This window comes from Stenella coeruleoalba (assembly GCF_951394435.1).
Source record: "Stenella coeruleoalba genome assembly, chromosome: 16".
NCBI lineage: Eukaryota > Metazoa > Chordata > Mammalia > Artiodactyla > Delphinidae > Stenella > Stenella coeruleoalba.
This window is the reverse complement of record NC_137162.1, coordinates 36,881,797-36,947,398: the sequence shown is the minus strand read 5'-3', so window position 1 is coordinate 36,947,398 and position 65,602 is coordinate 36,881,797. Positions and strand designations below refer to the sequence as shown.

General features: G+C 39.4%; 1 protein-coding gene across 6 annotated transcripts; it reads left to right on the top strand.

The window, feature by feature from the left end:
• Positions 1-12,337: 12,337 nt before the first annotated feature.
• FAS (Fas cell surface death receptor) lies at positions 12,338-44,445 on the top strand. Of its 6 annotated transcripts, none has more exons than XR_013824171.1 (10): positions 12,338-12,618; positions 24,941-25,103; positions 31,448-31,585; positions 32,643-32,751; positions 34,477-34,535; positions 34,680-34,766; positions 35,968-36,029; positions 37,094-37,118; positions 37,852-38,510; positions 43,457-44,445. XR_013824171.1 is itself a non-coding variant. In XM_079899284.1 (9 exons), exons 1-9 carry the CDS (start codon positions 12,589-12,591, stop codon positions 38,181-38,183), a joined length of 1,005 nt encoding a protein of 334 aa, XP_079755410.1. In that variant the 5' UTR covers positions 12,338-12,588; the 3' UTR covers positions 38,184-40,909. The 6 variants fall into 6 exon arrangements, 4 of the variants coding, with proteins under 4 accessions (XP_079755410.1, XP_079755412.1, XP_079755411.1 ...); XR_013824172.1 differs by having other exon boundaries at positions 37,852-39,153; positions 43,457-43,479; XM_079899284.1 differs by lacking the exon at positions 43,457-44,445 and having other exon boundaries at positions 37,852-40,909.
• The last annotated feature ends 21,157 nt before the right edge of the window (positions 44,446-65,602 follow it).

The window sequence follows — 65,602 nt, the reverse complement described above, 5'->3', positions numbered from 1 at the left end:
AAAGTTAGCAGAAGGAAAGAAATCATAAAGATCAGATCAGAAATAAGTGAAAAAGAAATGAAGGAAACAATAGCAAAGATCAATAAAACTAAAAGCTGGTTCTTTGAGAAGATAAACAAAATTGATAAACCAATAGCCAGACTCATCAAGAAAAAAAGGGAGAAGACTCAAATCAACAGAATTAGAAATGAAAAAGGAGAAGTAACAACTGATGTTGCAGAAATACAAAGGATCATGAGAGATTTCTACAAACAACTATATGCCAATAAAATGGACAATCTGGAAGAAATGGACAAATTCTTAGAAAAGCACAACCTTCCGAGACTGAACCAGGAAGAAATAGAAAATATAAACAGACGAATCACAAGCACTGAAATTGAAACTGTGACAAAAAATCTTCCAACAAACAAAAGCCCAGGACCAGATGGCTCACAGGCGAATTCTATCAAACATTTAGAGGAGCGCTAACACCTATGCTTCTCAAACTCTTCCAAAATGTAGCAGAGGGAGGAACACTCCCAAACTCATTCTACAAGGCCACCATCACCCTGATACCAAAACCAGACAAAGATGTCACAAAGAAAGAAAACTACAGGCCAATATCACTGATGAACATAGATGCAAAAATCCTCAACAAAATACTAGCAAACAGAATCCAACAGCACATTAAAAGGATCATACACCATGATCAAGTGGAGTCTATCCCAGGAATGCAAGGATTCTTCAATATACGCAAATCAATCAATGTGATACACCATATTAACAAATTGAAGGATAAAAACCATATTATAATCTCAATAGATGCAGAAAAAGCTTTTGACAAAATTCAACACCCATTTATGATAAAAACTCTCCAGAAGGTGGGCATAGAGGGAACATCCCTCAACATACTAAAGGCCATATATGACAAACCCACAGCCAACACTGTCCTCAATGGTGAAAAACTGAAACCATTTCCACTAAGATCAGGAACAAGACAAGGTTGCCCACTCTCACCACTACTATTCAACATAGTTTTGGAAGTTTTAGCCACAGCAATCAGAGAAGAAAAAGAAATAAAAGGAATTGAAATTGGAAAAGAAGACAGTAAGGCTGTCACTGTTTGCAGATGACATGATATTATACACAGAGAATCCTAAAGACATTACCAGAAAACTAAAATAGCTAATCAATGAATTTGGTAAAGTAGCAGGATACATAATTAATGCACAGAAATCTTTTGCATTCCTTTACACTAATGATGAAAAATCTGAAAGAGAAATTTTTAAGAAACACTCCCCCTTACCACTGCAGCAAAAGGAATAAAATACCTAGGAATAAACCTACCTAAGGAGACAAAAGACCTGTATGCAGAAAACTATGACACTGATGAAGGAAATTAAAGAAGATACAAACAGATGGAGTGATATACCATGTTCTTGGATTGGAAGAATCAACATTGTGAAAATGACTATACTATCCAAAGCTATCTACAGATTCAATGCAATCCCTATCAAACTACCAATGGCATTTTTCACAAAAATAGAACAAAAAATTTCACAATTTGTATGGAAACACAAAAGACCCCGAATAGCCAAAGCAATCTTGAGAAAGAAAAACGGAGCTGAAGGAATCAGGCTCCCTGACTTCAGACTATACTACAGAGCTACAGTAATCAAGACAGTATGGTACTGGCACAAAAACAGAAATATAGATCAATGGGACAGGATAGAAAGCCCAGAGATAAACCTATGCACATATGGTCACTTTATCTTTGATAAAGGAGGCAAGAATATACCATGGAGAAAAGAAAGCCTCTTCAATAATTAGTGCTGGGAAAGCTACATGCAAAAGAATGAAATGAGAACACTCCATAACACCGTATACAAAAATAAACTCAAAATGGATTAAAGACCTAAATGTAAGGCCAGACACTATAAAACTCTTAGAAGAAAACATAGGCAGAATACTCTATGACATAAATCACAGCATGATCCTTTTGACCCACCTCCTTGAAAAATGGAAATAAAACCAAAAATAAACAAATGGGACCTAATGAATCTTAAAAACTTTTGCACAGCAAAGGAAACCATAAAGAAGACAAAAAGACAAGCCTCAGAATGGGAGAAAATATTTGCAAACGAAGCAATTGACAAAGGATTAATCTCCAAAATATACAAACAGCTCATGCAGCTCAATATCAAAAAAACAACCCAATCCAAAAATGGGCAGAAGACCTAAGTAGACATTTCTCCAAAGAAGATACACAAACTGCCAACAAACACATGAACAGATGCTCATCATCACTAATCATTAGAGAAATGCAAATCAAAATTAGAATGAGGTATCACCTCACACCAGTCAGAATGACCATCATCAAAAAATCTACAAACAATAAATGCAGGAGAGGGTGTGGAGAAAAGGGAACCCTCTTGCACTGTTGGTGGGAATGTAAATTGGTACAGCCACTATGGAGAACAGTATGGAGGTTCCTTAAAAAACTAAAAATAGAACTACCATATGACCCAGAAATCCCACTACTGGGCATATACCCTGAGAAAACCATAATTCAAAAAGAGTCATGTACTACAATGTTCATTGCAGCACTGTTTACAATAGTCAGGACATGGAAGCAACCCAAGTGTCCATCGACAGATGAATGGATAAAGATGTGGCACATATACACAATGGAATATAACTCAGCCATAAAAAGAAATGAAATTGAATTACCTGTAGTGAGGTGGATGGACCTAGAGTCTGTCGTACAGAGTGAAGTAAGTCAGAAAGAGAAAAACAAATATTGTATGCTAACACATAAATATGGCATCTAAAAAAACTGGTTCTGATGAACCTAGGGGCAGGACAGGAATAAAGACGCAGACGTAGAGAATGGACTTGAGGACACGGGGAGGGGGAAGGGTAAGCTGGGACAAAGTGAGAGAGTGGCATGGACATATATACCCTACCAAACGTAAAGTAGATAGCTAGTGGGAAGCAGCTGCATGGCACAGGGAGATCAGCTCGGTGCTTTGCAACCACCTGGAGGGGTGGGATAGGGAGGGTGGGATGGAGGGAGACGCAAGAGGGAGTGGATATGGGGCTATACATATGCATATAGCTGATTCATTTTGTTATACAGCAGAAACTAACGCAACACTGTAAAGCAATTATACTCCAATAAAGATGTTAAAAATAAATAAATAAAACGATGAAAAAGAAAAGAAAGTGCTGAGAAAGTTCTACATTTGGAAAGGTCCCAATGGGGTGAAGCAAGTCAGGGAAGGCTACGAGTTTTCAATTTTTTCTTATGTGAGAAGTGGGATTTGGATTGTCAAAGTGGAGGAAGAGGGTCCTTCCAGAGGGGCAGTTTGATGACAGGGTGGGGAGAGGGTGTGGGGAGGCCAACTGCCAGGAAGTCAGCAAAAGCAAAGGGCAAAAGACAATACACCATCAAAGAGGAAGTGGGGTCAGTTGACAGAGGGGTAAGACAGGTGGTCCAACCCAGCTCTAACATACACTGGCGTGCGATACTCAGGCAAGTTACTTAAATTCACCACACCTAAGGTTCTTAACCTGTAAAATGAGGATAATCTTAAATAGTAAGATATTAGGATCAAATGAGATTGTGCATAAAATGCTTTCTAGTGCAGTTAAACTCTTCATAAATGTTAGTAATGTGTCAATCATTGGGCTGAGAGAGGAAATGCTTCTTTTGAAGAAATTGGCCAATGCTTTATCCTTCATCATTGTGGTTTATGAACTTTCGCTCTACTGACAAACATGAAAAGAAGATAGGAAATTCTATTTTGCATGAGGGCTAGACTAGTATCTAAGGAAAAGAAAGCAAAATGAAGAGATGCAATCCCACACTGTGGGGAAGCCCCAAGCGAAAGCAAGGGAGGGATATTTTCCAATTCCATCCAATGTCTACTTTGTTAATAAGGCCACAAAGAGGTAGATGGGCAGAGATGAGAGACATGAGGTCATAGGAAGAGGGAACTGTGAGAGAGGTAGGAAAGGTGAGGTGGGGAAAAGGGTAGGAAAAACTTAGGCAAGGTATTTTAGACCCTTTCAGAAAGAGTCCCAGAACCAGATAATATATGTTCTAGTCTGTGCTCTGGTGTATGCAAAGGTTTCCAATTGGCCCTACATTAACAACAACAAAAAAAAGCAAGAGGCAAACTCTCATTCACTAAAAAGGTGGTAGATATCAAGATATTGTGCAAAGAGCACAGGCTTTAGAGTCAGACAGACTTGGGTCCCTTACTTGACTTGAGAATTTGATCAAGGTACCTGCTTATGTGAATAAGAAAAGAATGAATATATGTATATGTATAACTGAATCACTTTGCTGTACACCTGAAACTAACACAACATTGTAAATCAACTATACTCCAATACAATAAAAGTAAATAAATCAAAAATTTTTAAAAAGTTAGTCTTTCCTTGTAGATGTGGGTAGAATTAAATGAGATAATATATGGAAAAGGGTCTGATGCATAGCAAATGCTCAGTTAGCTAGTATGTGCTGGCTCAGGAAGAGGGCAGCACACTGTTAAATGTAAGAAGCAATTGTTTGGTTCATATTCCAGCTCTACAATTTACTCACTATGTGACAAGTGCAAGATCCTTAACCACTTGGGGCCTCACTTTATTGCACCTATATGATGGGTATAAGAAAGACCTCTCTCGGGATTTTTATTAGCATTAAATGACATGATATTTATAAAACCCTTAGAATAGTACCTGGCTCATATTAAATGCTCTAAATGTGTTAGATATTATCATTAAAAGGTAATCAAAAGCTGCACGTGTACTAAGTTTAACATAAAAAAATTTTTACATGGGAGATCCAATGTGGGTTTTTTGTTTTTTGGTTTTTTTTGAGAAGGGGAAAGTAAGACATAAAAGGCAGAGTATGTGGCACCGAACTGTGAGATACATGTCCCCATGACAGAAATAAAGAAGGCAGAGATTCACTGAGGGGGGAATTTATGGACATTTATGGTCATATTATTCTGATTGGCTGAGGGGGATCAGCAGGCTTCTTGCCAGTTTTCTTTCTGTTCACGGAAATAAAAGCTCAGTGTGTTTGAAAATGAACTAAGTTTTTTTTTTCCCTTCTTTCTCTTGATAGAAACTATTTATTTACGTAGTCAGGGCAGACTTGTTTCTGCTAAGTGAAAATTTGGCCTAGGGAGTATAAGAATAAGCTAAATGGAAACCGGATAAAAATACGTTTATTATGACATTATTTGGTTTGTTGACTTCCCTACATTCCCTACCTAACACCATAAAAGAAATCCTCAAATAATAATACACCTGGTCAAAATGTTAAAAGTGGAGTCAGCTTGTTTGTATCTGTATGAGATCAGACAACTGGACTGATGGCTGGTTTCCCTGAGCTGATTACCTTGCCAACGCAAGGGTCCTCTCCAGCTGTACCATCTACATCTTGTAGGAGCTTGTGAGAAATGCAGAATCTCATGCTCCTCTTCAGACCTACTGCATCAGAATCTGAATTTTAATAAAATCACCAGGAGATTTATCTCCATATGAAGGTTTGGAAAGCATTGAGTTCGAGTGTGGAGTTATGGCCACACAATCTTAATCATCACAGTCTTCATTTCAATCCAATTGACATGGACAAGAGCTATGATTCTTAGAAGGGGCGAATGGATATAAAGACAGCAAAATTTCTTACTTGGTAGAATCGCTCAGTACAATAAAGAGTACCCTTAACTCATGAAGTCTTAGGAAATAAAGCCTGAAATTGAAGAAAATAAAATGATAAAAGTATGACATTAATCAATGGGAAACCATGTGTTCAACGGAACCACAAAACAATCAGGTTCTGTACTTGCTTAGAGAGTTTATGTCTTGATCATAAGGCCATTGATGTAACTTGTTTGAAGAGGAAGTAGATTCAGCATGGACTTCAGAACTTCACCTCGGCTACCACATAACCGTGTGACTTTGGGTAAGTTGCTATAACAAGTTTCTTGTCTATGAAATGGGATGGTAACAGGACCTACTTCATGGGGTAGTTATGAGGCTTAGATGAGTTAATAGGAAGGCGAAGAACGCACAAATGTCTGTGTTAAGATTAGCTATTATTAAGCGTTAGACATTACTATTAACATCTGTTTATGTATAGCTGATTCACTTTGTTATACAGCAGAAACTAACACACCATTGTAAAGCAATTATACTCCAATAAAGATGTTAAAAAAATCTAATTAATATTATTGGATATTATTATGAATAATACCTTAGTTTTGTTGGATTTCACATTCCTTTCTCCTTAAACAATTCTCCCCAACATATTTTCATGGTTTAAATAAAAATAAGTTTGAAGAAAAATTTTAAAGCCCCTTGGATGACTTGGAAATTCCAAGATTTCAAAGCCAGGTGAGTGGGCGATGCCTGCTTTGTATCTTTGCTCAGTCTCAGCCTCTCCAAACCCAGCAGACTCATACCCACTACAACACTTGGGAGAGTCTTCTAGAGAACCATCCTTCCTAGGAGGTGGTGTGTATATGGGAGGAGAGGATGCTTAGAAATTTAAAACAATTTCATATCATATAGCCATGACACCCTCCCTTTTTGGGCGTTTCTCATTATGGGTTTGAACAACTTTGTAATAATCACTGAGGCACGTCACAAAGCAAGTTATTAAGATCTTTGTTCTTTGTCAATACCCATTTGGTGGACTTGAACCAGCAAATGAACCACAGACATAGCACAAACTGGGCATGCAACTTGCATTTAGTTCTTCATGAAACCTTTGGGCCTGTCTAAATGGTCAAGTCACATATGAAGAGAGAGACCTGATCAGAGCCAACAATAGATGATCATGAGAACGAGGAGCCTGAGCCAATGATTTCTTTTTATTTCTTTTCCAAAAAGTTTAAAATATACTGTTTCCTTTGTGGAGAAGCCAAGATGAGGGGCTGCAGGCAATGTTTATGCTCTCTGACCTGGTGAAGAAGGAAAAGCAGTACAGATAAATAAAAGGGCACCAATGTTGGTAACTTTGGGCCAAGGCCACATAGGTTGTTACCTACGAAAGGTGTTGGTGATCACGTAGTCTTGAGAGGACATTTGCACATTGCAAAGATTAAAATAATATTACAAAATACAAGACCAACTCCCAGACAAATCATTATCACTGCAAGCACTTAGGTTTGCCAGGTGAGAAAACTGAGGCCGAACGAGGTTAAATATTATGCAAAGCTTCTCACAGCTAGTGAAGTAACTGAACTAGGATTTAAATCCACGGGTCTATCCTCCTGACTCTTCTGTATTAGTTGACTAAGGCCATCCTCTGCAGAAAACCATCTACTTCTTCCTTCTCTCCAGGTGCTCTGTGCTCTAAATTAGCCTCCTGTTCCCCTATCATCTCTCCTCTAATACCTCACTCTGCATTTTCTCTCTAGCTTTACAGGACTTGCTGTAACACTCCCCTCTTCCGCATCCATCATCTCCCTTGATCTGTCACTCAGCCTGTTCTAATAGGGAAAGGTTTGTGCCCTGGTGGAGGGTTGCCCCCAGTCACACTCCTCCAGCACTAGATGGGGCTTAACAGGCAATGACTGTCCCTAACCCCATGCTGCTCTGACATCTCTTGCTGTTGACATTACCTAGAGATGGGCCTGAGGTCCAGGTTTGCTGGTCTTTTCTCTGGCTGTCATTCTGGAGGCAGAGAGGAAGGCTAAAGCAGAGACTTTCATGTCTTAGGCCAACCTTTCCAGAAGTGTAGTGGTATCCTTACCACAGGTGGTTTGGGAAACATTTTTAGTGGTACGCAGGCAAATATTTTGTTTCAATGGTTGTGTATTTATTTTTATGGATACCTTCTATCTTTGGTAAGGAATGCTGATTTTCCATTTATAGTTACAAAGTAATGCTTTGCTTTTAAAAATAAATTACTTAAGAAACAAAGCAAAAATATATATTAGTTAAATGAAAGTACAAGTGGACCACAGATATGGCAAAATGTAGACTGAGGCTTAAGAAATACAGCCTTAAAATAAGCCTTAAATCTCATCTGCCCCAGATTAGCACTTCTTGAAAAGCGGTCCCTACCTTTTCGTGTGTCGGTTCTGAACACCTTGGGTGGGCCCGGGCCCACTTTTCGCATGTGGATTCATAGAAAATCTGTGCTTTCGGGGCACTCAGGGGAGGAGTGCCCAATGGATTACAAAATCAGGCCCTACGTAGCTGTTTTCTCCAACTACGTGCTTCTCAGGGTGCTCTCGGCGTCCTAGCCACTGCAGTCTAAATGCTCTCTAATCCATTGTCTTTTTCAAGTTCTTGCTAAAGAGGTAGGTTAATATACCAGTTTTCACGGTGGAAGACTTTGGGAGATTGAGTAACTTGCTCCACGTCCCAGGGCCAAGCTTTCCAGCTTCTATCAGCCAGGCTCCAAGCACTTTTCCTTGGAGAAAAAGGAAAAGTACCTTCCTGTACCTCTGGGCCCATGAACACACTCATATAGGAAATAATACAGGAAAGTGGTTGTAAGCTACTAAACTTGTCTTTCTTTCTACCTGAACTGTGACCCCAGTTAGCAACCTGTCCTGTGACGGCACCTCATTTAGGAAGAGCAGTGCCAAAGCAGTAAGTAGTATTTATTGAGTGTGCTAGGTCCTTTGGATACGTCATTTCTTTAACCCTGAGAGAAATAAGATCTTCTTTGGGAGATGAAAATGTCTCAGTGATCAGGTTCACAGATTACATACCCAAATCAAAACATTCCCTCTTCTTTCTTCCATTTCCCAAGAACTCAAATATATTTCTATCCATGGATGGAAACAGTATTCAATTTTCTTCATCACTTGGCTGATGTGGTATCTGGTGCCCTCTAGCTATAGAAAAATTCTTTGGTAGAAGTGATGCGCTAGACCTTCGGCCATCTCTACAGGCTTATTTAGGCCTTTATCCTTACTTGAGCCTGAAACTGCAACAGTCCATTTGTAACAACTAATTTTGATAACAGAGAGTTTCTTACACTGATTATAAGCTCTGATGACATAGTAGTTAAGATTCTTTTAGCTGTAAGAAGCAAACACTGAGAATGTACTGAGCCAGGTAACTGTGGGTAGTCTAGGTTTCAATTTCAGGACTCAATCAATCCAGGACTCAGGCGACACTCCTAGGCTCAGCCTCTCAGGGTTGTTTTCTCTCACCGTGGGTTGACTCTGTCTCCAGCTCTGGCAGGAACCACCTCACCAGTTCCACACTTCAAATATTCCCACTTCAAATGCAGTGGAGGAAAAAAAAAAAAGAGTTTGTGTCCCACTGTTTCCAGGAAAGCTCACGACAGAATGTGATATGCTGGTTGCCTTAACCAACTGGGATTCCCTGTCTTCCTCTCCCCTCACTACATACACACACAGGCCCTGGGATTGGTGTCAATGCCACTGTGATGGTTAATCCTATGTTGACACATAGGATGATGTGTCACTCTGACTAGGCCACAGTACCCAAACAGTTGGTACTATCTGAGGTGTTTCTAGGTGTATTTCTTGAATGGGATTAATATTTAAATCAATAGACTTTGAGTAAAGCAGGTGCCCTCCATAGTGTGGGTAGGCCTCATCCAGTCAATGGAAGGCCTTAAGAAAAGGAGTGACCTCTCTTGAGAGAAAGGGAATTCTGCCAGCAGATGGTCTTTGGACGAGAACTGCAATTCTTCCCTGGGTTTCCAGCCTGCTTAACCTGCCGTGCACATTTTGGACTTGCCAGCCTACATAATCAAATAAAACAATGCCTTACATCTTTCTCTCTATATATATACATAGGTCTATCTATCTATCTATAGGTAGATAGATAGATAAATAGATAGATCTAGCTATATAGATCTTGATATCTGTCTATATATATCCTATTGTGTTTGTTTTTCTAGAGAATCCTGTCAAGTACAACCACCCACATCAAATAGCTAAGAAGAGGGAAGAGGAACAAAGGCAACTTAGAGATGCTATTACCAGGGAGAAGGGGAAAAGATGTAGGATAAACAGTCATGAATGTGCACTGCTAGTGGGGATTATTAAAATCAATTTGTTGCCATTTAGTGAGAGCAGTTTTTTTGATAACAATTTTTAAAACATTCGTGGAGAAGAAATAAAAGTAGTCTTGATGGTAAAAAGGTATTGGGGGTTTTCTTCCTCCCAGCTTTTTAAAATAGGCAGATGTGTGTTTAAATGTTATTCAGAAGGAAATGTTCAATGGCAAGGATATCTTTAGAGTAGAACAGGCTTTAACTCATATGGTGTGGTTTCAGGAAAATCAGGACGGTTGTCCAGAGTATCTCCCACATCTGGTAGAGTGCCAGAAATTCTGTTATTAAAATTGTATTTCTTTGCCCTTGAAGGCTTGGAGGCCCGTAGGAATGCATTGTTAAATAAAAATAACCGTTAGAGATGTCTGAACTGTTTCTCGCAGAACACCAGCGTTCCTAAGGTGGTCATTCAGAAGGTGTTCTTCAAAGGACTCTATAAAGAAGACAGAGGCTGGGGAACAGTATATATCATAGCCCCCTCTTAGACAGTCACAGTGCGTATTAGCATTATTGAAGGCTCTGAGAAGTCTTGGATTAAGAGACCTGTTTAAATTAATCCAGAATTTTCTAAAATCATTTGATCATGAAACACATTCCTCCCCACAAAGCATCTATAATTATTTCATTGAACTTGAGGGTAATTGGGTGGAGGGGGGCAGAGCGGGTTAGAAAGAGCAGGGCCTCAGTAACAAGAATATCGAAGTTTAATTCCTGGATCTGCTATTTATTAACTAACCAAATGGCCAATGTTGCTTAAACTTTTTTGGCTACAATTCTTTATTTATAAAGTAAGTTTAATAATCACCTACCTCACTGGGTTAAAATGGTAAATATTAAGTAAGGAAGAACCACTTGTAAAAGTTGCTGGCTCATGATTCACTCATGAGATGCTGATTTTGTCAACTGTTCTCTCTGTCTCTCTCTTTCTCTCTATCCTCCCTCCCTTCCTCCCTCCTTTCTTCCCTTCCTTCCTTTTATGATTCTTTTTTAATTTCAATAAACTTTTAAATTTCAGAACAGTTTTAGGTTTACAGAAAAGTTGCAAAGATAATACACAGTCTCTCCACATCCCACACACACCCCCAACTTCCTGGCTCCAGCCCCCCACCATTCACTTCTTTTTGTGTCTGTTTTGGGCTGGGAACTGTAGGAACCTGACTGGCCATCCAGGGTCTTCTTCACAGCACTATCAATCTGCAGGGAGATGAGCAGGTAAATCCATACCTACAAGACTGGGCCATGAGGGCAGTGCAAAACACCAGGTGAGTGAAAGCATTTAGGAGGGTGACCTCACCCAGACTTGGGAGCCTAGAAAGGCTACCAGAAGAAAATGTCCACAGAGAGGGAGTCTGATGGATGAGGAATGAGCCAGGCAAAGGGAGGGAAAGGAGAGTGTTCCTAATGGGATACAGCCATCTGGGAAGGAAGAAGAGTACCTGAGTGAGGGTGTAAAGCTTAGTGAAGGATGCCGAGGAAATACCGCTTCACTGGTGCCCAGCCTAGGAACTACTTTCAGAGTCATGCTCCTTGATGATGTCATTATACAAACTTTCTTCTGTAAAATTCTTGCAGAACTGGCTAAACAGACAGATCAACTTTTCCAAAACAATAGTGACTTCGAGCTGTTAACCAAAGCACTAAAGTACTACTTTTTTTTTTTTTTAAGAAAATTCGCCAGGAAATAATGAGTAACAAAGAAGGGGAAGTAATTGTGAACTTCTAACACAGCTGGAGCTGTGTGATTTGTCTTGGGAGTTAGCTTTGTACTCCTCTTGAGAAATAAAAGGCAAGGGGTCCGTCCTCTTCGGAATCCCCATAGCACAATATCTGAAACTTTTCGTTCGGTAACTCTCACTACATACACTAGTCCGGGGACTCCTGTGAGCCTCTCAGGTCACCACCACAACACGTGGAGCTGAGGGAAGACTGGGTCTTTTCTGAGAATCCCAGCAGTTAGCCGAGGCTTCTGCACGGAGGCAGGATGTCTGCGCTCTGCACCCCAGCCCTCCCCAGCCTTCCCAGTTTAAACTGCGGAAGAGTTTAGAAAGGACATCAAGCCCGCTCTCAAGATCCTCACCTGAGCTAAGCATGCCAGCCGACTGCGGAAACGCCCGCCACGGGTAATGCCCGCTTGTGTAACAAATCCCCACTCCCGGCTCTACAACCCCGTCACCCCCCCACCCCGCCCCGTGCGCGCGCAGGCTGAATCGACGGCGCCCTCCCCCACCCAGGCGTTCCGCAGCAAAGCTTCCTCCTCCAACCTCGGCTCCCCCCCGCCCCCGGGCCCGGGGACCTTTCTTTAAGTCTTTTCGGGTCTCTCAGAAGAGACACGCAGGTGCTCGGAGACGCTGCTGGAGAAAGAGAAAAGCGCTACCGGAGTAACTGTGCGTGAGCGCCCCGGGGCGGGTCCCGGCGGGAACACTCTCTCAGGCTGGCTGGAGCGCGGGGAGGGGCCCGGCGGGGCTGTCACTTCTCACGGGGTGTGTGACCCGCTCGGGTGCCAGTTGGAGAGGCTCCTTCACTTTGGCGATTGCTCCACAGCCATGTCCGAGATCTGGGTTCTCTGGCCACTGGTGAGTGTTTTCCTGCCCGGGCGGGAGCCTCTCCCAGCTCGGCCACTGGGCGGGCGCTGGACTAGCTCCGGGGGCGTCAGGGGGACGCGCGCGTGGGCGGCGGGCTTGTCCGGCCTCTGACAGGCTGGCTCACCAGGGCTGCCAGGACTTTCCCTGAGGGCGGGATCTCAGGAAACCGGGGAACTCGTTTTTCTTGGGGCTGGATATAGAGCGGTAAGCCCGCGGGGCAGGCGGAACAGCTCCGGGTGCTCCCCGGGGACGCTGTTCGCGGCCCAGAGAGGGGTGGGCGCGGGGGGCAGGCCGGGGCGTGCGAGATTTGAGTGTCGCTGGAGGGACCGGAGACTGGAGGGGATCTTCTGGACAAGTCCTTACAAGTCAACGCCGAAGCACCGCTGCTGTGCTGGTGGATGTGCGCGCCGCGGGGCGGTGAGAACCTGCACTCCCTGCACTGGTAATACAGGTTTTCCGGCAGTTCCCAACTTTAGGGAATAAATCAGCCCCGAGGCGGTGGTTAAACCTGAGGCTTTGGACTGCACCGTTTCTTTCTTGAAAAAGTTATCTTGGGGCTGAATGCGCCTTAAGAGACTTGTTTACCTTCTTATCGCTACACAGAAAAAGAAACTGTTTTGTTTCCCTTCCGGTAATCCCTCTCCTTAAGACCGTGAGTCACATCTCAGGTTTGGTCTTTTTTTTTTTTTTTTTTTAAATTTTCTTCTCTCCATTTTCTTTCTTGTTATCTTTCATTGCTTGCTGAACTCCGGGGCGGTAGGGAACCTGGGCCTCACTGCTCAGGCGGTGGTACCTGCTGCCACCGCGCACGCGCTGGGGAGCCTGTACTTGGCCTAGAAGCCTAAGCAGCGGCCACCTCTTTTGGAGAGTCCCTGCCTCAGCAATGCCAGCGTGGTGATGGCTGATCGAAGACACTGGGCCTCCAGAGGTTCATGTGAGTTCCGAATTCTCTGAAAGCCAACGGATTCTTACTTTGTTGGTCCCCATCAAAGTGCCAGGCACTGTGATCAGAATGTCTACGAATGTGATCTCAGTTCATTCGCAGCTGCGCAGGAAGGAAGATGTCCTCATCTCCATTTTACAGATGGCGAAATGGGGTTCAGAAAGCTTAAGTAATTAGACCGAGTCCAAACAGTAAGCGGCAGGGCTGGGATTTAATTTAGATCCAGTTCCAAAGCCCGGGCGGTTCGTTGATTGCACCTGATGTCCAGATGACAAGAGTTGAAAGGAAGAAAGCACTGATGTCTGGAACAATCTTATGATTGGAAAAAAAAAAATTTCCCTGATCCTTTCAGAAATAATGTACAATATTTGGGCTCCTTTAGGAATTTTCTTCGAGAAAATTTAGGATTCAAAATTGAGAAACCATTTATACAACCTCAGATCACACTCTTCTCTTCCTTATCATTAACCACTGCCTTATTGCAGTGTTAGTTGCTTTGACAGTCTCTTAGCTCTTGGAACAACAATACTAATAAGTGTAGCAAAATTATCAAGGCCCAGAGCTATGCTTAACTTTTATACTATAGCATCTTTACCAGAGGTGCATGTTTAAAGCACCAAGGAAACTGCTTTTCTGAAAGAATGCACACACATTCATACACACACATATATGCATGTATATATACATACACATTTATTTATATATACATGTTATAATATCTATAATATCTATTAAACATAATTTGCTTATTACTGTTATATATGATATGTGGCCTAAGAAATTAACATTTATCAAATAAAATTTATCAATACAGAGGTGTAAAAAGAAAAAATCTGACATAACCCTATCACCTAGATAATCATTGTTTGCATTTTGTAGTATATCCTCTATTTCTCTTTTCTAATATGACTCTTAAATTTAGCTACACAGAATGCTGCCCTGCCCCCATCACTGGCACACTATCACGCCTCTATTCTTAAAGAAGTTTCCACACCGTTATGTCACCTTGTGTGTCTCTAGAAAATGCTTGCTTTTATGACTTCGCACTTAGTAGGGCTTTATTTACTAGTGTGCAAATAAATTAAATGGGGGCTCGAGTGCTAATTACATGGAACGCAGAAGCAAGTTTGGTTTAATCATGTCAGTGGGCTGGAAGTGGATGGGAGGGAGCGGCCATATTTTCTCTTTTCCTCTTTCTTCCTCTAGTCCTCTTGTGTCTAGCGCAATCTATGGTCAGCAAATATCCCATCCTTTACCTCTTTGCTTCTCCTCCCTTCTTTCTTCCCTCTTGGAGTTAGTTTTCTCTCCCCTAGTTTCTGGGTGTCATTTCCATGGGACCTACAATAAGTAAGTTTGAAAGCCCCAAACAATTCACAAGTGTCTAAAGGAGACAGAAAAAGAGGCAAACTTACTTTAGAAATTTGTGTGAGAAATAGCTGTGAGGACTGCTGCTGCTTCTGTTAATAGCACATAGTCCTGATAGGCTTTGTCTTGTACTGTTTAGGTCTATGGTTAGGCAGTTACTAGATTAGCCATTTTCCTCTCCTTTATTTCTTAGAGCACTTCTCAAAATTATGGTCGAGGACAAGGAGAGGGCCGCTGAAAAAGAAGTCGGTGTATTTATAAGTAATCATACAGAAGAGTTTCAGGGACAAAATAAAGGACAGTTGTTTAGTTTATAATTTAATAATTTTTCTTAAACCAGGCTAAGAGACATGAAATAGGTTGCAATGTGTTTCTGTTTATTGTTGTTTTTAACAGGTTTTCCTTAAATCATAAAAAACTTGAAAATTCTTACGAATAAAATAAATTATGAAATGTAATTTAAAACATTAACAACCAGGATGGAAAAACAGAAATTTATAAAAGATGGCAAGATTGGAAAGGAAAAATGAAATTGATATATGGAAATCTTTGGGTCCTTCATGACTAGCTACAATTGGGTGAATGAAAAATCTTCTATTGTCTGTTTCCATAATACAATTACCACCCTTGGTGGCAAAATTAGAGTTTAATTTAGAAAAAGCAATTTTTATTCTTGCGTTGAGTTTAGAGAAGGCAAAAGGTGAAAGACAAAGGGGACTCAGGATTTGGATGTTGTCTCTAAGTAAGTTTCTTTGGGACACTAAACAAGTAATTTACTTCTAAATAGTTCTTAGTGGTGGAAATGTCAGTAGTTCAAAGGAATCTCTCTGAAGGCTACCACAACTGCCAAGGACAGAGTAATCATTTTCTAAGAGATGATCAAAAAGCTGAATAAGGAAATCCCCCACTTGAAAACCCCTAGTGAGTTAAGTGCCTTTTGGTGAATTATCTTAGGTTCCAAAAGTCCCTTAAATGAGCACATGTTTTGTAATAGGTACTAAAGACTTATTGACTTATGATGAAAAATAATAAGTAATCATGTAAAGATAATACTGTATATAGCTTATTACCAAAAAATTATTTATAGGACCATTGTAAGTACCTTAATGGATAGTATTGTATTCTTTTTGCTGTGTGTGTGTATCTATTCACAAAAGTGGGAAAACAGCATTTAACTAGCTAATAAGTCCTTTCATTTTCTGGAAGACCCTTGCTTTAAAATGAAAGAAATAAAATGAATAAATAAACAAACAAAATGAAATAAAACAATGTATCTTTAGCCTCTTATGTAGTTGGACTCCTAACACCAATTAACTATCTTCCATTCAGTCTTAAACAGGAACAAATAATTCAAAAGTACTTGCCTACTTTCATACTATTTTCTTTGAAGTGAGACTATGAGTTGTAAGGCCCAAATTAGAAAGTTGATCATTGTAAGATTGTTAACTTCACCTTCCTCAGAAGGAAATGGGCTAGTTCTCCTCTTTGATCACAGCTCCCTTTCTGATTTGGAATGAGCTTTTGTGCGACCAAGCCATCCCCATCTTTGGGCAGTTAGAAACAGCAGCCATTGCTCTCTTGGACACCTGGCCCGAGATCCACTAAGTGCGGGATGATAGTGACTTTCGTATGAAATTGTACATTTTGAGTAAGGCCAATCTTGTAAGTTAGCAAATCTGACTACAGATTCAATCGTCAGATGTACTCAGCCCAGCGAGGCAAGCAAGCCTACCGTAGGTAGGTTTTGTTAAGCTGTGAACTGGGATAAACTTGGAAAATTAGAATAAACTTTGCTTCGGAGTCATTAACGTCAGTCTGTCCTACAGTCAAGTGATGCAGCATTCTGGATTTAGTCTCCTCTGTGTTCTGGGAGGCCATAAAAATATAAGATGTGAGAAACATCAACACTTTTGATTTCTGAGGTCAGAGATCTTAGAAAAAAGAGGGGAGACAGAGAGAGAAAATGAACTCAGAACCTGTGGTGTAAGGCTCTTGCCCCTTGCTGAGGATTGAGCTATGGTTTTTAGCCATCCTCACAAAAGGATCCTTGTTCCTGATGGACTGTTTTTTCACATGGATGTCTGTGTGGATTTAGGCCTGATTTCAAAAATTGGGCTTACACTGCCCCAGGCTATGTTTTGTCTACCCTGCACAGTACTGACACAAACAGTATGTATGTGTGCAGGTATATATTTTTAATATTAGCTGCCACCACTTAAATGTTGGAAGATTTTGGTTTCTCTTGAAAACTGGAAGATCTGGACCCACATGCCACCTGACCCCCACTCCCCTGGATCAAATGGCTGCCCCTTTGGTCCACGTGCACCTCTCCATTTGACCAGGCCCTCCTACACTTTGTTGTCTGTTCCACCTGGATGCTTTACTCCTGTGATAGCCCTGGGACCCCTCTGGGCATTTAAGGACTCTAGGGTTCTAGTTTAGGACTTGGTAGCCCTCCCATCACCCATTTCCTCCACCAAAGATGACTTCTTTTCTTTTCGGGCTTATTTTTAGAAGGGTCATTATTTCTCCATGAAAAGTCAAATTCTGATTTGCAAGTGCAGAGCACAGATGCTGTTACTCTGTAACACTCTTATCTTCTCACATGTAAATGTAGTCGCCTGCTAACCTCAAATTGTGCTTCCTCCAGTTGGTCTTCAGCTGGGAGGAGCATCAAAATAACCACCAGGGTTATTAAATATTAGGTAACAGAACATAATCATAAGGAGACCCCATTCTCAGAGATCCAGATTCTTTAGGTCTGTGTTGGGACCTAAGCATTTTTTAAATTTTTAATCCATCACTACATGATTCTAATGTCTTTCAGGGTTTTGAAAATGATTTTTCTAACTCTAGCACTAAACTCAAAATCTAATCCCAGATGAAATTCTCTGGGTTTCCTCATTTTGTTTTATTTATGGCTTGATTCAGTCAGGGGTCTAACCAGTCCCGTACTCCCACTGCCTCAGCTATCTCTCTCCTGGTCTTCCCAAGAAACTAGCCTTAAGAAAGAATGAAAACATTACTGGAATAAGATTACCTTGTGTAATTTTATTTACTCATTTTGAAAAAAGTAAGAACGAATGGGATCTTCACTTATCTCTTTAATATAGAAAATTTTCTTTTATTTGTTTTCATTTCAGTTTTTCAATAATGCACCTACTACAAAATGTCATTACTATTTCCTTACCCTTTACACAAATATATTCGAGATGCATTATACAATCGGAAATGGTGAACTATTAATGGTCTTTTTAGAATTCCTTTTTCCTAAAGTATTGATAAGTAATTAAAAGTCTAAAGAGCGAATGACCAGAACTAGCCTCTTGTTCCAGTTGTGTCCTGGACAGTAGGGGACAGTGAGATTTCAACCCCCTAGTGGGGCCTGTAAGACTGGGAAGAAGTTCAGGTTCCTAGGGGCCCCTGATGATTCCGGTTCTGAAGACTGTTTGCCATCTCTTGTCTGTTTAGTTCAGTGATAGTTCAAGATGGGAAATCCTAGTGCTCAGCTATGAGGAGTTCCCAAGTGTGTATGCACCACTGACCTCCCTCAAATCCAGAATCTGAGGGAATCAAGAGATGGTGGTTTGGGCCTGTATTCATTTCCCATGGCTGCCGTAACACAGCACCACAGACTGGGTGGCTTAAACAACAGAAATTTCTTTTCTCTCAGTTCTGGAGGTTAGAAGAAGCCTAGACTCTGAGGCAATGATCTCTTCCTCGCCTCTCTCCTTGGCTTGTCAATGGCCCTGTGTCTTCACGTCATCTTCCCCTTGTCTGTGCCTGCGTCCAAGTTTCTTCTTATAGGGACACCAGTCATATCGGATTAAGGTGCACCCAAGGACCTCATTTTAACTAATTTCCTCTTTAAAGACCCTATCTCCAAACATGGTGACATTCTGGGCTACTTGGGGTTAGGACTTCACCATAGGAGTATGGATGTGAGGGAGATACAATTCAGCCCATAGGAGTCTGAATCTCTTGAGCTAGCTGTGTGACATGGACCAGTCACCCCACCACCCGTTTGGGGCATAGCTTCTCCTATAAGGTGAAGGGCTTGGGTTGGGTCATCTCTAAAACTCTTCACCATGATTACTGGAGAGCTTCTAGTCAGCTTGAATATCTATAATCAGCCTGAAGTGTGTGCTCAGTATTGAAAAATCTCGCTGACTGTTCCAGAGATGTCTACTTATTCTTGCTGCCATTTTTCACCACCAGACACCTTTTTTTTTTTTTTTGCCTCTGCTTTTTAAAATTCTTTTCCTGTTTGCTTTGAACTTCACTAAGAACAGAAAAAAAGGTGATTTTTTAAACTTCCTTTTCAAACCCTAGCTCATCTCTTAGGGCCAATTGCCGCACTGCTTCTTTGAAGTAATGCTAATGGGATTCTCAGTTTCTTCCAGTAGTTTGTTTAATTCAGTCACTGCAATGTTACTCTATTTGTAATTGCCATGTTAAATCTTGGGTGTTTATGATTCCTGGGAAAGTGTGGAGAGCTTGTCAAAGTGAAGTGATATACCTCAAGGGTGGCCATCAGTTTCTGGGTCTGGCCATTCCTGCTCCATTCCTGCTTTGTTTCTTCTACGTAGTAACCAGGTTGACTATGAAAAGTGATTCATCACTGCTGCAGATAATTAATAAAAATCCAGCTGTTCTTTCAGTTTCTCATCATCTGATACAAGGGACAAAGTCTCACGTCACCCTGTTTCTGAGAGTTTCAAATGGAGCAAATGCAAAGATTGGAGGATAGGAAGACTTCTGATTCCTATTTGTGCATTGCAGATCCCCACCCCTGCAAGGGACTCACAGTGGGTGTGATGGCACTCAGGCTGGAGGAAGGGAAACCTAAACTCCCCTTCCTTTCAAGCTGCAGACCAGGGCTGGGAAGTTTCACATTCCCTGCCAGCCAGAACCGCAACCTGGACAGTCCTGCTACAGTTTTCCCAGACTAGAGGGCAGGGGACTGACTTCTGGGTTCCAGGAAGTTCCTGCCAGACTGCCTCCACCTTCAACATGCATTTGCTTTGAAGGTTCATTGTATAATTAACACACAGGCGTCTTGCGAACAATTGTCTGAAAACAAATTGAGTTGTTTGTGTGCCTATGTGGAGAAAGCAACTAGGAAAGTAATTTGTAAACCTGAAACAGCCCAGAGGTGTTTGGGCCAGAGTTGTCGAGTCCTCCCTTGGCCAGTCCTAACTGTGGGTTATTGGACGAGTCATTTCATATACTCTGTGCTCAGCTTCCTCGGCTATAAAATAAGGCCGTAATAATTCCTCATGTGTAGATTTATTGCGATGACCACGAGGTGATGTGTGTGAATGAACTTTGTAAAAAGCTAGGCAAATGTCTAGGGTTTGGTTTCCTGACTTAACATTTTCACAAACAATTCAGAAGGAGAGAGAGAAGCAAGTTTTCTGATTTGCAGAAAATATTAAAATCCTGTAGATAATGAAAGATGCAAGGAGATCCATTTTTAAAATCTATATTGAAGCTGAGCAGATGCTCATATGGTCCCTTTCTGCTTTGACGTTCCAGGATGCTACGAGACTGCAGCGTCTATGGTTATGATTGGCTGTATGATCCCACTGTGGCTTCAGTGGTCAACATGTTAATTACCAGTGTGATTCAGGAGACATTTACCTTTAACTCTCTTAATAGCTAGCTGCTAATAATGCTTTTGCTGAGGTCCTCAGGTATGTCCCCATTTGGGCTAAGCCAAGTTCCTCTAGGTGTGACCTGCCTGGAAAGCCCTTCCCAGCTAGTCATCCACTTGCAACAAGTCACTGCCCAAATGTCTTCTTATTCTGTGGCCTTCCCAGACCACTCTTCCTAAAACATCACTACCTCACCCTTCAAACTCTCCATGCCCCCAAGCTTGCTTTATTCCTTTAAATAGCACTTATTCCTCCTTGACATATTTCTTTGTTTCTTTATCATTTCCCTCCACACGATGCTTAATATTATGTGTCGACATGACTGGACCATGGCACCCAGATATTTGCTCAAACATTATTCTGGATGTTTCTGCGACAGTTTTGCTTGTTTTTTTGTTTTGGTTGATTTGTACATTTAAATTGGTAAGCTTTGAGTAAGTTAGATACCCTCTGTAAGTGAGTGGGCCTCATTCAGTCAGTTGAATGCCTTAATAGAATGAAGACTGAGATTCCCTAAGGAAGAAGGAGTTCTGCCAGACTGCCTTTGGACTTGAGCTGCAGCTCTTCCCTGACTCCTCAGCATGCTGGCCTACCCCATCAGCAGAATTTGGACTTGGCAAGCCTTTACAGTTGTGTGAGCCAATTCCTTAAAATAAATCAATCTCTCTCTCTTCACACACACACACACACACACACACACACACACACACGTGTGTGCGCACACACACAAGCACTATTGGTCCTGTTTCTCTCAAGAACCCTGACTAATACAGTACACTTCATTTACATATAAACTCTATGAGAGCTAAGTCTTTATCTGTTTACTGCTCTGTTCTTGGATGTCTGTCTAGCACATAGTAGGTACTCAACAAAGTATTTACTCATTTAAGTAATTGATTAATGTGTTAGCTAATATTATTCCCAGCGGAATATAAAATTGAGGTCTCTCTGACTTTTGAATCTTTGTCATGATGGAAATTTTAAATTAATTGTATTCCTTTTTTTCCCGTTTGGTTATCATTTGCCTTAGTTTATCCACTTTTCACATCTTTGATTTAACTGATTTTCTGGCCTTTTCAGCTTTTTTGAAAAAAAATTTTTTTGAGCATTCTGATCACTTAGTTCTTTGTGGGTTTCCTGCCTTGTCACAGTCAAAAACACCCCAGTTTCTGCCTGGAAAGTTTGGGTTAAATCTTTGCATACTACAAACTTGAGCTAATGCAAAAACTTAAAAAAACACAAGCTGTGTGGAACACTGCTTACATAATATCTTGTAAGAGTTAGAACATGCTCTTTAGACCCATTTTTCTTTTTTTATCCTCGACATAATTCTTTGATGCTGAACTAAGTAGGAAATGTTTCCAGAAATTCAGCTCTGTGAAGCAGGTGTGATCAAATATGAGATGAGTTTGGCACTGGTATCTGCTCCATGGCCAGTGATGTTTATGTCTTTCACTGTTCTACTCCAAGATTCACATTTCTCAAATTCTGAATGTATTTTTGAACAGTGGGTTTTGATTTCCAGTCAAAAACTTCAAAACTAAAGCAAAATTAGAAAGTACATTTCTCTTAGACATCTCCAGAACGTTTAGTATATGCACAGTTTTTTTTAGAAATAACACTAAGGTAACAATTCATAAATGTTACATTACATAAATGTTAAGCATTCTCTGAGTGCTTGATCATTTAAACCAGGAATTGTGGACCTGCTTGTAATATTGTCACATGACTGCTGGATGAAATTAGCTTACCAAGGAAAGGATGGGACCTATAGCTGTAGGGGACACACACACACACATCCACACACTATTGGGTATCAACTTTGAGCACCTTTGACTTGTCAATTTTGGCTACCCAATTTTGACTCAGATCTCTTTGAGTTTAAATCTGTGTCATTTTCTTCAGTTTCTGGTGAGAAACCAGAATTGAAAGAGAAGGAGAGCAAGTAACATCTCACTGTTAAGTCCCTCTTCCCAGCAACAGAGGTGGCTGATAACAGAAAGGAGTTGTGTCTACTCAGTTTGGTTGCCTAGATTCTGTTTTCCATTATCTCTTGCAAAAAGGACTTACTGATTTCTTCTAGCTACAGAGATTTTTACATTTGTTTGAGAATTTTCATGTGCTGGCAATGTCTGGAATGTTACATGGTTAGTATATTTAATTTCTGACTGTCAAATAGAACAAAGTTTGTTATAGAATAAGGGTCCTAAAAGGTGAATGACTTTCATTTGAACGCCCTTCCCATCTTAGCAGTTAACCCTTTGGTGTGATTTCAATCACGTTATTATTTCCTAAAGTGCCCAATTCAGTTACTGTTCATTAGCTATTGATGCTCTGATCTGGAAGAGGGACTAATATTAACAGGATGACAGGATGACCTTCTGTAGAAAAGGTAAGAAGCGGGGAACTGTCATCTTGAAAAGAGAAATTGATACTAATAAATACTTTTTGTTCAAAGCTGCTTTAGAAGCAGATCATAGATTCAAATGTGTTTTAAAAAGTAAGAGTCATGCAAATATAACATTAAAAATCCCCCAATGATTAATACATTACAAATAATATGCCCATGTGCAAATCTGCTTTTGGAAACTTAACATTCATTTTCGATTATAATCAATGTTACTTGTCTCTGTGTTCACAGAACCTGGCACATAGAAGGTGCTAGTGAAATGTCTGTTGGGTTAAAAAGGCAGTGGTTTGATAGTGAAGCCAGTACATTTAGGCATAATTCCTCTGATCTGTTTACCATTTCCAATTATTCTTTACATAGAATTGTTCATATAGAGAAAGTAAGCTGTATTTTATGGTGAGTTGGGTGTAGGGGAAAAAACACTGTAATAAGAGTGAGGAGACTCAGACAAGTCCTAGCTCTCTACCTTTTGCTCATGAGTGACCCTGGATAAGTCAGGTATTTTCTTGATATTTTGGTGTGATATTCCCTCCTGGAGTCTGGATGTTAGAAATGTATTTTTCAATACATCAATACATCCATCCCAGGAGGAAAAGATGGCAACCGCATCTCCTTCATCCCTCCTTCCTTGGAGGTCCCATGGTATCTTGTGACTTAGAAGGGATGCAGGCTTTGGTGACAAAGGGGGAAGGGCTAAAAGGGAAGATGTGGGGACTCCTGTGGCAGTGATTTATACGTGAAGAATATTTAGTTCCCTTGACCCAGAAGATGCCATAAAGTAGAAGGAAAAAAGTATACCATGAAAACTATGAAAAATGACCTTGAGGGAAAAATCCTCAGAACCAGTAGTTTAAAATTTTTTGATGCTTAGCAATGAATTTACATATTCCACATAAGATGAAAAATTATGTGTATTTGTGTTTAGAGAGACAAACAATAAATGTTTAGAAAACCTGAGAAAGGAATCAAACAGACATTACCTCCAAATGTTTCCATACATTTTAGAGGCTCATTTTTCTAAGGAGCTCAAGCCTAACTAAGATGAATTTGACACAGTGTCACTTGGACCTATGGGTTTTGTCTCCAGAAAAAAGGAACAAATAATAAAGATTGGTTCTCTATTAAGAGAAGTTCATTTTTCCTGAATAAAAGTGAAGAAAATCCTGTTGGATTTATTGTATGGTTAGATAACCAGGAAGGAGTTCATCAAAACTGTAGATTCTATTGCTATATATAAAAAAGGAAGAAACAGAACATGCTGTAAGCTAAGTACCAGGATTGGGAGAAATTATCACTTTTTATCCTCACAATAACCCTTCAAGACAGAAAATACTGTTGTCACTTACAGATCAGGAAACTGAGGATCAGTGAGGCCCTTTAACTTGCCCAAAGTCAGTGTTGGCAGCAGAGCTGGGATTCAAACCACAGTCGTTTTGAAATTTCATGTTTTTTCCTACTCTGCTATGTTGTCCCTCACTGGAACTTAATAATAATACTGCTTACCAGCCACCTATTTATTATGTGTGAGGAATTGTGCTAAGAACTTGAAGTGCATTATTTTATTTAATCATCACAGCAAACCTATGAAGAAGAGATTATGTCCACCTTATAGATAACAAAACAGAGACGTGGAGAATTTAAGTGACTTTCCCCTCAATCATAGGGCTGCTAAGTGGGAGCCGTGACTTTTGAGCCCAGAGCTGTGGCTCCTACCATCCGTGATGCCGTTTCTCGGGTATTTTGGAGAACCCAAGATCTGGACTGTCATGCAATTGATGTGCTCCTTTTTTGGAGATGAGTCAGTGGAAGGATGGAACCCACGTTGATTTTGCCTGTGCATGGCAAATAAAATACAGCCATTTGGGGCGACTTACACCTGTTTACCAAGTTGCTTAGTTCAGAAGTCAGTAAAATTCTCTTCATGTTTTTCATTTACAGATATTTACCTCCATTGCTGGACCATTGTCTAAAGGTGATAATTCCCATGTGGCTGACAGCAACTCTGAGATGCTGAAATTGAGTAAGAATATTACTAAAAGGGAGAGCTGCGGTGAAGGCCTGTATCGTGAGCACGAATTTTGTTGTCAGCCGTGTCCTCCTGGTATGTTATACAAAAAAAATCTAGCGATCAGAATGAAAATCAGGGTGAGGAGTAGCATATAATAATAATGAAGAGAGTGTTTTTATAGTGTTTAGTTCTCCTGCATTATGGCCTGACTGGGAAGGAAAAAAAATATGACATTATTTTCCGAAGACCAGCTTATGTCATCTTTATCACACTGGTTTGATGTGAGAATAAGTAAATATAATTTATAAATGACATGTACCTCAGAAATGAGAGGATTTATTTATTTAGCTCCATTTTTCAATAGCAAAAGCAGACTAATTTGTGGATATTAAAACTTAGCACATCAGACTGGTGAGAATCTATCATAATAATTGTGGAGCTCTGAAAGCAAGGGACTTCTATCCTTAAGAGATGTCTCAACACTTCCCTTCGATCAGAAAGTCTCTGAGAAAGCTGTTTGTCCTAGCACTGAAGCCTGCAAAATACATTTGCATTTTACAACCAAATAACTAGATAAGCTAGCAAAGCAATGGAGAAAAACCAACCATTTTTTAAAATCAGTGTTTTTGAAATGAAAACCAATTTCAGATTGGAAATCCTTCAAACAGTAGCAAATTTGAAGCTAAGCAAAATGCAATTGGGCAGACTTTTTTTTCAACATGGAGTAGAGTTGACTACTATTTTATACAGATATGGATCTCCCAGTTGCATTGTGAAGGAAAACAGGAAGATAAAGGAAAACAACACATGGGCATATGCGATAGATTAATAGAACCATAAAGGACGGTGGTAAGTTTCATGTTTGGCTCTCCAGGCCTCCAGCACTCTAGCTGCTAAACAGGCATGGGCCCTGTTTATAAAAAGATTCTAACAGTCCATCTTGGCCTTCTCTCCAGGTTTTAATAACCCTTATGGAAAATCTCTGATAATCTAACCCATTTACATTTAAGCATATTCACATTTACTCTTTTCCAAATGAGAATGAAGAATGGCTTTCTGGCTTTTTTGTAACTTGCTAAACACCATCTATTTTTCCTGTGAATTGAGACCTTTACTCCTATTTTTAAAACCTAAAATGCAAATTAAAATGAAGATAATAAGCTTTGAATATCAAACTGTTAAGGACTTTGTTTGCTTTTTGTTTGTTTGTTTTGCTTTGTTTTATTTTCGTTTTAGAAGTGATCTCAGTCCTGGTGAGTTTGCTTGTGAGATAACTCTCATATGTCATTCTTGGAATGTAAATTGTTAAAAAAACCTTTTAAGAAGGAAATTTGGATATGTGGATCAAAACTTTGAAAATACACTGATACAGTAATAGGTTTATAGAAAAATGTCTTAAGAAAATAGTCAAAAATAAAAGAAAATATTGTATGCATGACATTTCACTATGATACCCAATGATGTAAGATTAAGTAAATTTTGGAGTATTCAAAGACTGGAATATTATGTATCAATCAAAGTCATGTTTTCTGATATATTTCTGATATAAGCCTCAATGTATATAAATTCCCTTAAGAGATTTCTAACTGATCCGCTGGCTGGATTAACTGATTCTCTCTGCTCCATCTCTAAAAGATCCTGGATGGTGTCCAATATATACTAAACACTCTTTCTACTTCTATTCCTTTTTTTTTTAATTTTAAGCTTATCAATATTCAGATTGCTTCCAAATTTGTTTATGCTCATTGGTGTTGTGATATTAATATGTAATTTAATTAAATATTACATAAACCAATATATGAATACACAGAAAAAACAGATTTTATTTCTATGAAAATTATTTTGAATGCTTTGGAGAATTTCAGTAAAGTCGGGTTACTAAAAAAAATGTTAATGTATTAGATGGAGGCAAAATACATGGAAAAATCACAAAAATGTTAACGCCTTTCATACAGATTATTGGTGTCTTTAAGTTTTCTTTCCATCAAAGAGAAAGGAAGAAAGAAAAGAAAGAAGGAGGAGAAAAGAAAGAAAGAAAGGGAGAAAGGAAATCAGGGACTTCCCTGGTAGTCGAGTGGTTAAGAATCTGCCTTCCAATGCAGAGGACTCGGGTTTGATCCCTGGTCGGGAAATTAAAATCCCACATGCCACGGGGCAACTAAGCCCCCATGCCGCAACTACGGAGCCCACGCATCTCAACTAGAGAGCCCATGTGCTGCAAACTACAGAGCCTGTGCACTGCAACAAAGATCCCATGTGCTGCAACTAAGACCCAACGCAGCCAAAGATAAATAGATAAATAAAATAAAGATGAAGTCAGATTTTGCCCCCAAAAAAGAAAAAGGAAATCATAGGCGATGCATTTTGGATGTGACTTAAGTGAGAAAGACTGTAGAATTCTAATAACTTGTTTCTACATCACAAGAGTGGCAAATAATTATATAGTTATATTTTATAAATTGAAATATTGACAGTATTTTTTTCAATGATCCCTTATGTGAACTGACATTTTTAATCAAAAAAGTCCTCATCACATCACCATATCCAATAAGAAGGATTCTATGGTACACTGCATACATTTTTTATATATATATATATATACACATACACACATATATATGCACACACACACATATACTCACATGTATATATGTGTGTGTTTATATGCATAGGAATGCACCAAAATGAAAACAGTATCTCAGAGTGGTTGATGTATAGGTGCTTTTTACACTTTCCTAAATTTTCCAAATTTTCTACAATGAGCATATGTACTATTATACTCAGAAACAAATATATTTTAAAATATTATTTTCAAGAAAACAACTACTTTTTAAATATTTTGATAAATTTAGGTTGTATACATTGGAAAAAAGAAAGAACTTGTGATATTGTATCCCTGTCATGCTGTAGGCCTTGTGCCAGGCACATTCTGCAAGGTAATTCATTAAAGAGGCCAATTCATTTAGAAAGCAGTATAATTCCACTGACAAGCAGTTAAAGTTGTACTTTGGCTTGGTTTTCTTAAACATACTGCTGCAATGGTATAGAACCCTTATGCACTGTATTTAAATTTGGTTCTGAGTTTCCACAATGTATTTTTTTTTCTATTGACCTATCATTGCCTTTGTTTACTAAAATATTGTATATGTTTAAATTTCATAATTTGTTTATGTAGTATTTTGTTTTATCAAAAAGAATGCTATGAAATCATTAAGAAAGTCATGTTCCTAGGAGAGGCAGCTTACATTATTTTTGCTGTTCATGCACATACAGCAGATGAAACTTTAGACTTAAACTGCACACCAGCTCTGGGAAACATCCTGACATCCTGGAAGGTATTACCGGACACTTCTGCTAACATCCCATTGGCTGGGACTTAGTCACATGGCCATGCAAAGGAGGCTGGGAGATGTAGTCTTGACTCAGGGCAGCCATGTCCCCTGGTAAATATCCTATTCCTATGGGAGAAGGGAAAATGGATATTGGGTGACAATCAGGGATCTCTGCCACATTGACTAATCCTTTTCAAAGTCCTAAATTAGGGAAAACGTAAAGACATTGTAATGTGCTGAACTGTGTACTAATCACCATTTGCAGTTAGGTTTTTGGCATCCAGAGTGGGCATACCAAGTAAATAATTCCTCCATAGAGTGATCCCAGGAAGGCAAATGGGGAAGCTTTGACTTCAGAGAGAGAGTTATGGGACAGTGTTAAAAAGGAAAAGGCAAAGCAAGTGAAGAAGCATGTCCCAGGGCACACATTCTCCAGTGCAGCAGACAAGCCATGGGGACTGTGAGATGAAGGCAGAGAAACAGGACAGAGCCCCTGACTTCAGGGAGCTTCCAGTCTTGGAATGTAAACTCCTACACTTTACCAGATGTGGTAACACTTCAAAAGTTTTGTCTTAGTTTGTAACATGGTAGCTGAAATCTTTACCAAGCAGATATTGAATAATGTTTAATAGCTCAAGTTCTGGCATCAGTCCCTGCTTTCAAATCCTCCATCTGACGCTTAGAGGATGACCAACATATTTTGGTTTGCCTGAGACGTCCCCAATTTTAGCACTAAAAGTCCCACATCCTGGGCAAACAGGGATGGTTGGTCCTCCTAGCTATTAACAAGCTTCATGTCCTTTGGCAAGTTACTTGACATCTTTGAGTCTGGTTCTTTAACTGTAAAATGGACATAATAATAGTTCTGACCTTTTATGATTATTGTGAACATTAAATGGAAATGTGTTAATAGTGTTTAGCAGAGTCCTTGGCTTAATAAGTGTTAATATTGTCATTTATTATTACCATTATAAGAATTGTTATGGATCTGACGGGTGCACATACATTTTACTTGCATTCTTCTGGATGGAAACTACATGCTGTACTGGAATAAGTGAAATTGAGTATTTGTGTTGGTTTTATAACATATTGCTCATGAATGGCAAGGAGCTACCGTTACTGAGGAATTTTCTTTTCAAATTTAATCCAGATCTCCAGTGTTCCTTCTTTCACCTTCTCTGTATACTAATCTTTTTTGTTGTTATTCTACTAATCTTTTTTTGTTGTTGTCATGGGATCTAAAATGAGAATATTTTCTGAACAGTCATGTAAAGTAATTGTCTGAAATGTTACAATAAATTTTCTTTTAAAAGACAAAAAAAAAGAATGCTATGAGGTTGTTAAGAAAGTCATGTACCTGGGGAAAGAGCATAAATTATTTTTGCTGTACATGCGAGGGGGGCAGATTAGATTTTGCCTATTCTTTTAAATTAGTTATAACATAATAATTACAGTCACTAGTCAGGCTTTTCTCTTAGATTTCCCTTTATATTTTCTATCTCTTTCATCTTCATTCTCTATTCACTTGCCCTAAACTAGCTTTCCCCACAGCACTTATCACCACTTGCCGTCTTGTATTTATTTGTTCATTGCCTGCTTCTGCCTTGACAATGTGAAGCCTTTGGAGACCAGGCTTTGTCTTATTTCCTGCAGTATCTCCAGCTCCCAGAAAGTGCCTGGCACACAATAGGTGTTTAATAAACGCTTCTTAAATAAATGAATTTTCCAGAAGGCATTGTTGTATAATGCTTACTAATAGAAATCCAATGACTCATTTTATTTTTAAAGTAAATAAAAGTAAATGCGAATATGATTTAAACTTTTGCGTATTAAGATAGCAAACCTGGTAATAAATTTTGTTGTAAATACGTTCATGCCTGCACATCATAACATATTCTGTCCCTTAACGGCAAAGGAATAGAAAGAAAGGGGAGTGAAAAGGGAACTGTGAGCAATTACTAGGCAGGTCCTGTGCAGTAATGTTAGCCATGCAAGAGAAGTATGATTATCTCCATCATAGGCATGAGGAAGTTAGGCTTAGAGAGATTAAGCACTTATTTTTGTTTGTTTTCTTTTGTTTTATTTGGCTGTGTTGGGTCTTAGTTGAGGCACGTGGGATCTTTTGTTGCAGTGCACTGACTTCTCTCTAGTTGTGGCACATGGGCTCAGTAGTTGCAGCACAAGGGCTCTGTGGTTGCGGCATGCAGGCTCTCTAGTTGTAGTGCTCAGGCTCAGTAGTTGTGGCACGCAGGCTTAGTTGCCCTACTGCATGTGGGATCTTAGTTCCCTGACCAGGGATCGAACCTGCATCCCCTGCATTGGAAGGTGGATTCTCAACCACTGGATCACCAGGGAAGTCCCAGATTAAGCACTTTGTTAAAGATATTGTTGCTATTAAATATTTGACCAAAGTCTTTAGAACTTCAAATGTTCTCTTCCTTAAACAATACTGTCCTTGTCAGGATTTGTGGACTTTGGAAAGTAAAATAAGTCAGAGAAACAAGAATTAACTAGGTAACCTCAGTGGCCAGTGGCAGTCATCTCTACCATGAATATATACCTAGCAACCTTCTTTTCTCCTCCCCCCAAAGTTGGTAAAGGCGTCTCTTCTAGTGCTTTTTTGATGATTCTAACCTCTGTTTTTTTTTTTTTTTTTTTGTGGTACGCGGGCCTCTCACTGTTGTGGCCTCTCCCATTGCGGAGCACAGGCTCCGGACACACAGGCTCAGCGGCCATGGCTCACAGGCCCAGCCGCTCCAGGGCATGTGGGATCTTCCCGGACCGGGGCACGAACCCGTGTCCCCTGCATCGGCAGGCGGACTCTCAACCACTGCGCCACCAGGGAAGCCCCTAACCTCTGTTTTATATGCTCCTATTTTTAATCATCCTACTTCTGTAGGCATATTCCTTAGTGACTCTTTTAGCTTTTGTCTTGGGAGAAATTCTGTCTCTTGCCACGATTTTTACAACTTTCTCCCCTACTATATTTATATTTCATTAGCTTAGCCCCTCCACTCCTGTTTTATTATCATCCCTTCAGACTTCCCTTGCTGTTGCCTGACTACCTTGCATTTAAACACTTGCTCCATTTTTTTTCTTGGGCAGGCAAACGGAAAAGTGATGATTGCAAAATTGATGGAGGTGAACCAGAATGTGTACTCTGTGCAGAGGGGGTGGAGTACACAGACAAGAACCATCATTCTTTTAACTGCAGAAGATGTAGAGTTTGTGATGGAGAACATGGTAAGTGTCTTAATAAACAATCAAAAGGGACCAATCATGGTACTGCATGTATCACCATGTATAATACAGTCTGAAATTGGGACCTATTCTGGCACTATGTCAGCATACAGGAGGGACAGGATGGGCCTGGCTGGGGTGAAGCAGGACCAGGTACTGAGTGACATTTATGAGTCAAGTCTAGGCAATTCTCCCAGATGTAGGAGAATGACTAAACGTAAACATGGTGAACAGGGTCCATGAGCTCCAATCAAAACTGCGGGGACTTTTTTTTTCCTGCTTTGATTTATGCTTGTATAATGGCTTTTGTTCTTAGCCAGAAAGAGCTCAGACTCCTTCAGATACAAGGACAGAGGAACCCAAGAGGTGGGTGGTTTGCTCCCCCTTCTTTGGGGATCTGGTTTGTCCTGATAATTCCAATTGGGGACCTGAATTTTCATGGATATCCCAATCTATCTTGAGGGTTCAGATTAAAATAAAACGGAAGTATTCCCAGTTTTGTTAGACATCAAGAACTCTCTGGATGTAAAGCTTTTCTTCTCCCTATTTAGGCTCTAAAGCAGTGTTTCTCAACCCTAGCTGTACATTAGAATCAAACAGGAAGCTCCGAAAAATGCCAACACCTAGGTCCCGTCTCAGAGCAATAAAATCAGAATCTCTCAGTGAGGGTTTTGGCATTGGTCTGATTGAGTAGGCCTGGGTCAGGGCCTGACACTCTGCATTTCTAACAAGCTCCCAGGTGATGCTGATGTTGCTGGTCTCTAAGCCATACTTGGAGTAGCCAGGCTCTAGATGAGAAAAAGGGAGTCATTTAAGTACAGGTGGGGTTATCTAGGTTGCTGGATTGTCTGTCTACTTAAAACTCTGCTAAACGATTTCAACTCTTTCAACCTGGGGTTGCGTATTTGGCATTTAAATGCTAGTTGTGTTACTAAAGGTGTGATGGTGTGACTGCTAACAAGTGCTGGAACTCAAAAATCTATGCAGCTCCTGCCCATCCTTTTCATTGTCCATTTATAACTAGCTGCTCTAATTAATAGTCTGCGAATTGTTTTTCTAGGCCTAGAAGTGGAAAAAAACTGTACCCGGACCCAGAATACCAAGTGCAGATGTAAACCAAACTTTTTTTGTAACGTATCTCTGTGCGAACACTGTAACCCTTGTACCACGTAAGTTTTAGTCTTTCTCTGGTTAAAACACTAGGTATATCTTGAGAGAGAATGATTTCCTAAAGGGAAGCCTCCAAGCAACTAGATAACCATTTCTTCACCCAAACATCCTGTATCTAAACATTTATTGAACACCTCCTATGTGCTTGGTACTGTGCTGGCTGCTCAGGCCAACGATATGAGCAGACACGGGCCAGGCTTTGAAGGTCTAAGGCTAGAGGCAGAGAGTGTCAAGAAAAGCAGTGGTTATTGTGTTCACACCACGTGGCAAGAAGAGACTTGTACTCAGGGTGTTGAATTATATAGGAAAAGCTTTCAACTCTGCCTGGGGAGATGGGTAAAGATATGACACATGGCTTGAGTCTTGAAGGAAAGAAAGAGCCTTACCAGGTGTACACAGATGGAAGGGACATTCCAGGCAGGGGAACAGCCACTGCAAAGAGATAAAAGGAAGCTCTGGAGAACAGACGACCTGGCTGGAGTATAGGAAAGACTGAGAAGGAGCCAGGATCAGATCATGAAAGACCTGTCTTTCATGCTAAAAGAGCTTGGTTTTGACCCAAAGATAGAACACCTGATTATAGATTTCACTTTTCTTCTGATTAATTGGGTGATTTTGAGCAAATCACTTAACCTCTCTGAGCTTCAGTTTCCTCATTCATAGATGCAGATAATATTCATTTGTCTTATCAGCCTAATTTCTGTGAAGATCAGACTGGGTAATATGTGTTGTAAAAACAGCTTTCGCTTTGTAAGATGTTGTTTTGTATAAATATAAATATTTAGGATTATATTCATGTGCCTCTCCTTAAACTTGTAATTCACCTTGGGAAATTTTTAGGAGTTCACTTAGTAGACTTGAAAAGTAGGGACACAATGCCTTATGTCTCTTATTTACTAGAAAATGTTAAATTATGTGCAGTTAACCTAGACTCTCCTTTCTAGCCTAAGTGTCTGAGAGTACGGTCATGGTGACAGTGTAAGTGGGGATTGGGAGGGGAACTAATGTAGTAAAATAATGATAATAATAATAATAATTCTAAATACCTCATAATCTTGATTTAATTTTCTTTTCGCAGTAACCCTTTGAGGCAAGTAATATTATCTCCTTGTTATTGATGAGAAAACAGGCTCATGGTGGTTAAGTGACTTGCCCAAGCTCACCTAGTTAAGTAATAGGCAGAGCCAGGTTATAGTTCAGACAATTTGTCAGTGTTTGGCTGTCTGAAGAAAATCCCACAGGAACCTCTTGAGTGCTGTAATCACCACTTGATGCTAAAATGGGTAACCTTTAAGGACCACCTAGGTAGACTCCCTAGGCAGCAGCCTGGGCAGTAGCTATTGTCTGTCCATCTTATTGTTCTATGGGACAGTTTGGAAATTGCTTTTGGAAATTTATGATTTTAAGAGCACAGTTTATGACCAAATTCAACTTTATTTTTGTGTCTATTTCATCCTTTTTCTTCTATGTTGATGTTTTAATACCTTCTTTTACCTCAAGGCATTTTAAACCATAGTCATTCTTTGGGATATTTTTCATCTAAACAACCAGATTATGTTATGAATTTGCACCAGTGTAGATGCTAATTTAGAAATATTTGAGGGAATATGTTTGCCCAAAATGCAGAAATGAATAAAATGGCCCTGGATTTATAGTGTGTCATTGAAAACGATCAAGGAATCAGTCCACCAGGCTTTCTGAATTCCCTCTGTATTTTTTTCTAGGTGTGAACATGGAATCATTGAGAAATGCACACCGACCAGCAACACCAAATGCAGAGAGGGTAATTATTTCTTTTTATGATCATATTCTCCTTTCTTCCACCCCCACTGTAAAATATGAAGAAAAGCCAATCCAAAACTTTTGATTCTTTGAGAGTACTTCGTTTTAATCTTAAAAATTGCTTACGTTCATTTACCATGTCCAGTGTTCCAATCTACAGGATCCACATCTAACTTATACAGTTTATGGGTCCTCCTGATCCTCATTCCAATATCTGCAGGAATATACTGGGGTAAGTTCTTACTTTGTTCAAACTGTAGATTGAAGTAACTTGGGAAGTAGTTGTTCACAAGAATTCCCTCCTGTCTCCTACCTACCAGGAGAAAGAAAGCTCCTACCCGGTAGGCAGCTCTGGTATGGTGTTAAAATTCCTGTTTCTAAATGCACCCCTGAGAGCTGGTAAGAACAGATGATGTTATCTCTCAGCTACTGTTTTTGAGCAACCATTCTGGGGCACTGATTGGGTGTTCCCACCCTCCCCATGAACAAGGGTATTTGTATTTAGGCAGTAGCTGAGTTGGCCAAGAATCGGAAGTAGTCCTTCAGTCTACATTGAGATCATCCCATGCACAAAGAGAATTCAAGGAGCGAAGGCATTGCAGGGGACACTTGATAAATTCACCCCTGTCTGTGCCTCCTTTCTCTTGTCCAGACTCCATGCTTTTTGATTATTTCTCCACCTTAATTTAAAATACTGTGGCAATACCTTTTATGCGAGGGTTACTTAGTAAAGTCAGCACGTAAACCAAAATTGGCTATACTTATAATTACTCTAGAAAAATCCCTTTAGATCATTCATACAACACATGGTGGTGCCAACTTTCAATAACTCTGAAACATCCAATTTTTCTTTTTCTGTTGGAACAAATCACTGTTTCTCCAGGTCAGCTGAAGATAAAGAGATTGCCTTGCCATTAGAGATTGTTTAACTAAAAATATAAACACTTAAATTGTGCTTGGAGACTTCTAGATTTCTTTCTTCCACCTCATACTGACTTCAAGGCATACACTTATTGAGTATATATATTTGAATTATTTGTGAGTGTGTGTACTCGAGTTTTGGGGCATTGAATGCCACTTCATGGCAAACTGATGTCGACTTTCCATAGCCTATGGCTTCTGTGCCCAGCTTCAAGCCAGAGAGAGGGAGTGGTGATGGCCATACAATAAGTCAAAAGCCAGCTTCAGGCTAGGCCAGTGTGTGGTAACTGGATGGCTCCATTAAGGTGTGGCATATCTCTAGACCACTTGACTCGGTGGGATGGAATTTTCAAAATCAGGACGAATCTGCCTCTTTGGTGCTCGGTTGCTTTAAATTTCAATGAATGAGTTTCTCCTTTCTTCTCACACTTCTCTTAGTCTGAGAGTATATTCTCACATGCTTCCTACAAGGCTGAGACCTGAGTCTGATAGAAATTTCTTGGATCTTTCAGAGGTGAAAAGACGGCGCAGGAATAGAAAGAATGGTCACCAGAAATCTATCGCCTCAAATACTGTAAGTGTTGAAACATGCATCAGCCTTCTTAAAAAAATAGAGAAGGTAGTCCTTCAGCTTTTTACTTTTACTTTTTTAAAAACAAACATTTATGATGCCTGTGTGTGCATGGGTTAGAGGGGCATCAAAAATGAATTAAGATATGGTTCCCAGTTGATAAGAAGCTTCTATACAAATAACAAGAATTAATTCTTAGTAATAAATTCTCACTTACACAAAGGGAGTTGAGAAAAGGATGTGGCCAAGCTTCCATGTTCCATGTTGGTATTATCCTGAAGAGAAATGCAGAGAGACATCCTTTACCAGAGCAGGGATTCCGTATCCAAGTCCAGGCACAGAGATAACACTTAAAGCCATTGTAAAGGTACAACTCAGCTCTCTCCAGACACTTGTTACCTTATCTGTCACCATATCTTTTTACAACATGGAATCAAAGCATTTCAAATAGCAAAAGAGGGAGTTCCCTGGTAGCCTAGTGGCTTTCACTGCCGTGGCCAGGATTCAATCCCTGGTCGGGGAACTGAGATCCCACAAGCCACACACAGAGCGGCCAAAAAAAAAGAAAAAAAACCCCACACACATATAGCAAAAGATACACTGGGGAGAGTAACCAGTTCACTTGATGAATAATGATTTTCTCATTTGGGGCCAGTGAGGCTTAGGGTTCTTTAAATCAATGTGGTACAAAATCATTTCAACTTAAACTATGCTGTCGTGTCAAAAATTAGAATAGTTACAGTAAAGAAAATTTTAGAATGATTATGGTTATTATGTCTATTTTCATGAGTCTATATAAAGAATAATCTCAGCACATTCCACAAATTACTTAGGTTCCTTGCCTCCTTAAAAAAAAAAAAAAAAAAAAAAAGCCAATATTCCTTAGTTTCTGGTTAGGCTGGAAACTTTCAGAATAAAAATTTGAATGGTGAAAGAATCCTCCTTAGTCACTTAGTCTAAATTTATACATTTAGAGTATTTTATTACGTTTAGAGTATTCTGTTACATTTAGAGTATTCTAAGTATATTTTATCTTTCTCCTCCCCTCCATTTTTTTTTCTCCCCAGGAAATGGTGCCACTGAATTTCACAGGTAAAACTTTTATCATTTTATTTCATCGAGTTGGCTTCCTTAGGAGTCACAAGCTAATCTTAGAGTTAAATAATTTTGTGAATTTCAGTAACATATAGTGGGGTCTTGCCGTTTCTTGAGGTTCCAGTTCTTCCTGCTCACCAAAAAGGGTTTATTAAGCAGTTTAAATGTATAACCAATACTCAGGTAACATAAGATGCTGTATTCTGAAGGCTTAATTTCCCTTCACAAGCAGTTAGGTGTAGTATAGAGCTCCTGCCTACATTGACTCGGAGGCTAATCTGAATTGTAGACTCAGTTATTATTGGTGTATCCTAGTTCCGTAACAACATTCATGATTCTATTCTGTTCTGTTCTTCGACCTGTGAGTCAGTGATAAGATGGTCATATAAACTCTTGGCCAGCCTTTTAGATGTGTGGGTCATTGATCATCAAATCCATACGGACGTTAGAGGTGATCTTTTCCAGCCCTCTTACTTTATAGATGAGAAAAGAAGGCACAGAGATGTTACGTATCTTGCCCAGGTAATAGAGCAAATTAATGGGGACACAGGAGGAATTGGGATTAGAACTCAAGGTTGTTTCTGTTTTTGTTTTTCCCTGACTGGCTCTTTAGATCTCTAGGACTTACCCATATTCTTAAGTACTGTAAGAGGAGAAATAAACATGGTTTTCAGAAGTGGGAATTTTGTTTAGAAAAACAAATTTTCAGAGACTATTCTGTATTTTTCAGACATTGACTTGGGAAAACATATCATTAGTATTGCTGAACAAATGAAAATAACTGAAGTTAAAGAATTTGTTCGGAAGAATGGTATGGAGGAAACTAAAATAGATGAGATCAAGCACGACAATCCCCAAGATACAGCTGAACAGAAAGTCCAACTGCTCCGTAATTGGTATCAAAGTCATGGGAAGAAAGATGCTTATTGCACTTTGATTAAAAGTCTCAGAAAAGCCAAACTTCATGCCCTTGCAGAGAAAATTCAAGATATAGTCCAGAAGGACATTACTAGTGAACATGAAAATGCAGACTTGCAAAATGAAAATGAAAGCTTGGCTTAAAGTGAAAAACAACTAACTCAGTTCTAAGAATATACTAAAGAAAGATTAATGTTCGAATAAGTTCTGGGTAGCTGCAAGCTATAAATATTGCTTGGCTTTTTTTTTTTTACTGGGTGTGTTTTCTTTTTTCATTTATTAGATTTGTAGAGCTACTATGTTTACAGGCGTTGAGCATCTCATGGTTCTGCCTTCAAGGATGTTTAAAATCTAGCTGGGAAGACAGACACAGTTAAGAGTAAATACAGGGGCATGTCAAGTGCGCAAAAAAGAACGTATGCAAAGGACAAAAGATTTCAGATCATGTTCAAGTATCTAACATATGATTCTGTAAGTATGAATGTAATTAACATATGTAAATACAAATGCCTATCCACAGGCTGACCTCATTCCATAAATCAGTAGATGTGATCTTTTGTTGTTCTGTCACAATCAACTGGCTCTAAATGACCTCCCCAGCTCCACTGATAATTCTAGAGATTTTACCATATTTGTAAATTTTGTTTAGTTTTGAGAGGAGCGTACTCAGGGAAAACTTACACATACATCTGAATGTAGAATATAATAAAGTTCTACCTCAAAGGTCTTTGCACAGATTATTGGCATTTCATGGTGAAATATTTCAATTTTGAATTCACATAGAAAATGCAGACTCAGTTATAATGCTTGGCTATTTTATATTTGTTTGTCACTTTGGATCAAAATAATCCACTTCTTTCTCAGGTGTCAAAACATTTTGATCAGGAAAGAATTACTAGATCATTGGCACCTCTCCATTTTCTCCTTGATGTGCGTCTTGGTGGCCTGTGCACCCCCAGACTTGGAAGGACTGCCTAAGAAACACTTAACTGATTCATGCAAAGCTGGGACTGCCCTTGGAAACACCTAGCTTAGTTTGGAGAGACTAACTGGTCTTACGGAAGGTAGCTTTGTGGCATAGCACGAACCCATGTCTACCACCAAAGCTGATAAGGTAGATTCTTATTTTGCTCCACCCGCCACAAAATGTTCAGTAACTCCCCATGTGTTCTCTCTTGATGCAAAGGCAGCTTATACAGAGCAAAAGTGAAATCATGTCAGGTTTCAGGAATTGCTCTTGTTATTTCCTGTAGCTTCTTAGACAAACAAGCCCCTTTCCCCACTACCACTTCCTTACTTTTACATTAAACACTTTCGAAAGTTTATACTAAATGTGAATGTTAATAAATACTATTAATATTTATATAGTTGTAAGCTGAAGACAGTTATAAGCTGAGACAGATACTCAGAACTACCTAAAGAGCTTCCATTGATGGAAGGTGTTTTCCTCTTATGTTTGGAAATAGAAAATATAGGTAAAACTATTTAATTAAAATCATGTTTTTGGTATCTGTGGTTATCTCTTTTTTTGGTGGGGCCTTGCTTTTTGTTTTTGTTTTCTTTTTTCCATCTATTGCTAAATGTAACCTGTTTATAAATCTTTCATCCTTCCTTTGGTCTCTTAGGAGGTATTTCCTTTTTAAAGCCCTTTAGTAGTTAAATAATTTCCTCCATAGGCTGTTACTCTCAAAAATACCCCTCTCCTAAACACATAATTAGTTATTATGTGAGGATTTACTATAACAGGATTATATATCAGGCACTGAACGTGTGGTTAAGAAAGTAAATATTTCAAAGGGTTGGTTTTACTGGTAAGAAAGCTAAATGGGGATTTAGAAATAATCCTTCCTGCATACTTTCCATTTCTGGCTACATAGTGACCACTGGACTAGCTCTCTTTTTTAAAACTTAATTTTAATAATATGTTTTGTTTAACCCATCATTTCCCAAATATTATCATTTCAAATGTAAGCAGTATAAAAACTATTAATGATATAATTTACATTTTTTTTTCATAGTAAAGCCCACAAAATCTGGTTTGTATTTTATTTATACTTACAAGCACATCTCAGTTTGGACTGGTTACGGCATTGTTAGTTCAGGTCTATATCTTTGTTAGGGCAGATCTGGCAACCTTGACTCTATGGCTGGTTTAGCCCTACTACTAAAGTCCAGTACTCTCTGTGGCTTTTCAACGGGATCTCTTCACTCTGGTTGGTTGGAGCATCAACAGTCTCCTACTCCTATGTCAGCTTTGGGAATTGTTCTGCTTACAGCACCCGTAGCTGTTCTTTGCTGGTCTTGGAGTCTTATCCCTGCATGTGCGCGTAGTATCATCCAAAGACTCCAGAGAATCTCTGTACCGATTTCTGGAACTCTTTTTCTGTGTAGCTTCCTTCTTTTCGGTATTCTGTTCCGAAAAGCCTGGCAGCCTCCGCCTCCTAAACTTAACCTTCTGCCCCTCAACTTGACAAGATGACTGTTCTCTGCTTAGAGTTCCTCCTGTACTAGGATCGGGAAAGGGCTTGTGGGCAGGAAGGCTGAGTGGTCATAGAGATCACCTCCTTAGTTTCTCTTCTCTGAGGGATAGTCCGCACTATCTGTTACCTGGTTTTCTGGTTCTAGACAGCAGGGGGGCAAGTCTGATACTAGTTAATCTTCACGGCCAGAAGCGGAAGTCCTACAGGCACACCTCATTTTATTGTGCTTCGTTTTATTGCATTTCACAGATACTGTGTTTTTTACAAACAGGTTTTGTGGCAACCTTGCATCGAGCAAGTCTATCAGCGCCATTTTTTTTTCCATCTGCTTACTTCATGCACATTTTGGTAATTCTCGCAATCTTTCAGACTTTCTCATTATGATTATATTTGTTATGGTGATCTGTGATCAGTGATCTTTGATGTTACTGTTGCAAAAAGAATTACAACTTGCTGAAGGTTCAGATGATGGTTAGAATTTTTTAGCACTAAAGCATTTTTAAATTAAGGTATGTACATTTTTTTGACATAACGCTATTACACACTAAATAGACTGCAGTATAGTATAAACATAACTTTTATATGCAGCGGGCGACCAAAAAATTTTGTGACTCGCTTTATTGCGATATTTGCTTTATTGCGGTGGTCTAGAACAGAATCCACAGTATCTTCACCTTGTACTTTGCAAGGTGAAGTTGAGTTAGAGAACATCATGTACCTATTCTGGTAAGTTCCAATCCGAGAATTTCAGGTTCCTTTGGGAGGACGAGGGAAGTTGAGAAGGTCTTGGGACTTGGTGGTATGGCTTTTTCCCTCACAGTTTCACTTGAGTGTGACTGTTCCCAATAATCACAGCCATGATCCAGAGCTTGAGGTGGCCCTTGGTTCAAGATCACCCTTATTGTGGTGAACCTGGTCTAGTCCTCTTTGTGGCGGACATCCTGGGTAAGAGTGTCACCCGTGAGCTGTAGAAAAAAGGTTATTTGTAGAAAGAGGTCGTAGATCATATGGTGAGACTTGCTTACTCAGACATCTTGGTCTTCCTCATTGGTTTGCATACGGAGTTCTCCCAACGTCGATTTGATCAGAAACTTTTTAGCTATTGAATCATCAGTTTCTGTAGAGCTGTCTGGATAAGGTATATAATCAATGCAACTTAGAATTTTGTCCGTCCTCGCTCCTGAAAGGTAATGTATCTGAGTATAGAATTTTATGCCAGAATACTTGCAGTTTTCCCTCATCACTTTGAAAATGTTAATCTACTGTCTTCTTACATTTATCGCTGCTGATGGAATGTCTGCTGTTGGTCTAAATATCATTCCTTCAAAGGTAATGTTTGTTTTTAAATTCTGATACGTTTTAAAGTTTCCCCTACCTTTTCCTTGGTGTTCTGCTGTTTCACTACAACGAGCTTTGATGTAGATTTGTTTTTACTGAACTTATTTAATAAGAGTAAATTTTTAATCAGTAAGATAGGGCTGTAGCTTCTGTCCTGTCTGGAAAATTCTCAGCTATTTTCTCTTTCAGAAGAGTTTCTTTTGAAACTCTTAGTATTATCTGGCGAAGCTTCTTGGCTTATTCTTCAGGTCTCTTACTTCTACTTTTTAAATTTTTTAGTATAATTGTCTCTATATATTGCATTTGGGGGAATTCCTCTTCATTCTCTTCAAATTAACTCTTTTCTTTCTTACTAATCAGGCTGGAGTATTACATCCACTGAGGTATATAGTTTGTTGTCTACATTTTTCATTCTTAACATTTCTAAGGGCTTCTTTCACACGTTCACTTGTACCTGTTTCATTTCTGCTTGTTTTTCACTGGCAATTTATTAGAGTTCAATAGATTTTATTCTACCATCTATCTCTTTCAGGATCTTACAGTTATTTTAAAGTCTCTTTTAGAATTGCTTTGTTATCTTAACCTTAACTGCAGTGATTTCATGCTGATTTTATAGTGTGGCTTTTCTGGTGTGATTTTCTTCTTGTATTTTTGAGCTCTGTAGGTTCATCTTGAATAACAGATTTGGGTTTTTTCTTATTTCTCTTCACTCACCTCTATCTAGTAGTTTTGTGGCTTCTTTTACCAGGGCTTTCAGAGTCCCCAGTTCTGAGCCTGGATTTACAGATGCGTTTTGCAACTCACAGCCCTTGGTGACACTGGGGCTGTCACATATTCAGTCATGTATCTGGGGGCAGCTTGGCTCAGTTCCATGTCATGAGGTTGTGCCTAGGTCTTCCCAGATCCCAAGCCCCACAGCATCATATAAGCCATAGTCCCAGGCAGTGTTTGGCAGAAGTTCTGTTTAGCTGTCTTTCACCAGTCAGAAAGCTCTGCCTCAGTCCCCGATTTTAAGAAGGGAGCCTGGCTCTTGTCCTCTGCCTCAGGTGGGCCCATTTATTCTTGGCTAAACCCAGGAGCAAACTCTGCTTTCCTTCCAGGCATTGATCTCACGAGGCTTTGGCTTCTGTCCAGGTCATTAATTATCTTGCTGTTGTTTTCCATTCTTCTAGCAAGGAAGGATTTCTTATTCTTTAGCCTGGCTGTGCCTTTTAGTTTTTCTTTTAAAATGTGTTGTGTGTCACTGCCGTTTGGTCAGATGGAGAGGGGGTGGCCCTCAAGAAGTGCACTTACAATTCTATATTAACCCCAAGGCCCCAATTTTGTCATTAGATGATCAGAAACAATGTTTTGTTTTGTTTTACATTTTTAAGTTACAACTAGCACTCAAGTTGTTTTCAGTTACATAGAGGATTAATTAATTAATTAATTCAAATAAAATAAAATAAATAAATAACAAGGCTACACTTTGCTTTCAGTTGGCCACAAGATGGCAGTGTTTCTCCTAGTACTAACTGCCCTCCTTGTATAAAAGACTTATCCCTACCAAAACATATCCCAGTCAATTCATATTTTGATTCTTTTTTTTTTTTTTTCTAGTAGAGGCCAAGCACAGCCTGGAGTAGTAGGTCAAGACGCAGTCTGGAATCAGGCAAATCCAAGTTCAATTTCTGGCTCTGCCACAAATTAACTTACAGCCTTGAATTGAACATCTCCAAGTTTCTGTTTCCTCATTTAGAAGATGAAAGACACATCTGGCTTACCCTTCTTGTGACTTGGAGAGGAACAAGAAGAAAATACATGGGCAAGTGTAATAAATTATAATGTACTATGGAACGAGTTGTTAACTATTAATGTGCCTAAGAATCACCTGAGGAAATTTTGAAACTGCATATTTCCCAGGTCTTGCACCCAGAGATGTTCCGTAGATCCAGGGCCGTGCCTGGGAATGTGCATATTACCAAGCACCCTTGATAATCATCATGCTGAAGGCCCTTGGACCGTAATTTAAGAAACCGCATTATACAAATACATACGAGTAGAAAGAGAGATTAAGGCACAGAAGTTATTCTTAACTCCCTTTGTAATGGCACGTATTATTTTCTATTTTGAATAAAATTTTATGAAATCCCCTCTCCTCATAGATTAATCAAAGCAGAAATATGCATTTTGTTCATCCTTTCATGTTCACAGCAAGTATTTGGAAATATTTATTGTGTGATAATCAGATCTAGGACAGTCTGTAGAGCATCCCTAAAAGTTTTACCCCATTTATGGGTATATTTGGGTAACAGGACTTGACAGACTCAACAGAATTGTCTTAGCTTTGCTTTTGGACTCCCATGGGCTTATCTTTGCTTCCAAATAACTGACCCAGTGCCTTCTGGTAATGGCTGGATCATGGGCTTCACCCTGCCGAGAGAAGCAGATGTGCAGGAAGTTTAGCAATGAAGTTTCAGGAATCTCCTGGAGTGCTCTATCACTATGACTATCACAGACCACCAGGATTTTTTGACCAGTACTGGCAGCATTTTCACAATTTCTACGCAAAGCCTCGGCCCCCCTACTCTTCCAAGGATACTCCTCCAGTGGGCTGTTGCCCCAGCAGAGAAGGTCCCACTCAAAGGATGAACAGAGCAGGAGAGCTATGCAGTCTGGCCCCTTGGGTGCGGGGCTAGGGTGGGATAGCTCAGACATGACAACCCCAGCACCTGGACGTGGGTGTTTCTAGTTTCACCTTAGGCAACAGGAGATAGCGAAGTTTTCCGAAAGGGCTATAGAATTTTGCTTCACTTGGACCTTGTTCAGACTTCACACTGCTACAGAAAGGAACGTGCTTAAACAGAACTACAGAATTTTTAGTCTTCTAGAAAATCCTTGTTGAGCAACTGTTTTTGAGCCAGCACCATTTTAAGCCTTTCACTAAAATGTTAATAAAATATCCAGAGACTCTGGAGCTGAGATTCTAACAACAGGAGACACACAATTAACAATAAGTGGACTTGGTTGCACTTGGTCTTTGTAAGGACCATTTGTTGAATTGGTGGAACCCTGAATCAGTAAATGAGGGGGGATCTCAACGCAGCACTTTCCACACCCCATCCTGCCAAGTCCTTGTGCAGAGTACACTCTGCCCTTGGGCATTTTCTTCACTCTGCCAGCTGTTCTAGGGATTGACCTATGCCTCACACCTTAGTCATCTTTTCACTGAGACAGGACTTCTTAAGAACACAGCATTTGGAAAGTCCCTTTCTTCACCCCTCCCTTTTTGTTTTTAATTGAGATGAAATTCACATAAGATTACCCACTTGAAAGTGTACAGTTCAATGGCATCTAGTATATTTGCAGTGTTGCGCAAGCACCCCCTCTATCTAGTTCCAAAACAGTTTCATCACTCCCAAAGAAAACCCTGTATCCATTAAGGGGTCACTTCTCCCCGTCTTCTCCCTCCAGCCCCTGGAAACCACCAATCTGATTTCTGTCTCTAAGGATTTAACTTTTCTGGACATTTCATATAAATGGAAACATATAATGTGTGGTCTTTTATGTCCAGCTTCTTTCGTGAAGCAGTATTTCCAAAAACATTCAAGTGAAGCTGCATATTTTAATTCTGCACAGTCAGAAAAGGAAGTGTAATGCCAGCTAGTTCTTATCTGATAGTAACAATCAAAGGCTTTTCTGATTTCTTCAGCTTCAGAAGGTGACATATACAATGATTGTCAGACTTCTATTTTCTAGGGCGAGTTTTCTTTGGGTAAAGATCTAGAATAACACCTGAAACTAACACAACATTGTAAATCAACTATACTCCAGTAAAAAAATTTTTTTTAAAAATCCGGAATAAGGTGACAATGGTAATAGCTTTGACAGATCATTTCATAGCCTTACCTCAATTTCTGCCCTTACTGTCAATAAGAGCAAATGTTTCAGTAGGGAAGTTCAGTGAAATGTTTTCCTGCAGGGAGTGAGGATGGAGGGTCTCAGATGTGGAGAGCTTCGAGGTAGTCTTACTCTTCTATTTATGGAGAAATATCAATGGGCCCCTCAAGAATCCTTTTCAGTTTTAACTCCATCAATGCATATTATTCCCAGACTTTGAGGTAGGTATTATTACACCCATTTTAAGGATGAAGAAACTGAGGCTTTAAGAAGATAAAGCTTTGTACAACTTTATACATCTTTCTGCTGACAACCGAGACTGAGTTTTTATACTCTAGAGAAAGTTCTAAAATAATGAGCAGTGTCATTTCCTGGAACTCTTAGTACCCTCACCAGAAGCCTAATGAACTTTCATTGAAAACCAACATGGGTCTGACATAAGATTTAGAGTTAGATGAGAGGGTGCCTGCCCCCACCTAGAGAAGGCTCTCAGTGACACTCAGTAAAGATGACCAGACCAGGCTCAATTCAGCCAGGTATCCTCTATGCCTCATACCGCTTTTCACAAACTCTGTGTGTGTGTGTGTGTGTGTGTGTGTGTGAGAGTGTGTGTGTATGTGTGAATTCCCTATTCTGTTTCAAGTCTACCAGAGGCAGTGGTTCCTGATGAGAGCTATAGTAGCATTCTTCGTTTCCATGTGATGCTTTCATGATTGCTCCTGACAAAATGTTTGAGATGGCAGCTAACTGGCTTTAGAAACACACACATACACACAGACCTTTAATATTACCCCTTGTTAACTCAAGAAATATATATATTTCAGGAATATATATATATTCTTGAGTTTATCTCATGGGGGAAATATATAGCAGAAAACATCTATACTAATTAACTAAATAATTTCTTCTCTAATGATGGATATCAAGAAAAAAGTACAGGTGCTATGAATTGGTGTAACAGGGAAACCTAATCTAGACTGGGATGGGGCTAGAAGATTAGGGAAGGGCTTCTCAAGGAAATGATGTCAGACTGTGTATTTTTCCATATCTAAATGTATGTCTATATAGATACGAACAGATATTCATGAAAAATTAAAACATGATTACCTCCGGGCAGTGAGCATTGGAATGATGTGGGATTATTCTTTTGCACACACACACATACACACATATATGAAACAAAAGTTATTTTTTAAGGCATTTCAGATAAAGGCAGATAAAGTACATACACATTTGTTGAAAGTTAGGTTTAAGCACAATCAAATCAAAGGCTGGTTTAATCTCTGCTGATTTTGTATCTTTGACTTTGTAACTTTTACTAAATAAGGAGCTATTTGATGTTCATAGAGAAACTTAGGAAATCTCAGATGTTTTATGTTTCCGAGAATTGGATTGCAAAATAGGTATTACAAACTCAAATAATGACAGTGTCTGCTGAACCCTAATTGAAGCCATCACACGGGGCTAATTTTCCTGTAACACCAGGCAGTGAGCCTTCTTTGTGACGAACTCACTCAGGTCACAACACCTTTGCTGGGTGGGTCTGTGAAGGAGGCTACTGGGCAGAGTTTCCAGTACTCGGGAGCTTGCTGTCTTGTGGGAAAGACAAGCCAATCACATAAAAGCACATTCTGAGTGCACGTGGGCTGCATTCTCTTATTCCTGCAAATAACCCAAAATGTCAGGCAGGACATATTGACTGTGGTCATTTAATCTGTATGGTAATGAGGGCACATGAATCACCTTGTGGGGTAAGTTTAAAACGTAGAGGACTGTTCTCGTGTAGATTCTAATGCAGAGGAGCAGAGCTGACACCTGAATTCCTAACGCGGTTCCCCATTAGTGAATTCCAGTGAAGACCCCCTGAGAAATACTGACCTAGAGGACCTGTAGATGGGCTTCAAGGAGCCTTGAATCCTCTAAAATTATGTATTAAATTGAGGTTGCGTGTAAATTTGTCTAGGAAACAGCCCATCCTGTTCATCATCGTCTCTAAAATCCACGCTGAAAATGGGTTACAAATCACCTCCTTGAAGAGTATCGATTGCCGTGCACTTCTCAAGGGCAAGATGCTCATCAGGCATTTCACTTCACTCCAACAAAAACGTATGGACTGGGGGCTTCCCTGGTGGCGCAGTGGTTGAGAGTCCGCCTGCCGATGCAGGGGACACGGGTTCGTGCCCCAGCCTGGGAAGATCCCACATGCCGCGGAGCGGCTGGGCCCGTGAGCCATGGCCGCTGAGCCTGCACGTCCGGAGCCTGTGCTCCGCAACGGGAGAGGCCACGGCAGTGAGAGGCCCAAGTACCGCAAAACAAAAAAAACCAAAAAACGTATGGACTAAGTATTTTACAAATGACGAAACTGAAGCTCAGAGAAGTTAACTGTTCCCTCCACCTCCTCAACACCCCTGTACAATTCACCCATTTAAAGTGTATAGTTCAGGGAGGGTGGGAGGGAGACACAAGAAGGAGGGGATATGGGGATATATGTATATGTAAAACTGATTCACTTTGTTATAAAGCAGAAACTAACACACCACTGTAAAGCAATTATACTCCAATAAAGATGTTAAAAAAAATAAAGTGTGTAGTTCAGTAGTTTTTAAAATATTCATGGAATTGTGCAGCCATCACTATAATCTAAATTTAGAACATTTTCATCACCTCACCAAAAAAAACCCATACCCATTACCAATGAGTCCACATTTCCCCACCTCCAGCCCTAGGTAACCACGAATCTACTTTCTGTCTCTATATTCTGGACCTTGGATGTCAATGGAATCATGCAATATGTTACCTTTTGTGACTGGCTTCTTTCCACTTAGCATAATATTTTCAAAGTTCATCCATGTTATACTATGTACCAGTACTTCACTCTGTTTTACAGGTGAATACTGTATACAATATATATTGTATAGATGTATCACAGTTTATTTATCAGTGGATGGATATTTGGGTGGCTTAAACTTCTTGGCTATTATAAATAATGCTGCTATGCACATTCGTGTACTAGTTTTTGTGTGGACATATGTTGTTATTTCTCTTGGGTATATACCTAGAATTGCTGGATCGTATGGTAACTCTATGGTTTACATTTGGATGAACTGTCAAACTTTTCTGCAAAGTGGCTATGCCACTTTACATTTTCAGCTGCAATGAGTGTGGGCTCCAATTTCTCCACATTGTCCCTAGTACTTGTTACTGTCTGCCTTTTTGATTATAGCCATCCCAGGGGATGTGAAATGATATCGCACTGTGGTTTTGATTTGCAACTCAGTAATGACTAATGATGTCGACTTATAATTTATGAGCCTATAGGCCATTTGTACATCTTCTGTGGAGATATGGCTATTCATATCCACTGCCCCTTTTTTTTGGCTTATTTGTCTTTTTTATTACTGAATTGTTAGTGTTCTTTATACATTCTGGATACAAGTCCCTTATCAGATATACGATTTGCAATATTTCTCCTGTTCTTTGGGTTGACTTTTCACTTTCTTAATGATATCATTTGCGGTCCAAAACTTTTTAATTTTAATACAGTCCACTTTATCTATCTTATCTTGTCACTTGTGCTTTTGGTATTATACCTATGAACCCATTGTTTAACCCAATGTCACAAAGATTTATACTTATGTTTTCCTCTAACAATTTCATAGTTTTATACCTTTAGGTTTATGTCTATTTCAAGATAATTTTGTTATATGGTGTGAGATAGGCGCCCAACTTGATTTATTGGCATGTGGATACCCAGTTGTCCCAGAACCATTTGTTGAGGAGACTGTTCTTTCCCCATTGAACTGCCTTGGCACCCTTGTCAAAAATCAATGACGATAAATATAAGCGTTTATATATGAACCCTTAATTCTACTCCATCAATCCATATATCTATCCTTATGCCAGGACGTTTTGAAACAAGAAAATACGAGTTCTAGCTTTATTCTTTCTTTTCAAGATTGCTTTGGCTATTTGAGGTCTCTTGCATTTCCATATAAATTTTAGGATCAGTTTTTACATTTGTGAGAAATAAAAAAGCCATGTAACTGCAAACTACATTTTATACATTATCTCCCTCTTCTTTCTTTTTTTTTGTGGTACGCGGGCCTCTCACTGTTGTGGCCTCTCCCGTTGCGGAGCACAGGCTCTGGACGCGCAGGCTCAGCTCAGCGGCCATGGCTCACGGGCTCAGCCGCTCCGCGGCATGTGGGATCTTCCCGGACCGGGGCACGAACCCCTGCATCGGCAACCACTGCGCCACCAGGGAAGCCCCTCCCTCTTCTTTCTTGATATTAGACCCAGAATATATATGTCATTGGCAGACATATATACTATTCAAGATGCTGTGTTATTAAATAATGTTTCCATATTCAATTGTCACCAAACTATCATCAAACACAAACTTAATTATAGCTGTCAAAGAAGGAAAACCCAAAATATCTGTAATATTATGGGCTTTCAAAGCTATGGGATCTTAATAACTTACTAAGTGTTGTGCTTCAAAGGCTTTTATACTGTTGATGACTGATTACTATATAGGAGTTAAGGTTACATGCTTAAAGTATAACATTTGAGATAAAGAAAATCTGCTGGTATATTGTTAAAATTTAACAATTTGTTTCTAAATGATGAGATGGGGATTCCATTCTGCTCTAGGTGAGCACTTTTCCATAAATAATATACTGTAGGTGAGAGAAGTATTCCTACCAATGAAAATTCACATTGTATATAATTAAAACTCTCTTTTTTTTTCTTCTAAACTATATTTTTCGGCATTCAAAAAGGGCCCAGAATCCTATGATTTTGAAAAATTACATAACAGGAAAGTTAAGGAGAAAGAATTGCAAATATAATACTTTTTCTAGTAATGAGTGTCTTGTTTGTTAAATTCATTTAAGCAATGCTAACTGAACACGTACCATCTGTGGCAACAGAACAGACAAGGTCTCAACTTCACGACACTGACAGTCAAGTGCAGGAAGCTTTCCTCCAAGCCTGCCAGTTTAGTACTGTGACCCGTAAATTCCTTCCAAATCGTTCTGCATTTCTAGCAGTGTGGCCTTGGCCAACACACGTAACCTCTCTGGATCTTAATTTCCTCACCTGTAAAATGTCTATAAGGTTAAAAAGATTAGATGATGTGAACAGAGCACTTAGTGTGCAGCAATGACATGGATAAGAAGAATAGGTTATGTATGGAGCACAAATCTTCTGAGTCCTTTCAGATTCCTTCAACTCCGCCTATCTCCCAGGGCCCCAACCACTACCCCACCTATCAAGTACAGTCCCCTAAACTCTGCTTATCCCTGTCATCTGCCACCTAAGGCCACCCAGTAACTCGCACTGAGTGTGTTGACTCAGCCTTGACTGACCACCCGCGCTCTTGGCATTTCTGGTTCTGATCATCATTTCTGGGTTTAGACAGAATGCCCCATATCAGGGTTTGGAGTCTAGCATCCCAAGAGGTTACTGAAAAGACTAGATGACACAACCCAGAAGTACAGGGGCATTTTCTCCTTGTGGGGAAAATTTTGACCATTGGAAAACATCCATTGGGAGGAATCTAGGCAGATAAATCCTCTCTCCCTCCTCTTTCCTCAAAGGATAGTTTCTCCTTGCCACTCAATTGGAGAACATCCAAGTAGACAGAGATGCCTGCTGAGCAACACTCTGTGTCTTTTCATGACTTGTCATGGAGCAGTAGACAGCATCATTTCTGATGGCTTCACATCCTTCCTTGCCAGGAATTCTCAGATACACATTTCAGCAGAGTTCAGTTCTAAATTTTATTGCCATTGCTTCCTTTTTTGGTGTAAGAATTTTCTTTTAAGAATTTTTTTCATGTAGATTTTGAGTAAGAAATATCTAAGAGCTATGACACAATCACTGCTAAACTAGTAGAAAACTCGTGCCCTGAACATAAGTTCCTGGAAGACTTTTGCAGATCAGATTCTCTGGAAAAGTCGGAAATGATAACAATAGAAAGGAAACATTCCAGCTGTTCTGTCTTAAGGAGAAATCATTTAAGCTTTAAAACTCAAGCATCGTCATCTTCTTTTTCTCCCTCACTTCCCACAGCCTATCTATCTCCCATGCGAGTCAATGGAACTTATTACTAATTTTTTAACGATGTCCTTGGTCTTTGTCCCATTGTCAATTTACTCAGCCTCTACTCACCACACTTTTAGACAAAATCCTCAGAGTTGCTGGTTAGCCAGCCTCCAGTCTCACCCTACTTGAACCCATTTTCCAAATTGCCACCAGATCCATCTTTCTTTCTTTTCTTTTAAACACTGTGTTTTTAATATTTATTTATTTCATTTAAAAATTTTCCTTATTTTTTTTTTGGCTGCGTCGGGTCTTAGTTGCAGCACACGGGATCTTCGTTGAGGCATGCAGGATCTCCTGTTACGGCGCGTGGTCTCTTCGTTGCAGTGCTCGGGCTTCTCTCTGGTTGTGGAGTGAGGTTTTCTCTCTCTAGTTGTGGTGTGAGGGCTCCAGGGCGCATGGGCTCTGTAGTTTGCAGCACACGGGCTCTCTCGTTGAGGCGCGCGAGCTCAACAGTGGTGGCACGCAGACTTAGTTGTCCCACGGCATGTGGGATCTTAGTTTCCCATCCAGGGATCAAACCCAATGCCCCTGCACTGGAAGGTGGATTCTTTACCACTGGACCACCAGGGAAGTCCCCAGATCAGTCTTTCTAAAATATAAGGCAGATTGCTTTGCTCTTCTGCTCACAAATCCTCAATAATTCCTCACCGTCTTTTAGAGAAAGCCTCCAGGTTAAACTCATTGTGTGACCACCTGCCCACCAGTATGGAGTAATTACAAGAGTATTATAAATATTGAGGAGGGAAATACTAAGTGCTATGAGAACAGGGAAACAATCTTACACGCTGGTTGGGATAGTGGGCAACGTTTTAAGAAATGTGTTGATATTTGAGCAATGTTTTTTTGGAAACTAGATTTAAAAAGTGTCCAACCATTGACTCTTTACTGTTCTTTCTCCTACATAAGGATGTTCACTCTGGCAGATCACATCATTGTCCAGAGTGTCCCCCACTCCTCCCTGTGAAAGGGTGATGCATGCAGGCCCCAGTGTGGCTGGACATACAACTTCTGCTCCTTCTTGCAGGAGGATCATCCTTTCCTGCCCCATTTGAAATGTTGTCAGTCTGGGCCACTTGATTTCTTTGCCCAGTGACCTGTGAGTGGAAACGTGTGCCTCTTCTGAGTAGCAGCTTTCAGAGCCCTAGTGTGGTTCCTTCATTTCCTTTTTGCCCTTTACTATGACATCATTATGCTGCAGATTGAGGTTGTTCTTTCATCTGGGTCCAGAGCAAGGATTATTTGGAGTAGAATGCAGCTGACCCACAATGGACAAGTGAAATGAGCGAGAAGTAAACTTTTGCTGTTACTAAGTCTCTGGGATTTGGGGAGTTGTTCCTGTAGTAAAACCTAGTCTAAGCTGATCCACATGTTCACAGACAAGGTGTTTCAGTTATCAATTGTTGTTGATAAGCCTAAAATCAATGGCTTAAAACAGCAATAATCATTTTGTTTTCTTACAAATCTACAACTTAGGTGGAGCTTGGGGCTAGGGAGAGTTGAGTAGTGTCTTTCTGTTCCCTGCAGTATAAACTAGTGCAGTTCAGTGGCTGAGGGTTGGAACCACAAGATGGCTCACTCGCTCCCTCCCTCTCTCCCTCCTGTGTCTGGTGGTTGAGGTTGGCTACCACCTGGGATCTCAGCTGGACTCTGGTCAGAACACCAACATGCAGTTTTTTGATTTACCTTCCTCACAGCATGGTCACTGGCTCTCAACAGCAAGCACTCCAAAAGAAGCAAGGAGAAGTTCCATCGCCTTTATAACCTAGCCTTAGCAATCATATAGAGTCATTTCTACATCGCACCTCATATCCTAAACAAAACAAAACACAAAATAAAACCAAAAAATTGTATTTGTCATACATAGTTCTCCACAGAAACAGAACCAACAAGATATATATAATGAGAGAGAGTTTTAAGGGATTGGCTCATGCAATCATGGGGCTGACATGCCTGCAATTTGCAGGGCAGGTAGGCAGGAATCTACATTACAGTTTTGAGTCTGAAGGTGGTCTAGAGGCAGAATTCTGTCAGATTTAAATCAGATGTTACAAATTCCCCAGGAGAAACACAGCTCTAACCACATGAGAGAGATTATCAGTTCTTTTTGTGATTCAACGACAACAACATATATTCATGGACACTAGTGAAAAGTAGCTATTTTACAAAAAATTTCATGGGGCAGAGGAGGTTAATAATGCACATTCAATTTAAGATACTCTAATTACAATGAAAAAAAATCAAATCAATTTAATGGGAAAGGAAAAATTCTGAATGTAGAGGTGAAAAAAAATGATTTGAAAGAGTGAATAAAAGGAGAAGATGACAAATATTTGTCATTAAAATGACTTTAGAGTTGTGGTTAATATACTCAAGCATTAAATAGATTTATGGATTTATTTCATCCAATTAATTAATAAAACAACCTAGGAAGGGTTTACAGAGTATCATCTAACCATATCATGTGACAAATTTGAAAGAACCCAGAGGTCAGGGTTTTAAAACTAATCTCATAAAATGAGTATTAACTTGGAATCTCCCATTGCCTTCATAAAAACTCAAAAAGAATGTGTGTGTAGGCAGGTGGAGTGGGAGGGTGTTAGTGTTTCTGTCTGTGGCTCAAGAAGACTCATCTTAGAATTATGTAGCCTCCAGTTCTTCATACTGGTCCCAAGCTTTTGACTGATACATAATCGTATTCAAGTTATCAATTGTCAACCCAGAAACCAAAACCTATTGCAAATTTTGAAGTATTTAACAAGAAAATTGAATATAAAAATTATAAATGCATTTAAAATGTCACATAATTTAATTTACTAAGTTTGTAGATAATTTAATATGTTTGAAATGAGGTTATCGAACGTTAATCAAAACCTCCCCCAGAAATAATAGCTCTTGTTTTACATAATCTGTACTCAATTAGTAAATATACAAGATTGACAAAAGATGTATAAAGTCTTAAAGAAAACTAGGTTTCTAAATTTTTACTTTAATAAGTTAACCAGTACAATTGGAATCAAAGTAATATCGCACATGACTAAATTAAACATATTAATAAAATTTAGTGGATAAAGAGCTGAAATGTAGGACTGGCAGTGTTTGGAAGTTTCTTTTCTATTTCTACTTTATTCTCAGTACTGAAATGTGTTTCTGGCACCACATTCTTCGTTCCATTATTTAGTTTGAATCCCTCACCATTTTTTGAGTATAACATAATAATCCTAGTGGTATGAGTCTATTAAGTAGCTCTATACCAACAATGGCTTAGTTCTATATATAACCTCAGGTACTGATCTGTATGAATTACAAAGAAGAAGCTCATAATTTTAATTGCCAAGGAACTTGCAAAATTATTTTTATGACAAAAAGTTACATTGATTTGAGTCCTTTATCATTCTATTTCCTTTTTTAATTGGGAAGAAACTAGTAAACTATTCAGAGACAAAAATTCTCTTTCATCAAGAAGTTTTCCATATTGTATTCTTCTGAAGGCCAAAGAATGTGTTAAGTAAGCTTAAGTTATCAGTAAGATCTCTAAATATTCATATAAACATATAAATTTATATGCTAAAACTTTTAACTCTGAGTACTATATTCTGTGTGATTAGCTTCCTATGCACTTTGTATTGTTAAAATTATCTCTCATAAATATATCTAATTAGAACAAATTTTTTAAAATTTAAATGACATATACAATGTTCTAAATACCAAATAAGATAGTCATACTTACATAAGAATATATGACCACAGGGAACCAACAGAAAGAGCTCTCAATGGTCGAAGCTGGAACAATTTGAGCAACAAAATAACACAGTATTGGATTATAACCCAAAGTATAAAAGAAATATCCACAAGTCCATACTGATATAAACAAATGATTGATTAAATTAACAAAGAAGGGAGAAGAGACAAGTCTCCCATGCAGAAAACTTCCAAATAATTGATGCAGATACTCCCTAATCTCTACGTGTGAGCTGTTTAGGGTGACTTCCTTCCAAAGAGTAGGATATGGGGCTTCCCTGGTGGTGCAGTGGTTGAGAGTCCGCCTGTCAATGCAGGGGACACAGGTTCGTGCCCCGGTCTGGGAAGATCCCGCATGCCGTGGAGCGGCTGGGCCCGTGAGCCATGGCCGCTGAGCCTGCGCGTCCGGAGCCTGTGCTCCACAGCGGGAGAGGCCACAACAGTGAGAGGCCCGCGTATCGCAAAAAAAAAAAAAAAAATGTTAATAGGATTTAGTGATGGTCTCAGGAATAGAGGGCATTTGCTAAGGTTACACAATGCAACCTTCATTGAGGTTTTCAATGAAGTTGAAAAATGCAAACAAACCACTAATTATACACATTAAAAATACCAGTTCACTCAAGCAAGCAGCATGTGCTTGTTGAAGATTTACAAGGTGTACAACTTCTGAAGTCACTGAGCTCGGGGACTCCAAAATCATAACACCAAGCTCTTGTTAAAGAATTTACAGTCCAGGACTTCCCGGGTGGCTTCCCAGTGGTTAAGAATCTGCCTGCGAATGCAGGGGACATGGGTTCGAGCCCTGGTCCAGGAAGATCCCACATGATCCCACATGATCCGAGGCTCCACATGCCTTGGAGCAACTAAGCCCGTGTGCCACAACTACTAAACCTGTTCTCTAGAGCCTGTGAGCCACAACTGCTGAGCCCGCGAGCCACAACTACTGAAGCCCAGGCGCCTAGAGCCTGTGCTCCGCAACAAGAGAAGCCACTGAAATGAGAAGCCCGCTCACCGCAATGAAGAGTAGCCCCCACTCACTGCAACTAGGTAAAACCTGCGCACAGCAAGGAAGACCCAACACAGCCAAACATAAATAAAATAAATAAATTTAAAAAAAAGAATTTACAATCCACTTGGGGAGATAAGTTATAAAATTATAAACAAAATGATTAGTGATAAGAACTAACAGCATTATGGAGTTATGTAATAGATCACTCAACTGTCTAAATCAAGGAATATGATAGCAGATGATAAGGTGATGGTTGTTTAGACAGTAAGAGGCAAAGAAATTAGAAATAAAGTAAATCTGACCTCTCAGTGATTTTGGAAGTTCCAGAAAGAAAAAACCCTGAGACAAATTAGTGTGTGTGTGTGTATGTGTGTGTACATGATTGTATTTTTCCAGGAAAGATAAACTCAAGGTTGTATTTTAGTCTTTCTGTATCTTTTTTTTTCCTTTTTCCCTTCTGTATCCTTTTTGAAGTAAGTTACTTCCTGACACTATAAGAGGAAACTTGTGATATTTTCCCCTTCCTCTTAAGGGTACAGATTTCTATTAATTTCCTATTTCTCAGAACTTTGTACTGTACTTTTTTTCTTTTGCTGAGGCTGTACATCTTAACTTCCTACTATATTCAAGGTACAATACAGAATTCTTAGAATGGAATTTTTGTAGTTTTTATAGTTTTTTCCTGGGCATATATTTTTAATTTTTTTCTTTTATTAAAATATTTGAAACAGTTATAAGAACTGTTATTTGTTACACTTAGGTAGTGAGTACATGAATGTTTTATTATTGTATCACACTGTGTAATATTGTATTATATTTATCTGTACCATATATATTGCATTATACTACATTTAAATTTTTCAAAATAGAAACAAATGTTTTGCCCAGTTACAGTACTCCCAAATTCTTGGCACTAGGAATACAGCTCACTGCTACAATCCAACATCCAGCATCAACAAATGAGGCAAACCCCAGCATAACTTAAGTCCAACACAGCAAGAAGGAGGAAGGTGGAAAAGATTAGCTTGGGCTGACAGATACAAAACTGTTTTAATACAAAGGGGAAGGCGAAGCTCTAACTTCAGTTTTACGAAATCAAATTGTGATAGAGGTAAAACGCACCACCCAGAGAACAAAAAAAGAAATGGTATAATTCCACATTTTTCACTATCCCTCTTCTCTATCTCCCTCTAAGGCTTCCAAACACACAAGGTATTTATATCTCAAATTAAGAAAAGGCCTTAAGAACTCAAGAAGTGAAGTGACTGGCTCGTTGCATAATAGTTTGGGGGCACAGGCTTCCTGGGAGTCACTCTCAAATCATAGCACATAAGTTTTCCAGTTGGACCTGGACTTCCATCAGAATAGTTGGTGGAAGTGTTTCCATTTTTGCAAGTTTTGTGTTTGGAAGACAGTGCATTTTTTTTAATGGACTTTGTTTTCTAGAACAGAGTTAGAGGTTTACAGAAAAATTGAGATGATGATACAGGGCGTTTCCATATACCTAGCACCCCATTTCCCCTATTTTTTAATTGAGGCAACATTGGTTTATAACATTATATGTTTCATGTGTACAACATCATATTTCAACTTCTGTATACATTTTCCACCCATCATGTTAACAGTTGAATTTCTTTACCCATTTTGCCTTCCCCCTTCCACCTCGCCCACCCTGGTAACCACTACTCTTTTCTCTGTATCTATGTGTTTGGTTTTGTTTGTTAATTTATTTATTTGTTTTATATTTCACATATGAATGAAATCATATGGTATTTGTCTTTCTCCATCTGATTTATTTCACTTTGCATAATATTTTCAAGGACTATCCATGTTTTTGCAAATGGAAAGATTTTATCTTTTTTTATCACTGAGTAGTATTCTACTGTGTGTGTGTGTGTGTGTGTGTGTGTGTGTGTGTGTGTGTGTACTAACTACATCTTCTGTATTCATTTATCCATGGGCACTAAGTTGTTTCCATCTCTTGGCTATTGTAAACAATGCTGCAGTGAACATAGGTGTGTGTATGTTGTTTTGAACTAGTGTTTTTGTATTCTTCAGATAAATACCCAGAGGTGGATATTAATTGGCTGGATCATATGGTAGTTCTATTCTTAATTTTTTGAGGAATCTCCATACTGTTTTCCACAGTGGCTGTACCAATTTACAATCCCAGCAACAGTGTATAAGTGTGCTTTTTTCTCCACATTCTCTCCAACATTTGTTATTTCTATTCTTTTTGACAATAGCCTTTATAATTCTAATTATAGATTTGATTTGCCTTTCCCTAATACAGTAACATTGAACATCTTTTCATGTGCCTGTTGGCCATCTGTATGTCTTCTTTAGGAAAATGTCTATTCAAATCTTCTGCCCATTTTTAATTGGGTTGTTTGTTTTTTTGTTGTTAAGTTGTTTGAATTCTTTACATAGTTGAATATTAACCCCTTATTGGATATATGATGTGCAAATATCTTCTCCCATTCAGTAGGTTGTCTTTTCATTTTGTTGATAGTTTGCTGTGCAGAAGCTTTTTAGTTTGATGTCGTTCCATTTGTTTATTTTTGCTTTTGTCTCCCTTGCCTGAGGAGACAGATCCAAAAAACTATTTCTCCTTTATATCTGAATGATAACTTTGCTGGTTAGAGTATTCTTGGCAGACAGTTCTTATCTTTCAGTATTTTAAGTATGTCATTCCACTGTCTCCTGGCCTGTAAAGTTTCTGCTGAGAAGTCTGCTGATTGCCTAATGGGGTTTCCTTTGCAGGTTACTGCCTTTTTTCCCTGTCTGCCTTCAAAATTCTTTCTTTGTCATTGACTTTTGATAGAAAGTGGCGAGTACATGAATGTTTTATTACAGTTCTTATAGGGGAATAACTCATATTTTAGTTTATATAGTACATTATACTTTCATTTAAGTGATATTGTAACTTACATTTTCACGTTTATACTTTGGCACATGCTATGAGCAATTTGACTAGAGATCACAGAAAGTCTGCATCTTGAAGTCAGAGGCCAGACACAAACTGGTTATAGGACCCTAATCATACAGGTTATATGATGCCACGCCTGGAGGGTGCTCCATAAACGTTTGTGGAATAAATTAAATAACCCTCCTGCTCTCAGTTTTTTCATCTATCAAACGGGTGTAATTGGATCTAACCTAGAAGAATTATTGTAAGGACTAAAAGACATGTGTTAAATGTAACCATATATAACAGAAAATGTATATTTCAGGACATATCATTGGCATTTGCCTGCCTTTTGGTTTCCCATAGACGTAGTGTGTTTTCTTTACATTTTTTCTTTGCCTTTGAAGGAAAACAAGCCCAGTTCATCTTTTATTCCTTCTCTCACTGTACTCCACTTATTTCATTCACGGCACTAATTATGATGCATGTTTTTTGGTGTGCCCGCCGCCTTATTTTTAGTACTTTCTCTAGACATCCAAGCGCACCATGTATTGTTCACCTCTTTGACCTATGTGTGCCTTACACTGAGCCTGACTACCCATTTGGAACTTCTTCTGAGGATTATCAAGTCTGAGCTGCATAACACAGGGTACACCCACTTGTGTGAGTCACCCTCAGGACAAAAGGAAACAATCTCTGCTCCCACTCTGCCCCTAATAATGAGCTAGGAGAATAAATTATCCTTTCCTCTGAGGGATGTTGGAGACACACTGGCAGGAATAGGTGGGAAATTTCTCCCTTGGGCTGGGAAGTGCATTGGCTCCTGAAGGAGGTCTATTAACTCCTTCAGGACAAAATGACTCATTTCCTAAGGACTTTCTTAAGCAGGAATTTTCTAATATTCTAGTGCATAAAAATATTCAAGTGTATAAAAATATTTGAGTGCATAAATATCACCAAAGGAGTTTATTAAAAATGCAGATTTCCCAGGCCTCATCTGCTGGGAGACTAATTTGTTAGGGGTAGTGCCCAGAAATCTGCATTTATCAGTCACGACTCTCCCCCCTCCCCATTATATTGATGCAGATGGTCTTCTGGCCCCAGTTCAGGAAAGATTGTTAGGCTACCAAAATTTCTTTTCTCCAGATTGGTCAGCACCTTCCTTCGCAGGGCCAGGTTTGTCCAAAAGCCCCATATAATACCAATTGGGCTGATAGGATGATACCTTTACCGCTCAGTTGGTTGCTTTGGCAACATGAATTCTAGTAGAACCAGAAGCAATCAATGGAGTTAGTCATTTAGATACTCAGCAGTTTAAAAGATGAACTCAGGACCCAAAAATCCTGTCCAGTTCCAGATGATACACTCTTAGAGTGTTCTGAGATATGTCCAGAAAAAGATTAAGTTGGGGAAGAGTTTAAAAGCCATGACATCTGTGGGGTGGCTGAAAGACCTGAGGATGCTGAAGGCTTTGGGGAAGGAGTTGTCTTCAGATAGCTGTAACACTGCTGTCATAATCTGGGGTGAGTGGAGGGGCATTTATTCTGTGTGGCTCCAGAAGGTAAAATATATTTATCCCAGCAGATTGTATCCTGACCTGTACCCCACCCCTCAGTGCCTTCAACTCAATGATCTGTCTCACAAACATACCTGGGATCATGATTACATCAATTTAGAGCAAAAATAAATTTAAATAATTATCAAAATTTGATTAAATCTTTGAAGCTGAGAAAAATACTTTAGTCCCTAGTCATTGGAAATTGTCCTGGTACTTTCCTCATCCCATCTCCAGGTCTTTGCTCCAGGTCTTTGCTCACTCGGTTTCCACTCTCTGAAGTGTCTTTTCTCTTACTTCTCTGCCTGGTGACCTCCTATTTATTGTTAAAATTAGACAACTCTTCTAGGAAGCCCTCCTTGATTTCCAGGCAGAGCTAATTCTCCATGGGTCTCTTGTGATTCTGCATGTCTTGTGAGTGGGACACAAAGCGTCCTTTTGTTTCTGGATGCCTTTTTAAGGATATTTATACAGCAAGCAGCCTTGGAAGATAGATACAATGTCTCCCTCTGAGGAGGAGGGAGTAGTACTTTCATACTAGATTCAGGTTCCCTAAACTCAAGGGGACCTCAGCTATGAAGCAAGCATCCAGATGCGTCTCTCCCAGTCACCCCTATGGAAATTGCTGGGCAAGAGGAAGTGACACAAACATGAAATTCACAGTTTCCATGAAACTGTGTTAGACTAATTTGTTAGCTTGCAAGGAGGGTGAAAGCTCTGATCCATCACAGCTCTTGATAAGTGGCCTCCCTGTTAACTCTTTTTATCATAGCATTAGTCATCTCCAATACTCAGTTTATATTGTGATAACCCCACTGGAAGTAAGTGACCGTTTTTGTGTTTTTGCTTGTATATGTACCTCATGTGATTCAGTGAAACAATTATCATTAGAGGAATTTGGTGGCCCTCAACTGAACTGAAGACTTAATATGTTGCACTGAATTGAATTCAATTACTATTATTTGCAAATTCTCCTGCTAAAGGAACTTTTTTTTGCGGGTACGCGGGCCTCTCACTGCTGTGGCCTCTCCCGTTGCGGAGCACAGGCTCCAGACGCGCAGGCTCAGCGGCCATGGCTCACGGGCCCAGCCGCTCCGCGGCATGTGGGATCCTCCTGGACCGGGGCACGAACCCGCGTCCCCTGCATCGGCAGGCGGACTCTCAACCACCGCGCCACCAGGGAAGCCCTAAAGGAACTTTTTGAAGGAAAAAAAACGTCTTAGAAGACAGGAGAGTAGAGGTGAAAGTGAGAGTGAAGTTATGAAAAAATCAGGAGCAATTTAAGGACACATATTTAGGGCTGGGAGAAAAGCCCTCTCACAGGATGAGAAATGGGTTGGTTCAGGGAAACATTATTTAGACCCATCAGCCAAGGTGCCAATCAGGAGCTCTCTGCTAATACTTTTCAACTAATTTTTACCTCTAGTTGTTTCCTAATGGTCATTATCAGCAGCCTCCTGTACCTTCCCTAATTTAACATCCTAAGCAATGAGAACATAGACTCAGAAACATACTCCCCCCAACACACACATTCCTAATGAATATTGGTAAACTATTCTAGCATTCTTTTCTTCTAAACTAGGAATCTGTTTCTCCACCTAGTTCTCCAGTTACCCATTACCAAACAAGAGGAATTGATACAGGCATTAAACCTATATGCCATTACAGACAAATCTCTCTGGAATGATTTTTCACAATGGGATATAAATAAATGGTAAATCACTCCCAGAAGAGTAGTGCTGAACAAATGATAAGCCTTGTCACCCTAGCCCTGATGAAGAGCAACCAGAAAAGTAACTTTTAGGATCAAGAATCAAACTCCCACAGAGATGAACACCAGATCCTATACAAAACCAGACACACTTGACCACAGCAGTTGTAGGACTTTGGCTTGCCCACTTCCTTTGCCCTCTCCACTGCTTTTTCCTCCTCAAAGGAGGAGAGGCATAAAGAAGAGAGGAAGGGTGGGGGGGAAGTTCCTATAGTATGAGAAACACACCGGGGGAAAACTCACTGTGAAGCAATGTCTTCTAAATGTCCTCTGGGGCTCTGTGCATACCACTTCTGGAGCTTCTGAGGGCATTGGGGAAATGCACCAGATGTCTCTGTGGGAAACTACCAAATGTGGTTTAATACCATTTGGTGCCAGTGAAGACAGGAGAAGTGGGGGATCTGGGTTGCCTGCCAGATATCCTCGGTGGCCTCCCACATCATGCGGTCCTGCCCATCAGCACCACAGTCTTTACATGCAGGGGCGTGTGGTTTGGCTATGCCTGCTTGTAGCCCACATTTTCTGCTCCCACAATGAAGCATTTTGGATAATCATCCAATACTTGGATGATCTTAAGGAAGCAGTTGGATTCCCAGGTCATGCTGTCTTCCCTGGGCAAACTGGTGGTGCATCAGAGATTGTCATGTAGGGTTTAAAGATGATTTCATTCTCATGAGGACACCTGGCAAGAGGGACCCCAACAGTTTCATAGAATCCTAGAGTCAGGCATAAAACCAAATATTAATTTACAAGAATGTTTGCTCCCGTATGATTCAGAACAGAGAAAGAATCCAAAGAAACCTGAAATTACCAATAATAATGGTTCTGTTAAATTGTTTATTTGATGCCAATATGTTGGAAGAGTACTATTTAATTATTTTTAAAGTCATAGAAATTTATCATATATAATAATTTTTTATTATATATAAATTTATTATATAATATATAGAAATTTATTCAAGTGAGAAAATATCTCTGAAATATGTTAGGAGACAAAGGAAGATAGAAAAGATTATATATAGCATGGTCCTCATTTTATGGCATATATGGAAGATATTTACATGAAAATATTCACAGTGATTTTACCAGAAGGTAGAAATCATGAATGAATTATTGATTTTCTCTCCCCTTTTTTGTAGTTGAACATTTTTTGTACATTGAATAATTATTATGTAGGTAATCAGAAAACTGTATATTAATAAAATAGTGATAAATAAAAAATAAAATCTTGTGAGAAGGACGGTGGGGTCTTTTTGAGAAATATAAATAAGTTTGAGAGAAAGCTGAAGGCCTAAAAAACAGGTACTGAAATCATGTTAATGGATAAAGTGACTCACTGCTGTAAAAATGTCACTTCTCCCCAAAGTGATCTATAAATTTAATGCAAATCCAGTCAAATTCCAAGCAAGTCGGTGTGTGTGTGGACATGTAGAAATTAATAAGATGTCTGTATAATTTATATGAGAAGTGAAAAGATCCAAGAATAACTAAGTCAATATTGCAGAAGAAACATAAACCTGAAGGTCTTAAACTACTAGATACAAAGACTTGTTATAGAGCAGTTAATCAGTTTCAGCGGGGCACTGGTGCAAGAACAGACAAATAGACCAGTGGAACAGAAAGGAGAGTCCAGAAACAAATCACATATGGTCACTTGATTACTGCAGTGCACTGGGGAAAGGTTGGTCTTAATAAATGACGCTGTGTCAAGTGGATAGCCGTATGACAAAAAATTTCACCCCTACTTCTCACTGTAAACAAAATTAATTCCAGATAGACAGATGTTATGACAGATAAAATAATTAAAGCTTCAAGCTTAAAGTATAGAAGAATGTCTTTATGACTTTGAAGTAGGCAAAGATTTCCTAAATAAAATAAGTTAAAAAGCACTTACCATAAAAAAAAAAACCAGATACATTGGACTACATTATAATTTAAAATATCAGTTCATCAAAAGACATCACTAGTGAAAAGACGAGCTTCAGAATGGGAGAAGATACCTGCAAAACAGGTATCACGAAAGGGTTCATATACAGAATACATATATTTTTAAAACTCATAGGGAAAAAAGCAAATAATGTAATAGGAAAAAGTGGACAAGAGACATGAAAAAATGCTTTTTAAAAGGGAATACTCAAATGGCCAATCAACATAAGAAATGGTGCTCAACTTTACAGGTTATTAGGGAAATGCTAATTAAAAACAATTTAAGTACCAATTCACAATTACATGAATGGCTAAAATGAAAAAGACAAGGAAACCAACTCAAATGCACATCTAATAGAATGAATATATAAATTATGGTGTTTTCATACAACAGCAGTAAAACAAGGCTACGTGCAACAATGTGTGATTTTCACAAATATAATATTGAACCAAAAAAGCCAGTATGTACTGCGTGATTCCAGTTACATATTAATTACAAAACAAGAAAAAGTCATCTATGTGTCATGTAAGGTTAGCGGTTAGCCTTAGAAGAATAATGCCTGTGAAGACCATGAAGGTGTTGGTAATGTTTTTTTTGATCTGGATGCTGATTACATGGTATGTTCACTTATAAAAAGAAGTCCTTAAACTGCACGCTTGTATGTGTTCCGCTTTCATAAAATGTATACTTTAAGGAAAATTGCTAAAGAAACCATTTCTACGTCATATTAAGTTATTTGGTGGAAAGGTGTTAGAATATGATTTTTTTTTTTAAAGATTAAAGGTAAGCCACCCAACCTGGCCTCAAGTTTATGTGTGCTCAAGTCTTGAAACCTAGGCAGGACACAGGT

Bases quoted from the DNA above. Each gene is read 5' to 3' on its own strand.
- FAS (XM_079899284.1), top strand. From the start codon at position 12,589: ATGTCCGAGATCTGGGTTCTCTGGCCACTG. The intron at 31,586-32,642 runs GTAAGTGTCTTA...TTGTTTTTCTAG, and splicing joins AGTTTGTGATGGAGAACATG to GCCTAGAAGTGGAAAAAAAC. The intron at 37,119-37,851 runs GTAAAACTTTTA...TGTATTTTTCAG, and splicing joins GGTGCCACTGAATTTCACAG to ACATTGACTTGGGAAAACAT.